We start from the raw sequence: 72,089 nt of genomic DNA on the forward strand, positions 1-72,089 counted from the left end.
CCCATGCTGGGTGAGGAGATGATACAGGGAGAGAGTGGGTGGCCATGGAAATTAGGGGTTCAGAGGGACATTGCCCAAATGAGTATATGGAAGCCTGGTTTCTCACTCTCTGAAAAGGAAAATACAAATCTGGAAATGAAGAAGACTAGAATGAATCCTGTGGTGTTGGAGTAAAATTCACTATATTGGTATGGATTTATAGATTTCAACATATAGATAGGTATAAATCCATCTATAGAGAGAAATCCATCTATATAGTGAGATGTCAATATACACATCCTTACATATAGATGGATGCAAATGTATGCACATATATGTGTACACACTCATTTTGATACACCTGTGATTTCTGTGCAGGTGTTCATGTTCATGCTCCCTGGCTCTGTCCACTGAGAAGTCCGGCAAGCAGCAACACCCCAGTACGCTGAGCACAGCCAGCACCCACATCCTGGCTGCTTCATACCAATCTCCACGGAAACCAACCAGGGCTTCTTACAGAAGGCTGACTCCAAGGCTGGGCAGGCGAAGTGGAAGGTGAACCTGGCGTAGCTTGTGCCGGAAACAAGGAAGTGCTCAACGAATGGTGGGGCCTGTTGGTTCGAAGGGGCTCCGGTGACCAAATCTGGGGTAAAGTGAACCTCAAAGTAAAAAGGACAGTGACAATTCTAACCCATTGTCTAACACAGGAAACCCTACCTCATGCTGCTCTAAGTAAATGAATGCATAAATTGGAAGTTTAATGAAGAATCAGATATTCGATGATTTCAAAGCACCTCCTCCAAATGGTTACGTTCCAAAGAAAAACAGAGCAACTTTACAGCTGAGGCTGCCGTATCCAAGCGGCCAAGGTCGACAGCATCGGTAATGAGGTGAACAGACGGCTGATGGGTGTAATGAAAACAGCACAACATGCCGGATCCTGCCAGAGCTCAGAGCCGAGTCCACCCGCGAGGAAACGTCAGATAAACACAAAGCAAGGGAGAGCCATCTTCAGCGGTGGCCAAGTCCAGCAAGGTGTTTAAAATGCGGGGGCACTGTTCCAGACTGAGAGACACTAAAGCGTCATTGTGGCTAGACAGAACATTTCATTCTTAACCGGATCATTTTGCTATAATGATCATTAGCGTAACTGGAGGAACTTGAATAGGGTTTGAGGATTAGATGGTGGTAATATGTCAATGTTAATTTTCTAATTTTGTGTATGTATTATGGTCATATAGGAGAATGTCCTATGTCCTTATTTGTGGGAAATGCACTCTGAGGCCTTGGGTATGGGGCCAGCGATTTATTCCCAAATGGCTCAAGAGAATAAAGTTCCTTACACTGTACTTGCAGCTCTTGTAAGTTTGGGATAGTTTTAAAATAAAAGTGCATAATGTGTAATATTGGATCAAAATGTATTTCTTACACAAATACTGCATGATATCACTTATATATGTAGCTTTAAAAAAGGCCAAATAATATGAATAGAGACTCAAATGGTGGTTTTAAGAGGCGGGAGGTGGGGAAATGAGATGTTGGTCAAAAGGTACAAACTTCCAGTTAAAATATGAATAGTTTTGGGATCTAATATGCAGCATGGTGATTATAGTTAATTATACCCTAGAATATATTTGAAAATTGCTAAGATAGTAGGTCTTAAATGTTCTCACCACGAAGAAGAAATGCTATGTGGTGTGATACAAGTGTTAGCTAATACTATGGTGGTCATCATTTTGCAATATACACGAATATCAAGACACGTGGTACACCTTAACATGCACAATGTCATATCAATTATATCTCAATAAAGCTGAGGACATGTATTTCTTATTCTTGTAAGTTTTGGAATTATTCATTAAATTGTACTTTAGTAAGTCTTCATAAGTGAAAACATAGGCCAAAAGAAATATTCTGTTATGTGTCTTTTGTTATTTTAATTATAGTAATGATTGAAGCCTGGAAAAATAAATGCTACAGGTTGACTTCACACACAAAAATTGCCCAAGACTGTTAAAACAAGACTGTAATAGACTTAACTCAGTTTGGGGAAATGCTCCTGGTAAGTGGTTTACCTGAAGGCACAGTACTGCATTCTTTTACAGAACAACTTCCTCTATAACTAAATATCTTAGGATCAAATACACCTCCAGATGTGAGGCTGGGCAATTTCAAGCGAGCGTCCTTCCTGACCACATCTGCCAAGGCTGCTGCTGGTTTTTCCCACCTCTGCCTGACACTCTGGCTTGTGCCCCCACCCCCACCCCCACCCAGATTGATACAATTGAGATGATGGAATTGTTCCTGCTACATGTGAGAGCAGGCAGAATATTTTCCTTGTATTGAATTTAACTACATCATCGAGCAGCTTGAGCATAAAAATGAATAGGACACAATCTCATCCTAAATCATGCCCAGTCTTTGCTGACAATGTCAGCTAGAGGTTTGCCTTGAGTAGAGTCACACAAATATAAATATCTTCCGTGATCCACAGGCAAGCCAAGGCCACCCAGACCCTTAGGTGCTGCACCCTGCAGAGCGCGCTTCCCGGCTCGCCTCCCACAACTTTCAACTCAGCGTCAGCACAGTTTGCGGGACCTGTTTGCAGTTTCAGATGTCACCGAAGGCAGAGTTTGGAGAAAGTCTCTTTATAGAATCATGAGCTAATTACTTACAATCAGCAAATCACTTGCTGAAATCATAATATCACATGTATCTGAGTGAGACGTAGACCAAAAGAAATGAAAATTAATCACTATATTGATATCACTTAAGTCTTAAAGTCTAATCACATAACACATTTTGCAGCATAGCAATTAGTTTAGGTCCTAACACAACACGTTCTCTAGAACAAGCGAGCGCTGTAAACAGCGCCCCTCTGAGGCCGGCGGGGCTGACCTTACCGAGCACACACTGTAGCTTCTAACCGAGGTCGCCCCCTGTGGGCGGGGCAGGGAAGCCCCCCTCCCCCCCCCCCCCAGGCTGCTCTGGAGGACAGTGGAGCGCTGGTTCCCACTGCAGGTCAAGGTGGAGCCAGATTCCCCTGCACAGTCTGTGCTCATTGAACTTATCTCCAGCATCAGTGAGGAGGAGGCTTGTTTAAAAATAAACAGAAGAATGCAAATCAGACGACAATATGGTGCTTGAAGCTTTAAATAAACATTTCACACTTTTGTTTCAATTTAAGGAAAGCAGAATTTTACTTCCCGTGTGTGCGTGTCTGTGTGTGCTCACTTCCGTACAGAATTAGAGAGTGGTTTCATGCATGCAGACCCACTAGAAGAGGCATGGATGCCCTAGCCGGTTTGGCTCAGTGGATAGAGCGTCGGCCTGCGGACTGAAGGGTCCCAGGTTCGGTTCTGGTCAAGGGCATGTACCTGGGTTGCAGGCACATCCCCAGTGGGGGGTGTGTGGGAGGCAGCTGGTCGATGTTTCTCTCTCATCGATGTTTCTAACCATCTATCCCTCTCCCTTCCTCTCTGTAAAAAATCAATAAAATATTTTTTTTTTTAAAAAAGAAGAGGCATGGAATCACTTCATTATTCTCCATCTTTTTACGTGTGTGTGTGTGTGTGTGTGTTTTAACAGCTTAACATTCTCAGTAGATTTTTAGAAATTTACACAGTGATTTTAGTTCCTATTTAGGACATTTTCACACATATATCACCATACATTTCCATACCCTTAACATTTTATTTTTTAATATTCTTATAAACTTTATTAATCCTTGCTTTCTGCTGGAGGGAGAGGAACTCTGAGGAGGCAGGAATGCCCCTGTTTTGTGTGGCGATCTTTACAATCACCACCTCGTCAGCAGCTGCCATCGGACATTCTGGCGGGTCTGCTTCTGCAGGTTCTCCCTGAGCGACGTGTGTCAGCTGCAGACAATGAGGCCATTTCTGCGTAAAGATAGTCAGCACGTGATGGCGGTGAGGAAACTCCTAGATGAAGTGATTTCTGTGGTTCCCTGATTAACTCTACGAAACCATGACCATGTGCACTGACATCGCACATTTGGAAATCGTTCAGATTCAGTCGCAGGCCTTTCTGAAGGGTGCCCCAGACGCTGTGCCCGAGACACTCCGGACACACGTTTTGACACATGTATGTGTCCACTTAACATCCCACAGTCAGTTCCTGCGTATCTGCTGTGCCCCTGACACTGCTCTCGGCCTGTCTTGCCACCGCAGCAGCGATCTGAGAAGACAAGGTCCCCTGGCCTCACCCTAACGGGGATGCAGGACAGCCGTGCAAACAAATGCTGCTATTTCCTGTGGCGGCAGAAGAAGGGAAGGAAGAGGGCTGCTTTTGCTGGGAGGTGGGAGGTCTTTCTGAACGGGCACCTGCTGAAACAGTTGATCTGAAGGAGACAGCTGAGTGGAGATCAGAAGGTGAGCGACACAGGGACATCAAGGGCAGGTGCAGGTCCGAAGGAGGGAGTGAGTCCCAATGTTAAGGTATGTGAGGACCAGGGAGGGCGGGCTGGAGCGGAGGGGGCTAGGAGTCGTGACAACAGTGTGGTAGACCCTGAGTGCCATTGCATAGGGTTCATAGGGTTGCCAGATTTAGCCAATAAAAATACAGGACACTAACTTAAACTTGAATTTCAAAGAAACAATGAAAAATTGAGTAGAGGTATGTCCCATGCAATAGCTGGTATTTTCTCGTTTATCTGGCAGCCCTGTCCCTGTTGTCCAAAGCAGAACACTTTTGCTGTTGACAGCTAATCCAGGGCAACAGGTGGAACTGGGCCTGCCTCAGGCGAACCAGGGTGTGGTCCTCGAACTTACAGAGCCTGATACAACCACCGCAGAAGCGATGGCTTAGAACCCCACGCGGTTAGGTTATTTTAGTGCCATTTCTCTCAGGCAGCTTCTCGATTGACCTTAGCTGTGCCTGAATTCGGGGATAACTGACCTAAGAGATCAGGGATGGGTAAACTTTTCCCTGGGCCCGACAGCTCAAGATGGGCCGCGGTCTCCTGGTGGGCTGTGTTGAGAAGGATTCCGAGCTGCCTCTGAGCTCAGCGTGAAGGAGCCTGGTTTGGTGCAGAAAGGTTCCTGAGGTGGAGAGGGCCTGCTGAGACTGGCCTTGCACATGCTTGCCCTCTGCGACTCCCACTTTAATCTTTCTGCCTTCCAAGTAGAAAGGATTGTTCCTTGCCACGCTTTAGGTGACATATTAATTTAATGTCTTTGTCCCTGTCTTTGATGGACTGCACATTAATATGCCTACTGTGCCTGTAACACACAGAACATAATATGATTTTCAAGACAAAGAATAGATTGCTTTGTTTCTCCGCTCTTTCAAATCTTTTCTTCTCTTGCAATGTGGCAAAGCCTAGAGACACCATCCAGAATCTTATCAAGATGGCTGAGGAAAGGTCTTCCCCCTGTGAGGCTGGTATGATGAAAGTGAAGCCAATTTCAAACGAACACAATTATTAAATTTGTGGCCCAGATCGCTTAGCTTCCCCATGCTGACATTTACTATCTGTAGAATCATAGCAAGCTACAACACCACAGCAGTTGATTGGACTTACTTAGTGAATAACACTTGATTAAAAGAAAATTAGGTGGTAATCAGACCCTTGAGAAATTAGAAATAGCCTCCTAGGCTTCCACCTACTCACCACGTAGGGAGGCGCTGAATATTATGTACAGTGGTCAGCAAACTCATTAGTCAACAGAGTCAAATATCAACAGTACAACGATTGAAATTTCTTTTGAAAGCCAAATTTTTTAAACTTAAACTATATAGGTAGGTACATTGTTATGAACTTAATTAGGGTACTCCTAAGGCTTAGGAAGAGCCACACTCAAGCAGCCAAAGAGCCGCATGTGGCTCGCGAGCCGCCATTTGCCGACCACGGCTATAGTAGGTTCCAAAGCCCCCAAATACCGAATCTAATAGTGGAACAGCCCAGCTTGAGGGATGTTAAAACCTGAGTCATAATAAACTTTGATTCAGGGAAAAAAAAGCTTGTCTTCAGGTTTAATAGAAAGGCTTAGCAGAGCCATTACAAACAATACTCATTGTCCAGGCCAGGGACACTGAGCCTTGCCCTTTACATGCATAAGACTCAAGTGTCTGATCTCAAACCCAGTGCACAGAAACGGATTCATTTCCGTGGAGCCTGGTGAGGATGCACTAGCCTACCTTCCTCAGGGCCCTGGCTTTGTTTTCTGTAACAATAGGTAGTGAACTCTGAGCCCCACGTTGTGTTATTGTGTTAGGACAGTGGTCGGCAAACTCATTAGTCAACAGAGCCAAATATCAACAGTACTTCTTCAAAATAGACTCGCCCAGGCAGAAAACCGACTTCTGCACATGGGCCACAAAGTTTCAATCGCACTGTACGTGCGCATCCACACGTGGTATTTTGTGGAAGAGCCACGCTCAAGGGGCCAAAGAGCCGCATGTGGCTCGCGAGCCGTAGTTTGCCAACCATTGTGTTAGGATAAAAGAGAAGAGGTCTCATGCAACAGACTTTTGTTGAGGTGAATAAATTCTGGAAATGTCACCCCCAAGTCACCTCTACACACAGCCTCAGGTTCCCAAATGCAGCAGAACAGCAACACGGCACCTCTGCGCCCTTCCAGTGCGTGACAGGGCATGAAGAATATTCTGTCAGGAGGCCAGGACATTAAAATGTTCTCATTCAGGCAAATAACAGGTAACAGCCACCAGGAAGACTTCCCTGACTCTCCCCCTTATTCCGCCTTTCAGTTCCATAATACTTCGTGCCTCCTTCTCTTTACTGTCGGGGAGAGGCACGGTATAGAGAACAGCATAAGCTTTGGAACCAGCCCCACCTCCGAGAGGTCAAGTTACCTCTCCTCTCTGAGTCTTAGTCCCTTTGTCTGTAGAAAGGCTTTATGTGAGGGTCCGGGGTTAAAGGGTAGTTGCCACATAAACAACAGTTTTTGACTATTAATTAGACTAAGAGGCCTTCGAGGTCCCGGCTTAGTGAACATCCCCCTCTGGTTACCTCCCGCCTCATCACAGGCACAGAGGAGATTGTATCTTTTGAATGAGCTTTGTGTGGCTCAGATGTGGTTCCACGTAGCTAGTTGTTCTTCTCAGTGTGTTTCCAGAGAAAGAGGGAGGGATAAATAGATAAATTACCCAAGGACATAACGTGTCCCAGGGAAGGTAAAACAGGGGATACATGGAATAGATTATACATTCAAATGATGTTATTCCTACTAGGAAACCTTTACTGGGTTCTGGAGCCTTCTCACTTCAAGTCAGCTCCTTACTCTAAACTCCTGGTTCCGAATGGTTTCTGCCTTAAACTCCCCTTCCTCGCTGCAGTCCATTCTAGCCTGTTCAGCTCCCTCTGCTCCTGAAACATGGCCTCTTTGCCTTTCATCTTCTGTCTGGAAACTGGCTTCCCCCTTCATCTCTAGCTCACATATTCTTCTCCAGATCCTTTCAAAGTCAGCTCAAAGCCAGTTCTTTCTTGGAACCTTCCCTAGGTTCTCTAGCCCCAAACACGTTTTCTCTCCTTTCAATGCTTTAAGCACTATCTATTTGTGCTGCTAATGGAAATGAAAGTAGAAAAGACATTAACTTTTATAAACTGAGCCCTAGCCAGTTTTGCTCAATGGTTAGAGCGCTGGCCCATGGATTGCAGGGTTGCAGGTTCCATTCCAATCAAGGGCACATACCTCAATTGCAGGCTCTAGCCGGGCCCTTTGTCGGGCGCGTGCAGGAGGCAGCCAATTGATGTGTCTCTCTCACATTGATGTTTCTCTCTCTGTGTCTCTCCCTCTCCCTTCCACTTTCTCTAAAAATCAATGGAGAAAATATCCTTGGGAGAGGATTAACCAAAAAGAATTTTTTTAATAAACTGAAATTAATGGGAAGCTTAAGTCAATAATCAAAAAGAAAGCAGAACTGGGTTTAGGGTGCTGTGGTGGCTTTGACAAAATGCCTGGCTGAGGACTCTGTGCTGCAGTTCAGGAAAGGCCTTGCCAGGGGTGTGGGTTAGGGTCTCATATGGAGAGGTGAAAATGGAAATGTGAATGGGCTGACAAGAAAGAGAAAAAGCCGGAGACTGAGCAAAGAGACTTGAAGAGCACCTGCGTCTACAGGCTGAAAAAGAGAGGAACTCGTGAAAGGAACTGAGAAGAGTTCTTGGAGGCAGAAGAGAAAACAGCAGCATGTGGAGAAGTCAAAGGAGGAATCAAGGAGAAGTCAGGAGAAGAGGATGACAGTAAACAGGAAAGGTGACATACCATCTACTCTCTGGGCAGTCAATCATCTGGCGTCCTCGAGGCTCAGCAATATGAAAATTTATATTGTCATATGACAGTACAATCGTCCTTGGATCATGGTGCCAACACCACCTTCAGCCATAGTGAAGGAAGAGCAAGGGTTGGTTGGAATGAGCCTGTAAAGGCAGATCACTCTAGAATGTTATAGGTACAAATTAATATTTCTTGGAGAAAACATTTTGAAGTTTCTTAAAGGAAGTCATCAATGCTAAATGGGGAAAAATTAGCATGATATGAGATTCGTTCATGAATTCTTTATCTATGCTAGGTGTCTAGCGAGCACATGTGAACTCGTTCCAGATTTAGTGGAGAGGATGTTACTAATAATATGGGTAGTATGTACAAGATATATTTAAAGTCGACTGCAAATAACTGTTCAAAGTCAAGCTGTCGCAAGATTAAAAAGAAGAAAATGTTGATAGACGGGAAAGAAATCCTGTCCCAGATGAAACATCTGATTGATGAGTGTTACATTGGAATTATATGAGTCGACTGAATGAGTCATCTATTCAGAAAGCTGCTGAAAGTCCTGCCAGCAACAGTCCTGATCTGAACATTTAATTGTTTGCTCTTGTAACTTTTCTGTGAGATAATTGTCTGTAGAAGCATAAAGACTGACATCATTGCAAGTCAAAAATGGGCTTTGTCCAGAGGTTTATAGTTTCTCAGATGAGAGAGGGCAGCCTCCTTCTGGACTAACTAGCAGAGCCTGCTGAGGTGAGACCGAGACAGATGCAAAGTCCAGAGGCACATGGAACAGAACAGGCACTGGACTGGGAGATGGAGATTTACAGGATGCTGCCTGGGCCAGCCACTGACCGGCACAAAGAAGAGGAACCAGATGCTAAAACAGTAGTGATACACATGAAAAAGTGGTCAAAATCCCTAATTATTAGGGAAATGCAAACCAAACCTACAAGGACATACCAGCTCTCACTTAATCAGATGGCTACTACAAAAAAATAATTAATTCAAAAACAGCAGAAAATGACAAGTGTTGGTGAGGGTGTGAAGTGTGAACCCTTGTGCACTGTTGGTGGGAATGTGAAATGGCTCAGCCACTGTGGAAAGCAATGTAGTGGTTCCTTCTCAAAAGATCAAAGCTAGAAGGACCATAGGATTCAGGAATTTCACTTCTGTCTATTGGCAAGTGAATGGATAAAAATATGCATGGAATGGAATAGAATCACCATGAGAAGAAAGGAAGTTCTGATACATCAGTGAATCTTGAGGACATTATGTTAAGTGAAATAAGCCAGTTACAAAAATACAAGTTCTGCTGTGATTCCCCTTACATGAGGTGCATAGTGTAGTCACAGTCACACAGATGGGAAGTAGAATGCTGGTTGCCAGAGGGGAGAATGGGAAGGCAGCTGTTGTGTAACCGGTATAGAGTTTCAGTTTTTCAAGACCAAAAGAGTTCTGGCAATGATTGAACAGCAATGTGAATGTACTTAATTCTACTGAACTGCACAGTTAAAACAGTGAAGGTGGTGATTTTTATATGATGTCTATTTTACCACAATTTTAAAAATTAAATGATGATAATACATGTATTTGTTCATTTGATAAATAGTTGAGTGCCCCCTGAGGCCCAGGAACACAATGACTGATGTCGGGGGGCACAATAACTGAGCATACAAAAATTCTTACCCTAGTGGGGTTGACCGCCTAGGGAAGGAACACAAACAAAATAAAACATTCGATGGAGAAAATGCTCTGGGGAAAAGTGTCAGACTGCCAGAATTTGGGGTCCACTGGGAAGACCTTACCTCAAAGGTAGCATCTCAGTAGTGACCTGACAGTGAAGGGGGAGGGACCTGGGCTGGGGGGAAGGATGGCTCCCACAGAAGGAAGGCACAGTAACAGCACAGTGGGAGCCTGTCCATGGGTATAGGGAGCACAGGAGGCCAGTGTGGCTGGAACAGAGTGAGGGTGGAGGGGCGGGCTAGGGGGTGAGCAGACCAGCAGGAGACCAGGCAGTAACGTGGAGGGGAGATGTCAGTGGCTTGGACTAAGGTGGGAACAGTGGAGAGAGCAAGAAAGGGTCATTTTCAAGTAGAGCTAACAGGGTTTGTTGAGGGATTCGGTGAAAGAGTGTGCCAAAAAGGGAGGAATCAAGTATGACTCCAACACAGTGGTTCTCAAGCAGGGGTTATTTTGCCCCCACAGGATGTATGTCAGTGTCTAGAGACAGATTTGGTTGTCACAGTGGGGGAGGGAGAATGATTGCTATTGGCATCTAGTGGGTAGAGGCCAGGGATGCTGCTAAAGATACTACAAGGCTCAGCACAGCCCCACAATTAAGAATTATCTGGTCCAAAATGTCCAAACTGAGAAATCCTGCTAAGGTGTTTGGCCTAACTAATTAGGATAAACAGCATAGAAAGCCAGTCTAAGGTGATTTATTTGAGGTCAGGCTCAGAACTGGAAGCACAAGACAGCAATCACAACACTAGCTAACATTTGTTAACACACGCACCACCTTGGGGACTGGGAGCAGCACACTGGGCGGTCCCTTCAGGTCTTCACAACAGTGCTGAGGGCTGTGTTCACATGCCCCATATACAGATGGGAACATCGGTGGTTTGATCACTTGTAGAACTCAGAGGGACTTGCATTAAACCAAGACCTGTTGGACATTCTGTATCTTCTGGAAATTTGTCCATTTTCTCCAGATTGTGCAGATTGTTAGAATATAGCTGTTCATGGTATTTTCTTACAATCCTTTGTATTTCTGTGGTGTCAGTTGTTACTTCCTCTCTTTGATTTCTGATTCTATTTATTTGGATCCTCTCTCTTTTTTTTCTTGATGAGTCTGGCTAACGGTTCATCAGTATTGTTTATCTTCTCAAAGAACCAGCTCTTGGTTTCATTAATGTTTTGTATATATAAATAAATAAATAAATAAATAAATATGTGTGTGTGTGTGTGTGTATATATATATATATATATATATATATATATATATATATATATCTCCTATCTAATAATAGACTGTGGGAAACTGATATAGGGTTAAGCCTCGGACTGACCTGCTGGCAAAGTCACAAACAAGTCCCAGCTTAGAGGGCACAGTCCTCTGAGCATAATTAGGCTTGACCTTATAACACTCCCTAGATCTTATCTGGGAAGCTAAGGGGCTGAAGAAGTGCAGGAAGTATAACCATGGTGTAAATAAGTGAAACTCACAAGAACAGTGTAACTTTGGTAACCACTACCTTGTTTACCGCTCACTATAAATAGCTTTGTGAGGCCTGAGCACAGTGGAAGTCCTTCCTCTTGAATTGGACTTGCCGCCTGGTCCCCCAATATTCCCAAATTATCTCCTGTCTTTTCTTTTTCATTTGTTGTGCAGCTCCTCTTCCAGACCCGAACCCTGAACCACGCAGGACGTGGAGGGAAACACTTACGACAATAGACAAACATGGTAATTGACCATACCTTCGCTATGCCTCCCATTGGCTAATCAGCATGATATGCAAATTAACCACCAACAAAGATGGCGGCTAATTTGCATACATAGGCATGAAGCAGCGGAGTGAAGACTGAAGGCAGCTCCGGCCGGAGCAGCGGACAAGGCTGAATGCGGCTCCTGCAGGAGCGAAGGCCTGGGTCCTGAGTGCCAGAGGAAAACCAGTACCAGAGGAAAACCGGTGCCGGCAGCCAGGGGAAGGGAAAGCCTATTGCATGAATCTCTTCATGCAACAGGCCTCTAAAATATATATATATATATGCTCTATGTCACTTATTTTCACTCTGATGTTTAGTTATTTCCCTCCTTTTATTTACTCTGGGCTTTTCTTGTTCTCTTTCTAATTCTTTAAGTTGTAGGATTAGATTGTTTTTCTAGTTCTTTGAGGTAGGCCTGTAGTGCTACGAACTTCCCTCTCAGAACTGCTTTTGCTGTGTCCCAGAGATCTGGGGTTGTTGTGTGTTCATTTTCATTAGTTTCCATGAATTTTTTTTTATGTCTTCTGTGATCTCATTGGTAACCAATTCATTGTTTAATCATGTTCTATTTAGCCTCCATGTTTTTTAATGTTTTTGAGTGTTTTTATTGTAGTTGATTTCTAGTTTCATGCCATTGTGATCCAAGAAGATGCTTGAAATAATTTTAATCTTCTTGAACTTGTAGAGACTTAATCTGTGTCCTAACATATGGCCTATCTTTGAGAATGACCTCTGTGCACTTGAGAAGAATGTATATTCTGTGGCTTTGGGGTGAAATGTTCTGCAAATGTCAATTAATTCCATCTGATCTAATGTGTTGTTTAGGATCACTGTTTCCATGTTGATTTTTTGTCTTAAACTCAGAGAGTTCCAATCTAACGATGTCAGTGGGGTGTTAAAATCTCCTACTAAGATTGCTTTGCTGTTGATCTCTACCTTAAAGTCCTCTAGAAGTTTTTTTAAATATATTTAGGTGCATATATGTTTACCAGGTTTATATCTTCTCATTGTATCAACCCCTGTAGTAACCTTCTTTGTCTCTTGTTATGGCTTTCATTTTGAAGCCTGTTTTGTCAGATATGGTATTGCTACCCCAGCTTTTTTTTTATTATTACCATTTGCATGGGAAATTTTTTTCCATCCCTTCACTTCATCCTGTGTTAATCTTTTGTTCTGAGGTGGGTCTCTTGTAGACAGCATTTATATGGGTCATGTTTTCTTATCCATTCAGCTACCCAATGTCTTTTGATTGGAGCATTTAATCCATTTACATTTAAGGTTAGTGTTGATAGGTACTTACTTATTGCCATTTTTGTTCTTTATGCTTGTGTATCTCTCTTTCTATTTCTTCTTCTTTTAATTCCACTTTCTTTAGCATTTCTTGCAGTCCTGGTTTGGTGGTGATAAACTCTTTTAGCCTTTTTTTTTGCCTGTGAAGCTCCTGATTTCACCTCCAATTTAGCCTTGAATGATAGCCTTGCTGGATAGAGTAGTCTTGGATTCAGACCCTTGCTTTTTAGTATTTTGTATACTTCATGCTACACCCTTCCGGCCTGAAGTGTTTCTATTGAGAAATCAGCTGACATTCTAATGGGAGCTCCCTTGTAGGTAACTTTCTGTCTCTCTCTTGCTGCCTTTAAGATCCTCTCTTTGTCTTTAATGCTTGCCATTTTAATTAGGTGTGGATCTTTTTGGGTTCATCTTGATTGGGACTCTTTGAGTTTCCTGAACTTGAGTGACTTTTTCCTTGCATAGATGCATACATACATACACACACATACTGTACATACATGCATAATTATATATTTTAAAATATATTTTTTCCCTAGCTGGTTTGACTCAATGGATAAAGTGTTGGCCTGTGGACTGAAGGGTCCCAGGAATGATTCTGGCCAAGGGCACATGCCTGGGTTGTGGGCTCGATCCCCAGTAGGGGCGTGCAGGAGGCAGCCAATCAATGATTCTCTCTCATCATTGATGTTTCTATCTCTCTCTCTCTCGCTCTCTCTCTCTCGCTCTCTCTCCCTTACTCTCTAAAATTAATACAATATATATTTTAAATATATATATATTTTTTTCAAAGTATGAGTCTAGTAACATATGAAAACAATCTGTTTCCCTGGCCAGCATTCCTCAGTGGTTAGAGCGTCAGCCTGCACACCAAAGGGTCTCGGCTTCAATTGCTGGTCAAGGCCACATACCTCGGTTGCAGGTCTGATCCCTGACTCCAGTCAGGGCACATGCAGGGAGTAACCAATTAATGTGTCCCTCTCACATTAATGTTTCTCTCTCTCTCTCTCTCTCTCTCTCTCTCTCTCTCTCTCTCTCTCCCCTCTCATTCCCCCCCTTCCACTCTGTCTAAAAAAAATCAATGGAAAAAACATCCTTGGGTGAGGATTAACACAAATAAATAACTAAGTAAATAAATAAATAAAACAGTCTGCACTGATTTGCCACAACCAAGATGCCAGAGAACATGGTTAGCTGTCTAGAACAGGAAGAACGCTGAGAGATCCCTTCCATTAAAATCTGGCACCTTGAAACTGGCTTTCCTACTTAGAAAACTGGTGGTGGCGAGATTTCAGACCTCCTCTCAGTATCTGTATTTTTCTGGCCTCCCAGTTACCGCCTAACTCACCAAAGCCCATAGCCACCCGGGAAATTTTAGATTTGCAAGACATATGACTAAGAGCAAACACAAGTTGATTTTGCAGGGACTCAAACAGTGCATGTGTGTGTGTTGCTATTCATTGACTTGGGCTGGGGGCTGGGGATGGGTGAGGAGCAGAGACAGCCAGCCGGACAGCCATGCTTAATGTGGGGCCGGTCTACGGGCTGCAAGACAAAGGCAAGGGGCCCTTCGCCACGCAGTGACAAAGACTTGGCGTCTGTCCCTCTGAGGTTCCGCTCCTTCCCAGGACTCTGAGACCGAGTTCAGAAAGCAATGAGAGGACATGGCAGGCAAGGCAGGAACTTTGCGTGGCCTCCTCTTCTGCAGCTTCACCTCTGCTTGCAGACAAGCAACTGTGTGTTCATTATTTCACTCCAATTTTGCTTTTCTATGCATAGTTTGAATTATAGCAACTATGAGCAACACAGGACAGGATTTTAGACTATGAGTTACTTTCTAGGACCATCCTAGAGATTTGCTTTTTGCTCTGCCCTCCCACCAGTACCTGGCATGTAGGCGACATTGAAAAAATAAGGCACTGCATTGATTAAGCCCACCTTTTACACTCTGTGTATTTGAGGGCCCAGCTCAAATCTCCCCTCTGCCCTAGTGCCTTTGAGGACCCCTTTCTCAAGACAGGTCTCTTCCTGTGAGCCCCATCACCCCTTACAGCCTGTGCTGCTCATTCATTCAAAACATTTTTTTCTGGAGCATTAACTATGTGCCCGTTACTGTTCTAGTAGCTGAGGATAGGCAGTGACAGACAAAACACCCTGCCCTCCAGAGCTGATGTTCTCATCTGTCATCGGTTCTTGTGAAATATGCCCCAAAACACTGGTTAAATTTTACTGTGTATAATTAGTCTCTGCAAGTAATTGCAAGTTTTCTTAAAGAAGATTATAAATTTATATAATTTGTACTTTTAATACTACATCTTTAGGGCAGTAGGTGCTCATTAAATGTTTGTTACAGAATTCAGGATCAGAACATTCTCAAATCCTGTCTGTAACGCTCCCAGGAAATCATTGCTGGTGGTGCCCCGTCTGCATGTGTGATGGTTTTCACTAGAGTTAGCAATTTCAAGTTCCCACAAAGGGTAGGCCCGTGACATAGACAGCATCTTCCTCAGCTTTAGAAAGCATCAGGCCTGGAGCGGAAAAGTTACCCAGAGAGACCGGCATCACTAGCGAATGGAAGAGCTAAGTTTGTGCACATCGTGTATGTTTTTCATCTCTTGTAACCGCTGTAAGCGGGTTCTTCATCTGGGGAGTGGAGGTCCAGCACGTGGGCGGTGATGTTTCTCAACTCTCATGAGGTGCTGTACGGGGAGAGCACCGGGTGCTGGGATTCCCATGGCAGCCACACGGGCTTTTAGCACAGTGGAGCCAGTGGTTCTGCGGTGGTTTGGGCAGCTCCTTGCATGGTGGACAGTTGATCTAAGAGCTGCTGTTTTAGAAAAACAGGAAACCATTAGGAAAGCCCAAATCTCAGTTGGATCTGGTTGGCACGCATCTATGAGAGGTCGTTTGAGAGAGGGTTTCGAGGGAGAGCCACCACCACCCTGCCAATGAATTGCCCAGCCTCTTGTGGAGGCTTTAGACAGGGCGCCTTTACCCTGACGAAGCAAAGCATAAAAGGCAAGTATGAAAAGTCATATATTTATAAAAAGGGGGAAATAATTCATTGCTGAAATCCTGTAAGGCTTCATTCCTGTCTAAGACCAGACCACTCCAAATCCACGCTGTGCGATCAGTCCCATTTGTATAAAGGGGAACGTAACTTGGACAAATGCCAAGGTCATCTCTGTGTCAGCGTTTTCTACTCTTTAGTTACCTGATACGTGTTTTCTGCCAAAAATACAATAACTCTGCCTCAAATGGTGGAAACTGTAAGGCTATCTTTTTATCAGTCCTAAATAGTATATTTAATGTAGAGTTTTGGCACATGACCATATACAGGGGACATATGCAATTTTCCTTTTTATTAGTACCTTATCCAATTTTGCTTGAAATATTACCAATGACTAACCTTTCCCCGCTTCATCTGACTATGAGGACGTATTTACATTTAGTTTAGTTCCAAAACTTTTGCCGAATGCTGACCCAGTGTTAGATGCTGTGAAGGAACCTAAAAACAAGTCAGATGAGAACTGCATTTTCTGGGAGAGAATCATATATTGACTTCAAAAAACTGGAGCCCAAAGAACCAGAGAAACTAAATTATTGGACTGTCATTAAACAGAAATAGTTGTGCTCAAAGTGATGGGAAGTTACAGCGCCTAACCTTGGCGTGTGTGTCTACGCTGCCTGACTTTCAGATCCTGTTGTTTTGAATGGGTGAGTATGCAGGAGGTTTTCCAGAAGTCGTCTCCTCTTTGTTCCTGTTCCTGCACCGGTTTGCCCATATTCTGGTTCTTGCACTGTGATTATTGGTTAAGTAAATGTGTCAATTTATTTGTTCAGTCTTCCTGACCAGAAGTGAACTCCTTTGTGCTCATTTTTGCGCCCACGGTACCTGGTGCACACCAGCCCTGGGATGAAGGAGGGTCCGTTGCAATTTTACGGAATACAGACTTCAAGTGTCCTGAGTTCTCTTCCATAAGGGTTCACGCTGTGATTCCGTCCTTTCTCGCTACATGTATGGATTCGGGAGGCACAGGCCTTTTTTCACTGCTTAAACCAGAATTAGGTTATTTAGTAAGATCTGTTTGGCTTATGAGTGTGGCATGGAATTATTAGAAGTGAAAATAGAGTTGTTCCCTGACAGGATCTTCATCAATTCAAACGGAATGTTTATCTCACAACCATGTCATGTTTGCCTTGTAGGTTGCCCCTCTGGGGCTCTCATGTGTATAATAATAGAAATCTTTTTGTACTCCCCTCCCTTTGGCTGCCTGAAGCTTCACTGCCTTCGGGAGTGCATTTATATTCAGAGGCTCAATGGCAAATAACTTCAACGACTTTAATCCCATTTTATATCTAAAAGGCATGCTCAACACTATCTATAGCTATCTCTTGAGAATCCAATTTCCTAAAGTTATGTTCCTGAGACTGAGTGGAAATGTTCGAAACCTAGAGTTCAAAGTGAAGTATCAAATTCAAACAAAGCCCCAACAATCCAGGCTGAGACTGATTTGTGTGGCCATAAGCAGCAACAAAATCTCCCAGTGGTGATGGGCGTAGTCACCATGATTACAGCTTAGCAAAGTCAAGCTTCTCTCTTCTGGCCCTAAGCATGCTGGATCTGCTTTTCCTAAACAGAATTTTTAGAGAACGTAACACTCATAATAAACGCAATCAGAACATGATTACAGGTATCCATGTAAGTACCACGTATCAAAACAGTGGGGCACAATATATGAATGAATTCAGTTGAGCCAAATTCTGTTACTGAGATGCAGCAACTAGCATCCAGGTGGCGCCCAGCCAATAGAGGGCGCTCTAGATCCCTTCTCGCTGCTGACATGCACAACCAGCATGGCAAGGGCAGGTGACATTTTCTAAACTGTTTTGTTTTTATGGGGTTTTTGGTCCGTTCAATGCAGAGATGAAGGAATAATTGTGATTTTGGTTTTTTGTAAATATAACCAAAGTTAAAAAATAAAGATTAAAAAAATTGAGCAGGTAAAACACACGTAAGCTGCTGGTTTACGAAAGTTTCTAGCTAAGAGTTCATCCTAAAATCGCTGATCGTCCAAAACACTTTGTAACTCCTTACTAGCACCTTCACCACCTACTGGGTTTTAAAAATACGTTTTGGGAAGTTCGATCTTTCTTCTTACGTTCTTACGAAGCATGTCTGAGCAGCTGACTAGCATAACCAAAACATTTACAAGCATTGCATCTGTTCACTCCTGGTGTGTCATTAATCACTTGTCCAACATATATGTTTGGTATTGAAAATTTTTGATGCTACAATGATAATAGGTGAGTGAAGACACTTATTTATGGATCATGTGGAAAGTCAGAGTTAAAATCTTCTGCCCTTCAGAGTGCTCTTGACAGGCAATACGGGAATTACATGCCACAGGGAGCCAGAGCTGACATGACAGGTAAATACGGCAGTTACATGCCACAGGGAGCCAGAGCTGACATGACAGGTAAATACGGCAGTTACATGCCACAAGGAGCCAGAGCTGTCATGACAGGTAAATACGGGAGTTACATGCCACAAGGAACCCGAGGTGTCATGACAGGTAAAAACGGGAGTTACATGCCACAAGGAGCCAGAGCTGTCATGACAGGTAAATACGGGAGTTACATGCCACAAGGAGCCAGTGCTGACATGACAGGTAAATACGGGAGTTACATGCCACAGGGAGCCAGCTTTAATTCTTGAATGAAAGTCTAGGATGAGATGGGGACCAAATAAATGTGAGACCAGAAAAATCAACTTGCTCCAGTCCCACAAACTCCTAGCCAACAAGCTATAACTAACTTGGAAAGGAGGAAATAAAAAGCCAGATAAAATAAATGTTTAATAAGGAGGTTGGAGAACAGAAAATAGTGACTGCAGCTTTTTTCAGACAAGGTTGTTAAAATGGTCTAACTTCCAGATACGTAAACCCCATGTCTTCAGAAGTCTCACCGTCTATATAACAGAGATGGGAGGAAATATGCCACAGCCGTGGGTCCCATCTCCACGTGGTAGGGCTCAGCAGCAATTTCTCTCTGAAAGGGGCTTCATTTAACTGCGCACAGTCGCAATCTTTAGCTGTTCTTTGCTCAAAATGCCCTGGTGGGAAGGACTCTGCTGCCCTCTACTGTTCTTGCAAGCAGAGGGCGCGGATGGACAAGGGAACCTCAGCACCTGAGAACTGAAAGGACAGGACTCTCTGGGCACTGGGGACAGGACGGGCCAGCATTCCTTCTGAGGGAGAAGACCTGGTAACGAGACTTCCCCTACAAGCGGGTCCTTCCTCCTAACAGAAAGGAAGGAGCTCAAGCAGGTTTGAAGTGTCTAGGTGGGCAAACTTTCTTTTAAAAATTGAGCATTATTCTTTTTTTTTTTTTATGAAGATGGCACTGGAAGCTAAGAAAGAAGCCCCTGCCCCCTCCCAAAGCCGAAACCAAAGCAAAGGTTTTGGAGACAAAGAAAGCAGCGCTGAAAGGCGTCCAGAGCCACACATAAAAGAAGATCCGCACTCATGTCATCCCCCTTCCAACAGCCAAAGACACTGAGGCCCCGGAGGCCGCCTGAATACCCTCTGCAGAGCACCCCTAGGAGAAGCAAGCTGGCCCACTGTGCCACCATCACATTCCCCCGACCACCGTCAGCCATTGAGAGGAGAGAAGACAGCAAGACACTGTCCCTTGTGGATGTCGAGGCCAACAAGCACCAGGTCAACAGGCTGTGGAGAAGCTTAGGACATTGACCAGGCCTGATGGCGAGAAGAAGGCATATGTTCGAGGCCTCCTGACGATGATGCTTTGGATGTTGCCAACACAACTGGGATCATCTAACCTGAGTCCAGCTGCCTAATGCTAAATAAAAAAAAATGTTATGCTGTAAAAAAAAAATTGAGCATTACTCAAAAAGTTGGTTACAAAAACCCATTTCACCCAGCGATCCATTCACTTCACTCTAATATAAACATAGCAGTGACAGAGGAGCCACACCAATCGATTGCTATAAAGAAAATAGAGCAAGGTCAGGGCATGCAGAGCGATGGAGACACTGTCTGCGCCGAGTGGCCAGAAATGGCGAGGAGTCACGACTGACAGGAGGAAGAAGCCTGGAGAAGCTGGGGAAGAGCATTCCTGGCCGAGGAAACAGAAACCGCAAAGGCCCTGTGGTAGGAACCTTTGGGGGTGTTTTAGGAAGAACGGGGCTGATAACGGAAGTGCAGTGACTGGGAAGTGAGAATGAGAGTCTGGTGACAGAGGTCAGTATCTGGGGACATATAATGTCAGCCACATGTGCAATTTTAACTTTTCTAGGAGCCACATTTTTTAAAAAAGAAAAAGAAATAGGTGAAAACAATTGTAATAACACATTTTATTTAACCCTGCGAATCTAAAATAGTCTCATTTGATCAACCAAAGAACTTGTATGCATATATGCATAACCCGTGGACACAGACAACAGGGTGGTGAAGGCCTAGGGCAGGGGGTGGGGGTGGGCTAGAAGGGGTCAAAGGGGAAAAAAGGGACATATGTAATACTTCCAACAATAAAGATTAAAAAAACATTTAACCCAGCAACCCATAAAAAACACAAAATAAAACAGTATCATTGACTATATAATCAATATAAGAAATACTAATGAGATTTCTCCTGTATGAAATCTTTTACATTCCACATGTGTGTTACACGTGCAGCACACCTATTTGAGCAAGCCACGTCTTATTCTCCCCTCCAGCCACTGTGGCCTGACATACTCTCCTTCCGTACTTACTCTAAAGCCATTAATGCAGTTGACCTGTTAAGTGATAACTCCAGTCACCTCACTAGGGGAAAGTGACATTGTTAAGCTGTGGCAGGTTGAGTTACTATGTAAACTGGAATCCATTCTGCAGAGTCCCGTGAACAATAAGAGTCAATACAATAATATTAACATGTACTGAGCACTTACAAAATTCCAGAACGCTGCTTAGTCAGGGGGTCTAAACGGCATGCCCAGGGATATGCGGGGGAGGAACGGTCACCCTGAGGGCGAGGTTCCCGCCTGCAGGACTGGTGTTCCCACTTTTGCCCCTTGCCCGGCATCCAGGCCTTTCTGCCCTGGTGACCTTCTGCACCTGGCCTATCGTGCCGACTCTGCTCCTCTCTAACTGCCTACTATTACTATAGCAGTTCAATAAGTTCAATATCCACAGGACTCAAAACTGCTGATAAAAAAAAAAAAAATTCGGTGATTATTATCAGTTGCTGGATCTTATCTACCAACAACTCAACCTCCATAAACAAGCAGATTCCTTCCACAGCTAACTTAAGTATCCCATTAAAAAGTGAAAACATATTCAAAGTAAAACACCCACCAGGTTTAAAAGAAGAAAAAGGAGGGAGGAGGAAAAACTTGAAGGAGGAGCAGGAAAGAAATGCATCAATAATTTCTCTGTCAGGTAACACTTTCTCAAACTGGCCCTGAAGCCGAAGATGAAATGGAAGTTTCTTTACTAAACAGGAATATGAAGGAGGGCTGGCCTTTGATCAAATGTCCATTTGTAATTTTGACAAGGAAATTTGCATGAAAAAAAGAGTGTGCCGGCCACACTGCGTGAGGAGTGAAGTTCGGTGATGTAAAGGAAGCCGGGGTCACACTTCTTACACAGCCTCGTCGGATAAAAGCTGATTCCTTCCGCGGTGCACGTGGGAAGGTTTTCAAGCTGCAGAGGATGTTTAAGGACAAGCAAAGTATGTGTGTTCTGTGCTTCCACACAAAGGACTTTCCATCTTTTCAGGCCTGAGCATGGGCTGACAATGTGTCATCTTACACATATTAGGGATTGGGATGGAGAAAAGCAAAAATGACAACACGAACATCATCAGCCACCTATTCTTAGCAGTTATTCTCTGGTAGGATTAGTTATAAACCTAGCCATCTCTGTTTAGTTTCCCCTTTAAAATGCTATCAGAAGACCAATAGCTGTCTTCTAAGAGTTAACTAAAAAAAAAACCTGTGTATCATATAATAATCCAAGTGAACACGAGTATTTATATGTAAAAGCATTGTGGTAAACAAATGCTTTTTCTTATCATTCAGAGTATTTGTGTGCTACTTGGCAAGAAAGCTGTTTGTAGAGAGAACCTTTGGGTGACGTGCAGCTACAGCACTGACTCAGGGAGTGAAAACGACTTAGCACAACTCTCCCCTCCTCCTCTCCCCACTCATTTTCCATCCAAAGCATGCATAGCATCTTAAAGACTGTGCCACAGTAAGACTTAATAGATATTGTGGGATGAAAGACTATCCTACACAGCATTAGTAGATCTGGAAAAGGGAAACAAATGAGGAGTAGTCTGCTTTTAGTTTGGGGAGGCAACCTGGGACTATGGTCCAGCGCTTGGGCTTTGGAATCTCACATCTTGGTGCATTATCCCAGGTAAACCTGACCAACTTGGTCACCTTGTGTTTAGTTAGTAAATCTCTCTAAACTTCTGTTTCCTTATCTTTAAAACAGAGATATTGGCATCTACCACATAAGATAATGTATATAAACAGCTAAGATGTAGAAAATGTTCAGTAGGTAGCTTTTCAGTTTTATAAATGACCCCTCACAAGTTTTCCACAAAACTTCCATCCTTAGCTCCACCATCACCGGGACATGCCTTTAAGTAAGTGCATTTGTTTGTACATATCCCTCCCGCAGTCTTCCTTCAGTTTTCCTCACTGCTGGTATGTACACAGCACTCACCAAGCTGATAGAAGGGTGTGCCTGATAGACAAGTTTCTGTCTTAGGAGGTGACCTCGCTCTGTGAAGACACTGTTCCTGGTGTCAGGTGTCCAGGAGAGCGAACTTGAGTGGATTATCTCAGAGTCAATACCACATTTTCTAAATATCACGAGTGAAAATAAATATCTAGCTCCTGAGTATTGGATTGTTTCTACTATAAACTTTGCTATGCGAAACCCGTTTCCTTTCTTTAACATTCTCTCCACAAGACACAGACACCTTAAAAGAACCTTTCAGGATGTGATAACTGATTTCTTCAAATCGCCTTAGGCTTTTTCCCTTCTCCTCGGTGTCTACTTAATCTAAGAAGTCAAAAAAGAAGCAAGCAGGGAAACAGAATCTGAAATTAGAGTTAGGCCTGCAGCTCTCCATTCATGAAATATTTATTTCATTACTTATCCTAGGAAGCTTATTAGCCTCGCGTTTTGAAAGTCAGCAATCCATAATTTAGGAGGCCAGATGAGCTGCTCTTACAAAGACCAACATCTGGTCCTGAGGAATAGGGAAGATGTTTGACTATGCTTACTTGATTTTAGCCGAGAGTGAAAAACCTTGGTACCTGGTCTGCTTCCAACAATTCTGACCTTCTACTGATGATCTTATATTACACATTGAACACTGCAAAACAAGACCTCTTATAATTTCCATAAAGATCCTTGAAATCTTTGTTCCATTGAAGAACATTTAAAGGGCAAGCACTGACCACACCTGATGAAGGTTGCTCATTAAGACTTTCCTGAAAATTCTTAGAAATATCCATTTCTGCAATAACTAATTACTCTGAATTCAGGCATTGGATATTATTTTACAGAAAATAATTCTGGATCAATTATTCTAAAGAAAGCATAAGTACATCAATGTATTTTAGCGTGAAAGAAATAAGGGGAAAGCAAAGTAGACTCTACCATCAATGCATTTGGCCTGATCTGTCTACCACAAGTTTCCTTAAAAACAGCTATATTGGGATATAACTCACATGCCAAAAAATTCACCCCTTTAAAGTATATAATTTAGTGGTTTCTTAAGAATGTTCACAGAGTTGTGCAACTATCAGAGCGATTTAATTTCAGAACAATGTCATCATCTCAAAAAAGACATTATTTTCAAGGTTTTTTTGGACTATTCTGGGACTCTTGTATTTTTATATGAACTTTAGGTTCACCATTTTCCATTTCTGTAAAAGTAGCAGCTGTGATTTTAATAGGCTATAGATTGAGTTTTTAGATCAATTTGGAGAGTATTGCCATTTTACGAATATTAAGTCTTGTAATCCATGACTGTGGGATGTCTTTCCATTTATTTGGTCTTCTTAAATTTCTTTCAAAAATGTTTCATAGTTTTTAGTGATGAGTGTTATACACTTTTGTTATATTTATTCATAAGTATTTTATTATTTTTGATAAACAGAACCTTTATAAATATTATAAACTATTGTAAGTATAATTATTTTATTTTAGAATCATTCATTACTAGTGTAAAGAAATACAATTGAGTTTTCAATTGATCTTGTATCCTGTACCCTTTCTGAACTCATTTATTAGATCTATTATTTTTTAAGTGGATTACTTGGATTTTCTATATACAGGATCATGTGATTTACAAATAGAGATACTGTTACATTTCCCTTTCTAATCTGAATGCTTTCTTTTTCTTGCCTAATTGCCTTGACTGAAAGTACAATGCTGAATAAAGGTGTTAAGTGGGTACCTTTGTCTTGTTCCTGATCTTAGGAAAAAGCATTCTGCCCTTTATCATTTAGTATGATGTTAGCTGTGAGTTTTTTATAGATAACATTTACCAGGTTGGGAAAATTCTCATCTCTTCCTAGTTTGCTGAATGTTTTATCATAAAAGGGTGTTGGATTTTTGTCAAATGCTTTCCCTAGGTTTCTTGAGATGGTCATGTGTTTTTTGTTAGTTATTTTGTTAATATAGCATATTACACTGATATTTTTCATATGTTGAATCAATCTTCTATCCCTGGGGGATAAATTAGACTTGTGAAGTTCTGTCAGATTTTGTATAATACTTTATATCTTACTAAGTTTGGTTTGCTAGTATTTTGCTGAGGATTTTTGCATTTATAAATCATAAGGAATATTGATCTATAGTGTTTTTTTTCTTGTCATGTCTTTGTCTGGTTTTGGTATCAAGATAATACTGGCTACACAGATTGAGTTGGGAAGTATTTCCTCCACTTCTAGTTTTTGAAACATTTTGTGAAATATTAGTAATAATTCTTCCTTAAACATTTCATAGATTTCATCTGTGAAGCCATCCGAGCCTGGCTTATCTTGTAGAATTTTTTTTATTGCTAATCAATCTCTTTACTTGTTATATATCTATTCAAACTTTCTATTTATTGAATCAGTTTCATAGGAATTTTCCTATTGTATCTAATTTATCTAATTTGTTGCTGTCAATTACAGTATTCTTTTATGCTTCCTATTCTATCTCTAAGAGTGGTCATGATGTACCTCTTTTATTTCTGATGTGGTAATTTGAATTTTCTCTCTTTTTTCTCGATTAGTCGAGGTAAGGTTTTGTCATTTGTTGTTTGTCTTTTCAAAGGGTCAACTTTTGGTTTTATTGACTTTCTCCATTGTTTTTCTATTCTCTATTTTATAAATTTCCACTATAATCTTTATTAATTTACTTCCCTCTGCTAGGGTTAAGGTTTTATCCTCTTTTTATTTATTTGTGTGTTTGTTTGTTTATTTAAATTAAGTCTTTATTGTTGAAAGTATTACATATATCCCCTTTTGCCCCCATTGACCCCTTCTAGCCCTTAGTTTTTTTTGAAAGGTGCAGGGTTAGATTATTAATTTGAGACTTTTTCTTTCTTTCTAATGAAAGCATTCGCATCTATAAATTTTACTCTAAACATGCTTTTAACTGATCTCATAAATTTAAATGTGTTTTCATTTTTATTCTCTTTCTAAAAATATTTATTTGTTTACTTAATTATTTTTAATTCTCACCTAAGGACATGCTTTTTATTGATTTTAGAGAGAGAGTAAGGGGGAATGAGAGAGAAACATCCATGTGAATAAGAAACATCAATCAATTGCCTCCCATACATACCCTCCCTGCGAATCAAACTCACAACATACATATGGCCCTGAATTGAACCCGAAACCTTTTGGTGTACATGACAACACTACAACCAACAGAGCTACCCAGCCAGAATTTTTATTTATTGATTGACTTTAGAGAAAGAGAGGTTGGAAGAGAGAGAGAGAGAGATACATTGGTTTGCTGTTTCACTTATTTGTGCATTCATTGGTTGATTCTTATATGTGCCCGGAGAGCGAACCTGCAATGTTGGCATATTGGGATGATGCTCTAACCAACTGAGCTACCGGTCAGGGCTAATTCCCTTTTATTTCTTCTTTGACCCATTGGCTATTTAAGAATTTGTCATTTAATTTCCACATATTCTTGAATTTCTAGAATGTCCATCTGTTTTTGATTTCTAATTTCATTGCATTGTAGCTAGAGGACATAGTTTTAATTAATTATTTTTTATTATGGTTTATTTTATGACCTAACATATGGTAATTTTTACAAATCGTTTCACATGCATTTCAGAAGAACCTTATATTCTACTGTTCTTGAGTGACGTATTCTGTAGGTGTCTATTAGTTCTACTTTGCTTTATGATGCTGTTCAAGCCTTCCTTTGCCTTGTCTACTTTCTGCCTAGTTGTTCTATGTATTACTGAAAGGGAAGAAGTACTGAAGTCCTCAATTATAATTGTGGAATTATTACTCCCTTTAGTTTTGTCAGTTTTTGCTCACATACTTTGAAGCTCTGTTGTTAGATGCATATCCTATCTAATAATAGACAAACATGGTAATTAACCATACCTCTGACATACTTCCCATTGGCTAATCTGGGTGATATGCAAATTAACTGCCAACCAAGATGGTGGCCGGCAGCCAGGCAGCTGAAGTGAACAGGAGGCTTGCTTGCTTCAGTGATGGAGGAAGCCAAGGTTCCCCGCCTGCCGCTGCCGGCCTCTGAGCTGCACTCTAAGAAACAATGTTGCAATTATAGAAGCTAAACAAACCCCAGAAACCTGCTTTCAGCCAGCGGGGCCTCAGAGCTGGAGCCACAACAGTGTTTCAATTATAGAAGCCAAACAAACCCAGATCCCTGCTTTCAGCAGCCGAGGTCTCAGAGCTGGAGCTGAGCCTCAGAGCTAAAGCCGGCTCTCAGTTCCAGTGACAGCCATAGAAGGTAAATAAATCCCAGAATTAAAAAGAAAAAGAAAAAAAAGGAGAGGTTGGGAGCTTCAGTCACCTGCCAGCCTGAAAACAGCCCTCAGCTCCTCACCCAGACTGGTCAGGCACCCCAGTGGGGACCCCCACCCTGAAGGGGGTGTGACCAGCTGCAAACAGCCATCAGCCCATCATCCAGGCTGGCCAGGCACCCAAGCAGGACCCCCACCCTGATCCAGGACACACTTCAGGGCAAACAAGCCGGCCCCCATCCGTGCACCAGGCCACTATCCTATATAGTAAAAGGGTAATATGCAAACTTACCCTAACAGCAGAAGGACTGGGAATGACTGGTCACTATGACACACACTGACCACCAGGGGGCAGACGCTCAATGCAGGAGCTGCCCTCTGGTGGTCAGGGCGCTCTCACATTGGAGGAGCTCTGTTCAGCCACAAGCCAGGCTGATGGCTCCCAGTACAGCAGTGGTTGTGGGAGCCTCTCCTGCCTCCTCAGCAGCGCTAAGGATGTCCGACTGCAGTTTAGGCCTGCTCCCCGCTGGCAAGTGGACATCCCCTGAGGGCTGCCGGGCTGCCAGAGGGATGTCTGATTGCCATCTTAGACTTAATCCCCCGGGGAGCAGGCCTAAGCCAGCAGGTGGTCATCCCCTGAGGGGTCCCAGACTGCGAGAGGGCACAGGCCGGGCTGAGGGACCCCCCCTCCTCCCCGAGTGCACAAATTCTTGTGCACCTGGCCTCTAGTCTATATATATAAAAGCCTAAGAGACTGAACAGCCGAATGACCAATCACTATGACACACACACTAACCACCAGGGGGCAGATGCTCAATGCAGGAGCTTCCCCCTGGTAGTCAGTGTGCTCCCACAGCAGGAGCGCCACTCAGCTGACCAACGGGTGCTAGATACAGGGCTCACAGCTAGCAAGCACTGCTGTGGCGGTGTGAGCCTCTCCCAATTGGGACTGACTGGGCATGAGCCCGTGGCAGGTGCAGCAAGGCCAGGATGAATGGGAGTGGCAGGTGGTGTTGGAATGCCGGTTTCGGCCTGATCCCCACAGGGCACACTAAGGGACCACGCTGGTACACAAATCCATGCACCGAGCCTCTCGTCTATAATAATAAAAGCATAATATGCTAACTAGACTGGACAGCTGAACTACCTTCTGGATGTCATTCTGGAAGTCTTTCTGGACGAAGTCATGGTGGTGGAGGCCAAGGCAGAGGCTGTTAGAGGCAATCAGGCAGGCAGGAAAGCAGTTAGGGGCATCAGGCAGGCAGGCAGAGTGGTTAGGGGTGATCAGGCAGGCAGGCAGAAGGGTTAGGGGTGATCAGGCAGGCAGGCAGAGGGGTTAGGGGTGATCAGGCGGACAGGCAGAGGGGTTAGGGGTGATCAGGCAGGCAGGCAGGTGAGTGGTTAGGAGCCAGTGGTCCCAGATTGCAAGAGGGGATCCCCTCAGGGGATCAGGCCTAAACTGACAGTCAGACATCCCCTGATGAGTTCCAGATTGCAAGAGGGTGCAGGTCGGGCTGAGGGACCCCCCCCCCACTTCCAGCTCTGTGCACGAATTTCGTGCATCGGACCTCTAGTATGTTTATAATTATGTGTTCCTGATGGATCGATCATTTTACTATATAAAAATGTCCTTCTTTGTCTCAGTAACTTTTTTATGAAGCATTTTTTATATTAACAATTGGCATTTTGTCTAATACTATTGCCACAGCAGTGTTCTTTTAGTTATTGTTGGCTTGGCATGTCATTTTCCATTCCTTTGCTTTCAACCTATTCAGAATGCTGCAGGCTGAAATAAAAGGATGCCAGACAAAAGCATGAAAGCACATGAAGACAAGAAAGAACCAGAAAAGGCAACTACATAGTAAATGTAAAAGATGGCAGCATATATTTGGATCATAGATTTAGGTTTGATCCCCGGTCAAGGCACATGCAAGAAACAACCAATGAATACATAAATAAGTGGAACAGCAAAATCAATGTTTCTCTCTCAAATCAATAAATATTTTTTAAAAGAAAAAATATAATGTTTTAAATTCTTAGTTTTTGACAGATAATTTTATTAGATATAATTATTGGTTCATAGTCTTTTTCTTTCAGCCCTTGAGTATATCATCTGCTGTCTTCTGGCCTCCATGGTTTCTTATTTAAAAAATCAGCTATTAATGCTATTGAGGATCCACTGTACATGATGAATCACTTTTCTCTTATTACTTTCATAATTCTCTCTTTGTCCCTGGCTTTTGACAGTTTGATTATGATGTTCCAAGTGTATATCTCTTTGAGTTTATCTCTCTGAGAACTTATTGAGCTTCTAGGATGTATAAATTAATATTCTTCATCAAACTTGGGAAGTTTTCAACCATTATTTTTCAAATATTCTTCTTGCCCCTTTCTTTATCTTCTCTCTTTCAGGAATTCCCATTATGCATATATGGATGCATGTGGCAGTGTTCTACAGGTCTCTGAGACTCCTAAAAAGTTTTTTACCATTCTTTTTTACCTCTTTTCCTTGACTGGATAATCTCAATGATCAATTTTTAAGATTGCTGATTCTTTTTTAAATTTTATTTGTTAACTAGAGGCCCAGTGCACAAAAATTTGTGCACTCTGGGGGTCCCTCAGCCGGCTTGTGGCCTTTCTCAGTCTGGGACCCCCTTGGAGGTTGACCACCTGCTGACTTAGGCCCGCTCCCTGGAGGATTGGGCCTAAGCTGGCAGTCAGACATCCCTCTGGCAGCCCGGGAGCTCTAGGGATGTCCACTTGCCAGCGGACAGCAGGTCTAAGCTGCAGTCAGACATCCTTAGCACTGCTGAGGAGGCGGGAGAGGCTCCCGCCACCACCGCTATGCTGGCAGCTATCAGCCTGGCTTGTGGCTGAGCAGAGCTTCCCCTGTGGGAGTGCACTGACCACCAGTTGGCAGCTCCTGCATTGAGCGTCTTCCCCCTGGTGGTCAGTGTGTGTCATAGCGACCAGTCATTCCCAGTCGTTCTGCTGTGAGGGTCAATTTGCATATTACCCTTTTACTATATAGGATAGAGGCCTAGTGCAAGGGTGGGGGCAGGCTGGTTTGCCCTAAAAGGTGTCTCGGACCAGGATGGGGGTCCCCACTGGGGTGCCTGAACAGACATTCAGGCTGGTCAAGCCCCCCAGTGTGGACCCTTACCCTATGGGGGTGTGGCCAGCCTGGGTGAGGGGCTGAGGGCTGTTTTCAGGCTAGCCACACCCCCTTCAGGGTTGGGGTCCCTACTGGAGTGCCTGGCCAGCCTGGGTGAGGGGCTGATGGCCATTTTCAGGCTGGCCATGCCCCCTGGCAACCCAGGCTCCCAGTCCCTCCTTGAGTGGAGGCCATGGCCGCTGGAAACAAGTATCTAGGATTTATTTATCTTCTATAATTGAAACTTTGTAGCCTTGAGCGGAGCCCAGGGCCAGCCAGGGCAGGTGGGAAGCTTGGCCTCCTCCATTGCCAGGGGCAACCCAAGTCTCCTGCTTGCTCCAGCTCCATGGCCGCAGCCATCTTAGTTGGGTTAATTTGCATACTTGCTCCTGATTGGCTGGTGGGCATGGCTTGTGGGTGTAGCTGAGTGGCGGAGTGATGGAGTGATGTTCAATTTGCGTCTTTCTCTTTTATTAGTGTAGATTTCTTTTTAGAGAGAGATAAAGGGAGGTAGAGAGAGAGAGAGAGAGAGAGAGAGAGAGAGAGAAAGAGAGAGAGAGAGAGGCATTGATGTATTGTTCCACTTATTTATCTATGCATTGGCTAATTCTTGCATATGTCCTGACTGGGGATCAAACCTGAAACCTTGGTGTATTGGGATGATACTCCAACCAACTGAGCTACCTAGCCAGGGAAAATTTGCTAATCCTTTATTCTACTAACTCATATATGTTGTTGAGCCCTTCTAGTAGACAGCATTTTATTTTAGTTTGGTTATGCAGCTGCCCCTATTTTATAGTCTCAAGCCCAACAACGGAAGTGATACATGAAGACCCAGGCTCTTGTTAGAGAGAATAGGGCCACTTATTGTTGTATTGGAAAAAGGACTCAGCTGTGAGTAGAAAGATTGGGGGCATTTAGTGATTTTACAGGAAGGGAAGGTGCTAAATGCTAAATGCTTCCTACTGACCCACCTGCCTGCCCTGATGAGTGAATGTGTTAATCAGCAAACCTAACTCCAGGTGGCAAGATTTTCAACACCTAAATGTTCAAATATTGGCACATGATGACTTTTTTATGGATATGTCTAAAGAAAATAAAGTAAAAATGTGAGTACTGAGATCCTATTTATGGATTAACTTTAAAGTTCATCCAATAATTAACATTTGTGAGACTTAGGTTTTCTCCAAGGGAAAAATACATTTCATGCATTCATAAGTAACCACAAGTTTCTTAAAGAACAGTCAGCATTTTTTTCTTTTTTAAGTGGAGCAGAAAGTAAATGACCTGAATGACTTTGAAGGGACAGAGGGAGTAAGAAACAAAGTGATAGCATTCACAACACAAGCAAAGTAAAATAGATCTATTGAAATGTGTGACAAATAATTGAATAGCCTAAAAAGGTTATAAATCACTGTAGACAGGTCACTGAAGAATTTCATTGATTGTAGAAATATGAATACATCTCAAATAACAACCTAAATATGTTCCCAAATTGGGAGACTTTGTACCAGCTTCCAAAAGAGGAAAGCATTAAAAAAAAAATAGAGCACCATCTATGCCTTTTTTAAAAATAGAAAGTAGCAAGGAAGGAATAGATTTGATTCAGCCAATGGTGGGGCATTCACAGGGAATGGAGAGGTGCCACCAGTGGTGTGGAATGCCCAAAGCAGGAGGAGCTAAGTGGCTATGACACCTAGTTATCCTTTCCTGATTCCTGTTTATGGATCTATAATGATGCTCTAATTATAGAACTCATTGCTAATTGTTAAAGAAATATAGCTGTTTGAGTTCTTTGGAATAAGAGTATCAGTATTTAAGTACAATGCCATTTACCAAAAGGCGTATTGTGTTTCCTAATACATTGAAACTAAAACAGGGCTGTTGAGGAAGAGGGTTACATTTTTAAAAGCCCAGGTGGCTTTTCCCTCCCCTTCTACCCACAAATCTCTTCAGGTTGCTTGGAACTTGCTCTCTTATCTTTAACTGAGCTACTTTACACATATTCTTTTTTTAAATTGATTTCAGAGAGGAAGAGAGAGGGAGAGAGAAATAGAGACATCAATGATGAGAAAGAATCATGGACCAGCTGCCTCTGGCACGCCCCCACTGGGGATTGAGCCCACAACCTGGGCATGTGCCCTTGACCGGAATCAAACCTGGGACCCTTCAATTCTCAGACTGATGCTCTATCCACTGAACCAAACCAGCTAGGAATACATATATTCTTATTGTTTATTTGTGCATTTCCTTTTTATTTCTACTTGTTTTATCACTTTACCCATTTTAGCTAGATTTGATTTACTGTCACTATTATAGATTCATCAAAAGTCTTTAATATGCTAATTATTCCTTTTTTCTGTTGTTGTTTTTGTTTGTTTGCTGAGTTTTGCTCATGGTGGGTCAGTTTCTCCTATGTTTTGGGCTTTTTGTGGGTGTTTTTTTTTTATTGATTTAGAGAGAGGGGAAAGGAGAGGGAGAGAGAGAAAAAACAACATTGATCGGCTGCCTCCTGTCCTGGAATCAAACCCACAACCTGGGTATATGCCCTGTCCAGGAATCGAACAGGTGACCTTTCGGTGTACAGGATGATGTCCAACCAAGTCACACTGGCCAGGGCTCTCTTATGTTTTGTTACGGATGATTGTATATTAGTCTTCAATAGAGTGTGTTTTGTGTATGTTTATATAAATCCCATATGGCCTGTGCAAGTGAAGTGCCCCTTCAGAGTGGGTTTTATGGTTCTTCTCAGATAATCCAGGGGCACCCCTGGGCCATACAAGTTTCTACTACTTTCTCAGTGGGGGTAGTACCTGTTGCACTTGAGTAGCAAACAGTTTCACTCTGAACCCACAAGGAGTGTAAATTCAGAATTGTGGGATTTTTCCCCAGCTTTATTGAGATATAATTGACATAAAACACTGTAAAATGTGTATATATTGCAAAATGTTTACTACAAATAAATGTTACCATTTCCTTCATCTCACGTAACTACTATATTGTCATTGTTGTTATGGTGAAAGCTCTACTCTCAGAACAACTTTCAAGCATACAATTTTGAAAACTAGAATCACCATGCTGTCCATTAGATCCTGGGCAAGTGCAGAGTTTTATTTTCCCAGGAAATTTGAATTTTTTTCACTCAAAGGCAGGACCCAGAAATCATCTCCCTATCACTTCCCTGAGTCAGTGGGTGGAGATAGATTAACTGTCCTCTTAGCACTGGAGTCTTACTCTTTCATGGCCTGCCTCGTGCAGGGATTTGGTGCTCTCTCCCCAGTTTATCTGGCCTTATCAAGTGTAGGACTTGTTTTCTGTTCTTATGACATTAAGAGCCAAACTGAGAGCTGCTACCAGTTCAGAAATCTCTGTTAGTGCTGAGTCAACTTACTTGCCTGGGGCTTTCGTTCTCAAAAATCCATGTTGTTGTTTATTCTGTACTTAGGGATTTGCCTTTCTTTCTTACCATCTCAACTATATACAAATACTCACAGTTCGCTGGGGCTGTGGGAACAAAACACAATAGGCTGGATGGTGTAAGTGACAGACACTCATTTCTCATAGTTCCACAGGCTAGCAAGCCCAAGATCAAGGTGCTGCCAGAGTTGGTGTCTGGTAAGTGTCCTCTTCCTGGTTTGCAGTCAGCCACTTTCTCACCCTGTCCTTGCAGGGTGGAGAGAGAGAAATTTGGTCTCTTCTTCTTATAAGGACATTAACTCCATCATCGGAGCTCTACTCTTATGACCTCATTAAACCTAATTGTCTACTAAAGGTCCACGTGCAAATACTACCACATTTGAGATTAGGGTGTCAACATACAGATTGGGGAGGGGGGACACAAACATAGCACAACATTAGATCAGATTTTATCCACTTCCTTTAAACACACCAGCTGAGTGCACCATCTTGCCAGGACCTTAAGCTAGATGAACGTCTTCAGGCCTAACTGGAGATTCCCAGAGTATCCGCATCCTTTAGATGGTTCATTCGAGATTATAGAATACAAAGTCAAATTAACTGTATTTCTATTGACTACCAATGAACAATCCAAAAATGAAATTAAGAAAAAAAATCCATTTACAATAGCATCAAAAATAATGAAATGCCTAGGAATATATTTAACCAAAATGAGTATAAAATTTATACACTGAAAGGTACAAAACATCAAAGAAATTAAGAAAGATCTAAAGAAATTCCAGGTTCACAGACCAAAAAAACTTAGTATTGTTAAGATGGTTATACTCCCTCAAACTGTGTCCTGACTCAATGGAATTTCTATCAAAATATAGCTGCCATTTGTTGCAAAGCCACATTCTAAAATTTATCTAAAATGCAAGAACCCAGAGTTGCCAAAGCAATCTTTTAAAAAAGCAAAGCTAGACAATTTACATTTTCCAATTTCAGGACTTACTAAAAGCTGCAGTATTCAATACAGTATGTATGCTATTTCATAAGGATTGAAATAGGGATCAATAAAATAGAATCAAAAGTCCAGAACTAGTCCTAGCCAGTTTGGCTCAGTGAATAGAGTGTCGGCCTGCAGCAGACTGAAGGGTCCTAGGTTAGATTTCAGTCAAGGGCACGTACCTCAATTGCAGGCTCAACCCCTGGCCCTGGCGGGCCTTGTGTGGGAGGGGAGGTAACCAATTGATGTGTCTTTCTCACATCGACCACTCTCTCTAAAAATCAATGGAAAAATATCCTCAGGTGAGGATTAACAACAACAACAAAAAGTCCAGAAATAAGCTCCTTTACTTATGGTCAGTTGATTTTTTACAAGGGTGCCAAGAAAATTCAATGGGTAAAGGATAATCGTGTTTTTTTTAATTTCTTTATTGATTAAGGTATTACGTATGTGTCCTCATCCCTCTAATACCCTCCCAACCCCCTCACTCATGCCCTCCTCCCCTGTTGTCTGTGTCCATTGGTTAGGCTTATATGCAGGCATACAAGTCCCTTGGTTGATCTCTCCCCCTTACCCCCACCTTCCCCTACCTTCCCTCTGAGGTTTGACAGTCTGATCAATGCTTCTCTGTCTCTGGATCTGTTTTTGTTCATCAGTTTATGTTGAGGATAATCTTTTTAAAAAATTGTCCTGGGAAAATTGGATATCCACTTGCAAAAGAATGAAACCCTTCCTCACACCATATAGAAAATTAAATAAAATATATGATATATCTACATTTAAGAGCTCAAATTATAAAAGTTAGGAAAAAAACCATAGGAGAAAATCTTCATGATCTTGAATCAGGCAATGGTTTCTTATTTATTACATCAAAAACACAAGTGACAAAAGAAAAAATAAATTGAACTTTATCAACATTAAAAATATTTGGGCCCTGGACGATTTGACTCAGTGGTTACAGCATCGACCCTCAGACCAAAGGGTCTCAGGTTTCATCTCCAGCCCCAGTTGGGATGTGTTCAGGAGGCAACCAATCAATATGTCTCTCTTACATCAATGTTCCTCTCTTATCTCTCTTCCTCTCCCCCTACCCCACTTCCTTTCACTCTCTAAAAATCAATGGGAAAAATATCCTTGGATAAGGATTAAAATATATATATATATTTGGGCTTCAAAGGAAACCATCCATATAACCAATCAAATGGAAAAATATTTGCAAATCATATATCTGATAAGGGACTTGTATTAAGGACATATGAAGATCTCTTACAACTCAATAATAAAACTATAAATAACTCAAAGGGTAGAGGATTTAAATAAACATTTATCCAAAGAAGACATACAAATGAACTATAAGCACATGAAAGAATGCTCAGCATTATTGATCATTAGGGAAATGCAAACCAACACCACAATGAAATAACACTTCACACACAGATGTCTAAAAAACACAAACAAACAATAAGTGTTGGTAAGGATGTGGAGAAACTGAAATACCTCACACACAGGTGTGTAAAATGCTGCCGCCACTTTGGAAAAGAATTTGGTAGATCCTCAAAAGTTAAGCATAAAGTTTGGTTAAGATGGTGGAGTAGGTAACACTGTGCTCGCCTCTCCCATGACCACATCTTAATTACAACTACGTCATAGAACAATCAACCTGGAGAACCATCTGAAGACTAACTGAACAGAAGTCCTGTAACTAAGGAGATAAAGGAGAAACCGAGTCAAGACTGGTCATAGAGGTGGAGACACAAAATGGGTAGGTCCCAAACCCACGTGTGACAGTTGAGAAATGGAATTGCTGGGTCATGCAAACTATTATTGACTTTTTTCAAAAATTAAAAAAAATCAATTACAGTTAAATTCAATTACATTTTATATTAGATTCAAGTGTATAGCATAGTGTTTAGACATTTATAGAATTTACAAAGTGACCTTCCAGTAGGTCTAGTACCCACCTGTCACCCTACACTTATGTAATCAATGTTTTTATTGATTTTAGAGAGGAAGGGAGAGGGATAGAAAGATAGAAACATCAATGAGAGAGAAATATCAATTGGCTACCTCCTGCACGCCCCCTATGAGGGATCGAGTCTGCAATCCGGGCAGATGACATCTTGGTTTATAAATCTATGCTCAACCACTGAGCCACACCAGCCAGACCCACTTTAAACTTCTTAATCTCTTCACCTTTTTCATCACCCCCCCCCCAACTCCTCACCCCTCTGGCAACCAATAGTATGTTTTCTGTCTCTGTGAATCTGTTTCTGTTTTGTGTGTTTATATTGTTCTTTATATTCTACCTGAAAGTGAAGTATTACATGTGGACATCCTACCTGTAGGAGTGCTACAAAGTGATCCATGGTTGGCAGCTATCTGTGCTGGGCTCGAAACATGTGGGGGAGGCCACACTGCAAACCAAGGCTGGTTGCCCCCAGTGCCGGGCCTGGGGTCACTCAACTAAAGGGCACCTTGAGGCTAGCTGCTGCCGTCCAGCTGCCTGGGAGGCTGAGCCTGGAAGAGCATCCGAATTGCCCTTCCTGGCTTGGATAACTGCCATCAACGAAAACCACTTCATTTCCACAATTGGATAGACCACCTTTTACTGAACAGCTCCTCTATTTGCCATTTGATTTGTTTCTGTTTCTTTGCTGTTATAAAAATGCAGCAATAAATATATTTACGTGTATAGTTTTTCTCAGTATATTATTTCCTTAAAGTCTGTTTTTTTGTGTTTTTTTTAAAGCAAAGTGTGAATGCTGTGTCAGAGGCGGTGAACGTTTCCTGATGCTGGTAAATATCACCAAATTTCCTTCCAAAAGAGTGTCTCTGTCATCCCGTTAAGTTTTGTGCAGCCAAGTAACTATTCGCTACCACTGACATGATGCCCAGAGGATTTCCGCTGCCCCACCTGTGCAGATTCCCCCCCCGCCCCCCCCCCCCCCAGGCCCTCAGGAAGCTGGCCAGGTGCCACTCAGAGGGGGAGAGCAAGCCTGGAATCGGTTATGAACAGGTGCATTGCACAACTGATTTTCCAAACCTCGTCTCTTCTGTAATGAGCCACAGGCTCTTTGCAGAGTCCTGTTGCAGAGAGCCGACCACCTGCAGAGCCAGGCAGGCACGGGGTGCCGGGATTGAGGAAGGACGGAGGTTGAGGATGGCGGAGGTGGAGAAACCAGGTCAGAATGTCATTCCAGAGCCAGCTGTCCCTGTGCGCCTGGGACTTCACCTGGTGGGGGCCCCCTGAACTGCCTCCTGTAAGTGTTAAACCATCCAGTGCAAGCCTGTTCCTTTAAGGGGCTCTGTCGTGCCTGGGGGACCCCGGTTTCTTTGCGTCAGGTCCCTGTGGACGTTGGAGTCGCCTTTGGCAAACACCCAGCCACCCCGGCCAAGAGTTTTCTACAAGCTACTTCCATAGAGTTTGACTATAGGTGTAAGCTTTCCTGACCACAGCAGCTGGTGGCCCACGGGCTTCTTCAAGGCTAATAAATAAGCCTTGTCCATGGTCCTTTTACTTATGGTTTGAAAGGACTATGGTTCATATTTTTCTTACCATCACAGCTTTTGGGGAAGGTATTATAATTCACCCATTAATTTCCTACCCCCTTCAATATAGAACTGAGACCCAGTTGTAGGTGGTCCACCGAAAACAAATGGTTGTGTCAGACTGAACAGCTGGCATCTTCTGCAGCCTGAGCTTGCAGGGAGAGAAGCTTAAGGAAATCACCAGCTGGCGTGGCATTCCAGTTTCTGGCAGATGTGTAATCACAACTTTTCATTCCCACATACCCACACCCGCACTTCACTCTTGCATACATGATTTATGTGCTTAGTTTATAGATAACACTGGTTAAATCTCTAGGGTGGATTCAGTTAGAGTTTTGATTGACTGATAGCCAGAGTACTTATATTCTCATGCATCTTTAAGACTCAGTCTAAGAGAAGTTTACGTTTCTACCATAAGTGAGATGTTTTGCCTGTCCCTGCTTCCTTTTACTTAGAGTTTGAAAGGACTATGGTTCATATTTTTCTTACCATCAGAGCTTTTGGGGAAGGTATTATAATTCATCCATTAATTCCCTTTGTTTATAATGTACTTGCCTGGCATTCTTTGTGTTTTTAGAATCCACATTGAATCCATACCTCATTCACCTCAAACATTTTCATATTTATCTGCTAACAAAAAATAATTTTAAAACTCTAACATAATAATAGTAATAACTATAGTAATATTATTTTTCATTCATTTATTCAACAATATTTTGATTGGCTGCCTACTGTGTTCCCTGTGCTTTGCTGAGCACGGGGAACCAGGGGTGAACAAAACTAAATTGTATGCTACTTTCATGGAAATTAGAGTCTAGTCGAGGTGCCAGAGGAGTAAATAAGAATAAGATCTTTAAAAATTGTGACTGCCACCAATACCATGAAGAGAAGGTATATGGTGCAGGGAGGCATATGAGAGGAGGATATAACCTGATTAGGGAGTCAGGGAAGTGACATTTTTTTAGGATAAATAGGGGTTATTCATGTGAATGGGGGAAGAATTAGAAGGTTCCAGGCAGAAGGAACAGTACGTGCAAACTTCATCATAGGAGCAGAAAGTGTTCAAGACTCTGAACAAAGGCCAGTGTGGCCGAGTCCATTGGGGGGAAGGAAGGTGCTGGGGCATGAGGTTATGGCCATATTAATATTCGTCTTCATCCTAGGAGCAGTGACATTAATTTTAATTACCACTGTCTTAGAGTGGCAATATTGATAATAAATGTTAGAATCGTTATCTCAGCTATTGATTTTGCAATATCCAACAGCAAGTATGATTGCAAAAACTCATATGGCTTAAAGCAGTTGCTGGTGTTATTCTTGCTGCTTGCATATGATGTTTCTTGCATTTGATGTTGAAAATATTATTTTAAAATATTCTGTTATCTCTACTAATCTTCTGTGCTACTGGTGCCTCTTGCAGTGCTTCACGCTTAGCTGATGCTCAATAAATGCTTGCAGAGCAGTGAGTGAGAAACAGAGTGAGTCTGAGGTCGCCGGTGACAGGATCAAGTCCACACTTTAGAGGAAACATAAAAGAGGGGTCTGGACCCAGATGGGAGTGAACGCACCAACCAAGCAAGAAGAGGTGAGGGCAGGGCTAGACTAGGAATACCAATGTTGCTGCCCATCTTTTCTTACTGCCCAGGGCAAGCATAAAAAGGAAGGTTTTATTGTTTTCTTTCTTCTACACTGATTGGCATAATATACACAAATAAAATGTGTTAGATTCCTCGGGGATTTGTAGTTAAATTGGAGTGAGTTCATTCTCTAAGGAAACCAGGATGAAGTCATGAGCTCTGACAGGCTTTTACTTCCTGTCTGTGAAATGGGGGTAATGATAGTTTCTTTCTCATAGGGCTGTTCTGGCTAAATGACATCATGGGCAAGCATTTGCCACTGCACTGGCCCACAGCAGACATGTATGGTGTTAGTTATCTTTATTGGTTCAATGGATAGTTAATAAGCATCTAGTCTGAGACATCAAACACTAAGCCAGACAATAAAGTCATGAAGAGAACAGAGACCTGCTCTCCTTTGCCTCATAGTCCTTTGGGCGAAAGCAATGTAGTCAGAAATGATACAAGAATGGGACCAGTGAAAATAGAGGGTCCGAGGAGGGTGCTAGAGATTATAGGCAAAGGGACCGGGACAGGAGTTTTCAGGGAAAGGGCCATTTGCACCTAATCTCAAAGAGTAAGTGAAGAGCATTCCAAGCAGTTGCCTAGGGCCTTCCTGCTGTGTTCTCTGAGACAGCAGGGAGCCTGTCAGCAAGGTAGACTCTTGGGGCTCACACCAGAACTACAGAATCTGTGTTTTGGGAAAGTCCCCACATGACTTGTACTCAGGGGGAAGCTTGAGGACCAGTACAAAGATGCAGTCATGAAAATGTACATGATAATTACAGAATGTGTTTATTCCAAATGACAAATTTCTAAAAATCAAAATAAAACAGGTGATAAATTGGTATTTTTCCCTTCCATAATTAATGTAATGAACCAAATTACACTTCAAAATGAACCTATATGTATAACTAACTAATGGATCAAAGAAGTTGCAAATGAAATTAAAAAATACTTTGAGCCAAACTGGTTTGGCTCAGTGGATAGAGCGTCAGCCTGCGGTCTGAAGGGTCCCAGGTTCGATTCCGGTCAAGGGCATGTATCTAGGTTGCGGGCACATCCCCAGTGGGAGGTGTGCAGGAGGCAGCTGGTCGATGTTTCTAACTTTCTACCCCTCTCCCTTCCTCTCTGTAAAAAATCAATAAAATGTATTTAAAAAAAATACTTCGAGATGAATAAAAATGAAACATACATTTCAAAATTATAAGCTACAGGTAAAGGAGTTCTCAGAGGAAATTTTATAGCTGTAAATGCCTATAGGAAAGAAGTGCTAATAAATCTAAAGCAAACAAAAAGAAGAAAATAAATATCAAAGCAAAAATTAATAAAATTAAAAATTTTAAAAACACCCAAAATTAATAAAACTAAAAGTTGTTTCTTTAAAAAGATCAGCAAAATTGACAAGCATTTAGCCAGAATGATGAGGGAAAAAATGGAAGACGAGTTACTAAAACTAGAATGCTCAGAAAAGTACAGGGAACATAGTAAGCACACAAAAATTATTGAATAAGTCAATAAAAACTAATTAGAGTTATCATAAAAATATTCTAATGATTACTATTTTATTGAAGTTTGAAAATGATTCTATGTTAGCAGATGAATATGAAAATTTTGAAGTAAATGGAAAAAAAAAATACTGTGAAACAGGATTGTTGGAGAAGAATGTCAAATAAATATATTCAGTAATTCCGGTCCTTATTTATGGGCAGAAGACATAATATTGTTAGTCAAGATGGCAATACTCTCCAAATTGATCGTCAGATTTAATAGAATTTCTATCAAAATCCTCACTGGATTTTCTTTTATTTACAGAAATTGGCTGACTCATTCTAAAATTCCTATGGAAATGAAAGGGACTCAGAATAGTCACAACAATCTTGAAAAATAACAAAGCTGTAGAAGTCCTACTTTCCCATTTCAAAACTCACTACAAAGCCACAGTAGGGTGATGTTGGTCGAAGGATAGACATAGATTAATAGAATAGAATTGAAAGTCTAGAAAAAAAAACAAATACCTTTATATATATGGCGTATTGATTTTTGACAAAGGTGCCAAGATAATTCAACAGGAAAAATATAGTCTTTTCAAGAAAGGATTCTGAGACAATTGGGTATGCACATGCAAAAGAATAAGGTCGGGTCTCTTCCTGACACCAGACATAAAAATAAACTCAAAGTGCATCCTGGGCAAAATATAAGAGCTATATCTATAAAACTGATGTAAGAAAATATCAGAGTAAGCCTTCATAACCTCTGGATCAGACAATAATTTATTTGATATGACATCAAAATCACAATTGACAAAATAAAAGAAAATCTGATCTTCATTAAAATTAAAATATGCTTCAAATGACACCATAAAAATGTAAAAAGAAGATCTAGAGAATGGGAGAATCTATTTACAAATAATATATATAGTCCTAGCCGGTTTGGCTCAGTGGATAGAGCATCAGACTGCAGACAAAAGGGTCCCGGGTTTGATTCCAGTCAAGGGAACGTACCTGGGTTGCAGGCTCCTTCTTGGCCCGGGCCCCGGTCAGGGTGCTTGCAAGAGGCAACCAATCAATGTTTCTCTCTGCCTCTCCTTTTCTCTTCCACTCTCTCTAAAAATCAATGTAAAAATATCCTTGAGTGAGGAATAATAATAATAATAATAATAATAATAATAATAATATGCATATGAGCAGGGACTTGTCCAGAATATATAAAGAACTCTTTCAACTCAACAGTAAAAATTCAGCCCAAATTAAAAATAAACAAAGGACTAGAAGAGGTATTTTTCCAATGAAAATATACAGATGGCCAATGAGCACATGAAAAGATACTCAACAGCATTAACTACCTAGGACATACAAACCAAAACTATAATAAGATACTAATTTACCCCCACTAGGGTGGCTAAAATAAAAAAGGTAGATAATGAAAAGTGTTGGCAAGGATGTGGAGAAATTGAAGCCCTCTTACTTTTCTTATGGGAAAACAAAATGGGATAGCCACTAAGAAAAACAGTTCAACAGTTTCTCAAAATGTTATAGATGGAGTTACCATGTAACCCAGCACTTCTTTTTTTTTTTTTTTTTTTAATATGGAACACTTCACGAATTTGCGTGTCATCCTTGCGCAGGGGCCATGCTAATCTTCTCTGTATCGTTCCAATTTTGGTATATGTGCTGCCAAAGCGAGCACGTAACCCAGCACTTCTATTTCTAGGTACATACCCAAAAGAATGAAAATATGCATGAACACATGCCAGAACCGGTTTGGCTCAGTGGATAGAGCGTCGGCCTGAGGACTGAGGGGTCTCAGGTTCGATTCCGATCAAGGGCATGTGCCTTGGTTGCAGGCACATCCCCAGTGAGAGGTGTGCAGGAGGCAGCTGATCGATGTTTCTCTCTCATCAATGTTTCTAACTCTCTCTCTCTCTCTCTCTCTCTCTCTCTCTCTCTCTCTCTCTCTCCCTTCCTCTCTGTAAAAAATCAATAAGAGATATTTTTTTTAAAAATAAAATATGCATGAACACAAATACTTGCACATGAATATTCATTACAGCACTATCTTTTAAGAGCCAAGAAGTACAAACAATTAGAATGTTGATCGATTGATGAATGGATAAACATAATGTAGTCTATCCATACAATAGAATGTTATTCAACAATATGAAGGAATCAAATACTGATACACTGATCACTAATAGATCTCAATCAGTTTCAATGATACTGCATCCTGAGTGAAGCTTAAAACCATTATAGAGAATGATGTAAAGAACCAGTCACAAAAGACCACATACTGGATGATTCAACGTCCAGAACAGACAAATCTATGGAGGAAAAAAAAGTAAATTGATGCTTACCTGGCACTAGGGGAGACTGAGAGTGGGGGAAATGAGGAGTGGCTGCTTCTGAGTTTTGGGTTTGAGGGGTGACAAAAATGTTCCAAGATGAGTTGAAGTGATGGTTGCATAACTGTGAGTAGACTAAATACCACTGAATTAAATACTTCACATGAACAAATTATATTGTATGTAGATTATATCTCAATAAAGCTGTTTTATAAAACAAATCTCTATGAAATGGGTTCTTAAATTGATGTCTGTGAACCGTTAGTCTTTAATTACCGTGAGCCACATGTGACTCTTTGAATAAATTAAATTAAAAATTCAGTTCCTCATTGCACCTGTCGATTGCAGCTGCTGGATGGCCATCTGTGGGCCGTGGCTACCACGCTGACAGTGCAGATACAGAACATGCCCATCGCAGGAAGTGCTCCGGGGCAGCCCGTCCAGAGCAGCCACCGGAAAGCTTTCGCTGGACGCATGGAAACCGGGAAGGCTTTGCCAAACCTGGAGCATAGCTGCATCTTCTTGTGCAATAAGATTGATGTAAATAGTTGCATCTTCTTGTGCATGGCTTTTAAAAGATTCTCAAAGAGGTTAAGCCTTTTTTCAAACCACAAAGCTGAATTATTAGGTATCAAAGTCATGTTCTGCTAGTCCTGAACTGAACTGAACTGAATCATCGTTGGATTTGACGGCTTGATTTTACCACCTGTCAAAAAATATGTAGCATTGAAGTTTGTTGGCTCTGCACTGCTCTCACCCAAGAAACAAAAGCTTCTGTAAAAATCTCTTTGAATTATGATTTCTCTCTTTGTTAGGACACACAAATGATTCTGACCCAAAGCAGCCATCATTCTGCCAGAGCCAGCCCTTGGGAGGCTCAGGAGGGCATTGGCCCCCAGAGGACAGGGAAAGCAACTGTCACATTGAGTCTGAACTGCCCCGCAGGCAGGCAGGTTGCTGAGGGGCGGGGGCGGGGGCTGAGAACGGGCTCAGTGGCCGAGAGCCTCACACAGGAAAAGCTGGGGTCCCCGGCGGCAGCAGGCAGGGGTGCAGCCACTTTCTGACGCACCTGCCTCAGGACGCAGGTAAATCCCATGGGAAAGGTCGTGGCGGAGATGAAAGGCTTCGTCTGTGAAACTGATTTCATCCGGCCTCTCCGCGATGCCAGTGGCTGGAAACCGGAAACCTGCCCCCGCAGCTGTCGCTTCCGCTGTTTCTAAAGTATCAACACCTGGCATCCCACAGTTGCTGTCACAACGAGGAATTCTTGCTTTGACGGAGAGGGTAAAGCGTGGCAACAGCAAGCACGTGTGACTGTGGCTGACAAATGGCTGTGTCAAATCCTCTGGAGATAAACATGTGGGCCCCCCGCTCTGAGGGGACAGCACAGGTGGGTCCCCTGAAAAATGCCGTCTCCAGTCATAGCCACAGTCACAACACCTCCAGCTTCTCCCCCTCAATGACAAGGAGCCAACATTACTGCTGCAACCTCCCTCCCCTCTACACCAGGAGGATTCCAGACTATTGGGTCAACTGCAAAATCAGGAGGTATGCCGGGCTCTTGGGAAGACATCAGGTGTCATATACTAGTGTACATACACAGTAGCATTGGTAATTGCTAACAATGTCATTTAAAAAGGGAAATACCTTTTCCCCCTTTTGTTATAATATTCAGTTAACTTTTCATGAATCCAAGGTCTGCTTATTTTTCTTTCAGATACTCCTTGAGTCTGTTAACTGGGCAGAGTAACTACAATAATGAACCATAATAGGCTTAGATGTGAACCTCAGCTCTACCCTTGGGCATGTGAACTTGGGCATGTTCTCTACTACTCTGAAGCTCACTTTCCTTACCAGGAAAAGGCAACAGTATAGCATCTGATTTAAAGGGCAGTAAGATTGCCTGGTCGGCCTGGTTCAGTGGTCGAGGGTCGACCTATGAACCAGGAGGTCACAGTTCCATTCCCGGTCAGGGCACATACCCGGGTTGCAAGCTTAATCCCCAGTGGGAGGGTGTGCAGGAGGCAGCCGATCAATGATTCTCTCTCATCATTGGTGTTTCTCTATCTCCCTTCCTTTCTGAAATCAATAAAAATATTTTTTTTAAAAAAACAAGTAAAGGGCAGTAAGATCAAATGATGGGATTTTAGTTCAATTCATGACAGTGCCTTGTTCAATGTCAGAGCTCAAGATTTGACAGCAATTGTAAAGCCCCAAAGTTGTGCTAATGGATTTCCACAGATCATGTTTAATCTTAATCTTAATCTTGATGCCAATGGATTAAATCAGAAAAAAAGAACAGTGGGGAAAGCGTGTCTTCTGAAATTATTTTTGAAAGAAACACTATATTGTATAAGACTATATGTCAGTAGTTTTTATGTTTTATAAGTTTGTGTGTGAGTTTTCATGATACCTGGAAGAAGTAAACTTTCCCATCAGTTAGGTTCTGTCATCTGTCTGGTGTATTTGGGTCTAGATGGAATTGATCTGAATCCTTTGATATTTAGCCTTTCACCATATGAACTGACCATTTTGCTCAGCTCAAGGCCACTGACCACAGGGCTGGGAAATGATGTCATTAAATTGCAAAAGGAGAGAACTCTTAAACAAACAGGAATGGGTCAAGAGTAGCTTTAAGAAACATGTGGTTTGGGTAGCATTTGGAGGTCAGAGGTATAAGTATAAGACAAATATGATGAAATGATAAATATAATTTCGGGACTCAAAACTGTTTATTTCAAATGAGAGATGTAATTTTTGTTTCTCTATGGTGATATGCTTGAACCTGAGACTAAAAAATTTTAACAGTTGCCAACAAAATAATCCAATAAGCTGCATGATAAATTTTGCTTCAACAATGTTCCTTAGAAGATGTAAATTAATCTAAAATTCATTTATTAATAGCTAAGAATTAAATTATATTTTTTGCTGACCTCCTTGGGGTTGGTCCGTAACTAGATTTCAGCTAAGTAGCAGAAGAGCTATTTAATAATCCTGACCGTTGGAGTGCTTCTACTGAATTGTGACATCCTTACAGGCACAGAAAGTTCCTGGCTGCTCTACAGCATGTGTACCACAGATTTCCACTTCAAGGAGTCATGTTGGAGCTCAACTGCATCTTACCGGTTCATGTGAGAAAAATGTCTGTTTTCAGACAATAAAAAGATCTTAAGATGCATCTATTCAGTTCCTCAGTAATTTCTGAAGCATATCTTTTTCATTTAGAACCTTAGAAACTCTGAGATGAATAAAATACTCAAGGACCCTCCCTGCCTTGATTTTATAGATATGAAATAAGGTCAGAAAGAGGAAGAAATTGGGCAAGGACACATAGTCTTTTTGTGGTTGAGCTGGATCTAGCCACAAGGTCTTTTGGTTCTTGATTCAGTGCTCAGTTCAGTTAATGAAATGACTAAACAGAGAGTTTGAGGGACTTATATGCTATTTTTCTTTTAAGAATATGGCCACATTGACTTTCATCAGCAAGTTTATTTGCATCCTACCCAGTCGCTCCCCTTTGTGACCCACAAAGTGATGTGAGATATGCAGAGTTCAACATTGACTTGTGGGTGGAATAACTGAACATGTAATTTTGGTGTAACAGTGAGGGTTATATGGTTACAAGCAGAAGAAACTGGACAACTTAGGCCCAAAGCGAATGTGTGAGGCACAGGGGAGTTCACACAGAATCCAGGCAGCAGTGAAGATCAAGACCCAGAAGGGGACATGCCATGTTAGCTCTAGGATCTGGAAGTCTGCTAACAATCAAATCAATACCTTCTCCAAGTGATATACAGTTTGTGTGGATGCTAATATTTTGGAGGTTTTGTTCTCTTTTTTTTTTTGTCCTTGTATTACTCTGCTCAGGTTTGAATCCCCAAGAGGTTGACTACAAGTGACATAGTTCCAGTCACTTGTCTGCCCCATGGCATCAAAACTAAAAGGTGCATCTTGGGAGAAAGGGAGATTAGGGGCTTCAAAAGAAGTTTGAGGTGCTGTAAACAACAGAAGGGCTAAAGGGTGCTGGTCCCCTCGGCTTTCCTTCCTGATGGTCAGACATCTCCTAGTGAGGCCTGTCAGGTTTAAGCATCCTTAGTTCAAACATACCTTTTAGAAGATATGGCATGAGGGCAGAAGGTATGGCATGGGTGTCTTTTATGTCCCTTCCCATTGCCCTCTGTCCTCTGCCACAGCAAAGACTTACTAGACGCTCATTATTTGATTGACTTGGACTGTACCACTTTAACTACCAGTAAACTCATCCACCTGTTGAAGCAATGGTTAGCTCAGACTCTTATGAAATAGTGGAACCAAAAGAGCTACTTCATAGATAGTTGCATCTTCATTATCAGTGCTAGAAGGAATTAAAAGCCCATGCCCATTGAAGCATTATTCACAACAGCAAAGATATGGAGACAACACAAGAGTCAGTCAGTGATGAAGGGGTAAAGAAGATATGATATGTATGTTTGCACATACACACACAATGGAATACTATGCAGCCACAAGAAAAAAGAAAATCCTGCATTTGCAACAACATGGATGGACCTAAAGAGTATTATGCCAGACACGGAAAGACAAATAATGTATGATCTCACTTATCCATGGAATCTAAAAAAGCCAAACTGGCATAAGCAGAGAGCGAATGATGGTTTCCAGGAGCATATGAGTTGGGGAATGGGGAGATGTTGGTTAAAAAGAACAAATTCTCACGTAGAAGATGACAAAGCTCTGGAGATACTGTGCACAGCATGGTGATTAGAGCTGACACTGCATTCTATGCTTGAAAGTTGCTAAGTGTAGATTTCACCACAAAAAAATGACATGTAATCTATGAAGTGATGGAGGCTAATGCCATGGTGATTGCAAAATATAAATATCAAATCAATACACTTTACAGCTTAAATGTACACACTGTTTGATGTCAATTACATCTCAGTGAAGCTGTGGGGTCGGGGGGTGGAACCAGATGAACTCGAGCCATATTCCCCAAGTTTGGGTAAATTGCTTCACTAACCAGCTGTGTAACTTTAGGCAAGTTATCTAAACCCAGATTCCTCATCTGCAAAAATGAGGTTAAATAATCATCCATTTTCCTTTGTCATGAGGAGTAAGCAATTTAATAAATGAAGAACACTTAGGAAAAAAGAGAGTACTTGGTTGTTTTCATCACCTTTATCACCGTCACAGGAACTTGCAGACAGACAGACAGCACTGACGCTGTGAAGACCGGCTGCTCCTTTCCAGCTATTGTGGCCCTGGTGGGGGCGCTGGCAACAGGTGGACTGGGACAGTCAAGGCCACGTGCAGTAAGCCGACCGCATTCAGAACTTGTGCTAAAGGCTTGCTTTCCCCCTGCTGTCCCTTTAGCACTTTGTCAAATATTGCCTTTGCAGTTTTTACTTCCTTTCAAAGTATGAAACTTACAGGCCGACTCAGCCAAACTGAAGAAGGGTCCGCCTTTCTTTCTTCCGAAGGCTTTGGATCTGCATGTACAATGGCTACACGCTCATCAGGGAATTGTCTTGGGATTATCCACTGCCCATTCATCAGTTTGCCCCTTAAAAAGTGACACATGGTGGTTCCTTTTAAGTTTCAAAGAGGCCAGCTCCGTCTGGGCCTTCTGTGGCTGTGCTGGGGAAGCCAACGCCCCGAATTGTTCCTCGGCCGCCCTTGTTGCTCCGAGGTCATGGGAAAGGAGCTGTGGGGGCTCCAGGCCAATCCATCACTGCCGGGTGAACAGCGTGACAGGCACAGCTCTCCCACCGACGCACTCGCACTCTCTGTCTGTGACAGGGTCCGCTCGCAAGTACACGCAGCAGTGACGGGCAGGAGAGGTAATACGTGGTCGCATCTGGGGTCTCAGCTGTCTCAGCTGGTGTGATCAAGTGACAGAAGCTCCTGGGCTTTGCAACCCTCTTTTGTACCTGTGTCTGTGAAGCACCTTCCTTCCGCCTCAGCCTCGCCTTCCCCTGCATTAGCAGTGAATCCACGGTGACTCCCAGGGCACACCTGCACCCGTGCCCAGAGCAGCCTGCTCCAAAACGAGGTGTGCAGAGGGCTCTGGGCGGGTCTGGCCTGCAGGTTTTCATGCCGACAGCAGATTCTGCCTGATGAATGTCATCACACAGTAAATGTCCTTATTCTGTCAGAACTGGTGTTTGAGAAGGACAAGTGTCTTTGTTAGTGGCCGGCGTGTGGCTTCCCTCCCCTCCACGTTTTCTGGCTCAGGAGAGAGCCTTCCAGGAGCCCCAGGGACGAAGGACTTTTTCATCTTTTGAGGCAGACAAGTGTCTGAGAAAGTTCCCTGAGAAAGTTCCCTGGGAAAACACCTTCACGCCTTCAGACAAAGGCCCTTGCTCTTCTAGTGCGTACCTCCACCCTCCCTCCCTCTCTTCCCCCCTCCCTTCCTCTTTCCTTCCCCATCCCTCCCTTTCTTCCTTTTTTCCTTCCTTTCTTCCTTTCATTCACTTAATAAACATTTACTTTCAACTTCTGTGTCCTCTCTGTACAAAGTCCCTGCCCCTGCCCCTGCCTCTGCCTTCCGTTTGTCCAGAGACAGGGAGGTAAACTAATAATTACCTCTCTGAGTGATTTGCAAGGACATGACAATGCTGTTTGAGGCACGTGCGATGTGCCATGTAAAGCTAGGGTTCCAAGGGGCATGTGGGCAGAGGAAGGCAGAGCCTCCGACTCTGTGAGCCCCTTGCCCGTCTGTCCCACTCCCACAGCAACCCTGCTGGCCCGGACACCCAGATGTGCCTCTGGGACCAGGCGCAGCAAGCTTGATCCGATCGTACATGTTTCTCTGATTCGTTTTCTGGGTTAGCCCTGCACTTCTAACTTTGAGAGCTGGCTGACAGCCGGGTACCAGTTCCCAAACCCTCACACGGGAGACACACGAACCTGCACATCACTTAGCCTCACAGCTCTCCGCAAGCCCAGCTCATGACCCCTCAAGGTTTGCACTCCCCAGGCCAAGGACCTCTGACTCGCAGGAATGCTAGATAAAATTATAACCCCATTTCTATCCATGGAGAAAGGTTTTATTCTCTGGCAGAACTTATGCTGAGCAATTTACCTACATCCTATTGCTTCCTCTTTGCAGTGGCGCTGCCTGGTAGCTCTTCATCATCCACCATTTTAAAGCCGAGGAAGCTGAAATACAGAGAGGTTATTCAGTTGTCCAAGGTCACACACTAGTAGTGGGAATCAAATGCCAACCCGCCTGGCTTCAGCACCCACGCCCTTCACCACTGTCTCCCCAGAATTAAATACTCAGCTTGAAAGCAAGGCCATCAAGCCCTGGCTGGGGTGGCTCAGTGGGTTGAGTGCCATCCTGTGCACCGAGAGGTTTGATTCCCAACCAGGGCACATGCCCGGAGTTTCTCTCCCTCTCCCTCCCCCTTTCTCTCTCCTAAAAATTAATTAAAATATTTAAAACAATAAGGCAACAGATGTATTTAATGTCACTAAACTGTATACTTAAAAATGGTTAAAATGGTATGTATATTTTACCACAGTAAAATAAAACAATAACCAAGAATGTTAACCTCACCCAGAACCAGATATTTGGAAATGTTCAATGTTTCCAAGTCCCTCTGGACTCTGATTCAACATCCCTTTATCTAAAAAAGCAATAAAATAATCAAACCAAATGCAGGTAATTCTGCCCCTTGTCCGCCACTCTTGGAAACCATAGCTGCATGCTGCTCACACCGGACCCATCCACATCCCTGAGTACTGTTGTCAAGACGGACCCCGCTGGTGGTGACGCTCCAGTATGTCCGACTCAACATATTCATGCCCTTCTTAGTCCTATAATCCAGGCAAGTTTCACCTTGCCATGGCTTTGTTTCCCCACGTCTGTAAAATGGGAATGATAGGAAGATAAACCTTTGGTGGTGGGAGCCTTAAACAAGATAATACCAGGACACTGCTTCGTAGAATTCCTGCTCTATGCAGAGGGAACACTTAAATGGTGATGTTAGTGAGGATCATGACGATCCTCAGACGTTATTCAGAGCCTGAAGGTTCTCCTGAATCGCTTGGGCGTGACACCTCATGATGCCATGGCAGCCCCTGACCGCGACCTGTGTGGTATCTTCATTATTGAAGGGAGACGTCCCTTTTCAGTGTGTGGAGGTATAACTGAAGTACACTGAAATGTACATATTTAAGGTGAATAATTTGATGAGTTTTGAAACATGTATATACCCATGAAACGCCCACCACAGTCAAGATAATAAGCATATCCATCACCCCTAAAAGTTCCCTTGGGCCCCTGGTCACCCCCTGCCCTGTCTCCACCAATGATTCTCCCCGGGTAACCACTGACTGGCTTCCTCAGAGGATCAGCTGAAGGCATAATGAAGCATGCTGGGTTTCCCTGCATTTGCTGTATCTATAACATGCTCGCTTCTCCCCGTCATTGTGCCACCTTCTTTAATTTTATTTTTCCAACCATAACAACATCCCAGGGAACATAGGCCAAATTCCTTGAAACTTAGAGGTGGATATTCAGATAGTTTCTTGGTTCTGATAATGTATTAAGTGTATGTGTGGTCTTGCTCTGTTGGCCAGAGCACCTCATCTACTTCTTATAGAAATAAATATCTCTCTGTATCAGGCAGTCAGGTTACCAAGCATTTTAATGCACACTAAGATGACGTTAATCTTTATCTGGGTTCCATCTCTACAATTTGTAAGTTGTGTGACTTTGATCAAGTGGTCGTCAGTTTCCTCATCTGCAAAAGAGTAGGGAGCCGGCTATAGCGTTAAGCCTCAGACTGACCTGTTGGCAAAGGCACAAACAAGTCCCAGCTTAGAGGGCACAGCCCCCTTAGCATAATTAGGCTTGACCTTATGACTCTCCCTAGATCTTATCTGGGTAGCTAATGGGCTGAGGGAGATGCAGCAAGTGCTGCCAAAACAAGTGAAACTCACAAGAACATTGTAACTATGGTGACTACTACCTTGTTTACCTCTGGCTATAAAATAAAGGCTTAGCTTGCTGTCTGGGTCTCTCTCTGTGGCCTCAGCCAGGCAAAGAAAATCCACCTAGACCCAGCTTATTCTCTTTGTCTGTCTTTTCTACATTTTTCGCCGCCCTACTCAGGCTCGCCAAACCCTTGGCTGAGCTGGCCCGGCACACAAAAGAAAGAACATTTTATTTTTTCAGCACTTAGTGTAATATTATTAAGTGCTAGCTGTGCATGTGTATACATACATGCATGTGTACATACATACATACATATAGTGTCCCAAAGGATGTATACACACTTTAACAGCTGATAGCTCAATTTTGAAAATGCAATGTATTTTAATAAACACTGCCTTTATAATTATTCAAAGTATGTGCATACTTTTGGGGGGACACCTTATACCAGCCATGGGCAAACTATGGCCCGCGGGCTGGATCCGGCCCATTTGAAATGGATAAAACTATTGAAAAAAAAAGACCGTACCCTTTTATGTAATGATGTTTACTTGGAATTTATATTAGTTCACACAAACACTCCATCCATGCTTTTGTTCCAGCCCTCTGGTCCAGTTTAAGAACCCATTGTGGCCCTCGAGTCAAAAAGTTTGCCCACCCCTGCCCTATACATATAGGATCTATGTAGCTTGGTTACACTGATGAATTTGACATGGAGAGGCTGCCTGGATTATGTGATGATTGAGTTCAGACTCTGCCACATGCTGGGCTCTTGGCTATTGGTTCACTGGAAGAGATTTGATGTTACACCATGGTGTGAGATATGATGTGATATGACGATATATTACCAAAAAGAAAATAAATTGTTTCATCTCTTTGGAAGTGATTTAATTTAACCTGCCATTGGGAACCAAAAGAAAGGGGTTTGTGGGCTCTTTGATATCTCCTCTCTCACTGGTGCAGGGCCAAGGCAGTGGGTGAAGAAGTTCTGTGTGTTTGGTTTGGGTTGTGGAGCCAAAGTAATTCTGGGAAGCTGGAGAAGACATCAGTCTTGGAAGTTTAAGTGACCAGTTGGGCCTCTCTAGCAGCTAGAGACCGCTGTTGGCATTGTTACAGAACACAGAATACCTAGAGTTACCCTATGTGCTTTCCCACGTTGTAGTTAATATTTTCACAAACTATTTAAGTACTGAGTGAAATATCTAATTTTCTGGCAGTCTGTAGTATTAATTAGTATACATTTCACATGGCCTCTTTTAAAAGGAAGCAAAGGGAACAAAGAAAGACCGAGATCTTTTAGTTCCTGTAACCTTAAAAACTTGGGAAAATAGAGGATATTCTGCCAAACACTCAAAGAATAGCTAACTTCTCTTATAAAATAATTTTTGACATTAGCTTATGCAGTTCCAATAGGCTGAATGTCTACTAAATAATAATATTACCTTTTTATTACAGCCTGTTATTTCACAAATGATCATTAATAATCATGTCTTACACTTTTATTATACTTTTCAAAGTAGCTTCTTAAGTTAGCTCCTCCTTATAACCTTGGAAAGTAGGCAGGACAGGTGTTATCAGGATGGAAACGGGCCCAGGAGCCTGGTTTCCCCTCTAATTCATAGCGAGGACTCAGCAGCTGAGCGGGTCCAGGACACTGTCTCCTTAGTGCAGGGGGAATGAAGCAGAAGCAGAGTGTTTTGTCTCCTGAGGAGATCCTTGTCATCTACATTACTGTTACTCTTTATAAAGTCTATGGACTAGCACTCACGTTTCCTTATGGGAATGGTGATAAGTGCTATGTGAAAAAACAAACAAACACAAGAATAAAATGACCTTTCTATTATCCAAGGTATTTGTTAGTTTTTTATGGGTTTTTTTTCTGTGCATAAATATAGACACATAAAATTTATTATAGTAAATTGGAATATTGCATAATAATACCTTTTCCCACTTACTGTATCGAAAAATATTTTCCATGTCATTAAAAGTTGTAAAACATGACTCCTAATGGCCCTTTAATGTCCCATCATGTAAATGGGCTAAAATTAATGTATTTAATCTCTATTATACTTTTATTTGCCATATTTTATTCTATTATTGGTGATGCAGTATTGAACATCTCAATGCACATCTCTGATAATTTCCTTAGAATAATTTTATCAAAGTCAGTTTACCATATCAAGAGTTGTCTATACAATTTTACATGCTATCTTATACAGTTTTATTAATAGACAAAGGTTTGAAGAGTTTACTAGCTACAAAATCCAGGTCTTTCTGAGCTTTTATAAAATACATTGACTAGAATGCTGATTTTCCAATTCCATGACTCACATGGCAGGGGTCTTACAAGACATAGCCCCAAAGTATCATCTAAACATTACAAATGCACATTGAAGTGATTATATTGAACTTAAATGTGTTTTGAAAATTTCATAATATCCTTTGAGAAAATTGGCGACAAACTTATCAAAATCAAGTTTGAGAATAATTGGCATAGGACCCAAATACCAGCAGAGGATTTAGGCTTGTGACTTTGCTAAACGATTTCTAAAATGATTTCACTTACATTGCTAATTTCCAACAACGATCACCATTCCGTAAACTATGGTGAAATAAGTAATTTAACTTATGCAGTTACAATATGCAGTTACAGCAGAGGTAGGCACTGGACCCTCTCTGCTTGGTTCTATAAATCTAGTGCCAGCTCAGGCACTTCTGGTGTGATTTGGGTAGTTTAATATAATAAGAGTACCAAAGCTTAATGTGCCTGGGTGATTTCACAGGATAGATGGTGACCATTAAAACATTATATTGTTTATTTCAATTGAGATAAAAAATGAGTGATTATCTGAGAGCTGAGAGTAGAGATGACATTGAAACGACCCACTTCGTCCTCAACAACAAGAGCAGGTTTATTTTCTGCATGCCAATAGTGTGCTATTTGGGACTTTTAGTTGAGTATAGCAGAAATGCATGGAGGTAGTTTAAGCAAGCGATAGAGATGCAGCTGGCCTAAAGCATGACCTAAAGTCAGAGCCTCCCACACCAGAAGAAATCCTGGGAGTCTTCTCCAGCTCTCATTTCTGTGTCTGCCTTGTGGTTGGGGATTATGTTGTGGCTTTTTGAATTCCTCCACAAAACAAAAAATGGCCACTGACATTAGCTAGATTTACATGTCTGCCATTCAAGAGACTTGATAAACTGAGGCTGAGATTGCTTAATCCTTAGTTTAAGTTTCCAAGATGCAATTTACAATAGCATCAACAAGAATAAAATACTTAGAGATAAATTTAACAAAAGATGTACAAAATTGTCCTCTGATGCTATCAAACATTATGAAAGTAATTTAAAAAGATCAAAATAAATGTAAAAATCTCATCTTTCTCTAGGTCTTCATAGATCTGAGGCGATATTTGTCAAGATGGTAGTCCCCAAGTGAATCTACAGACTCATCACAATCCCTGTCAAAATCCTAGGGCAGGGGTGGGCAAACTTTTTGACTCGAGGGCCACAATGGGTTCTTAAACTGGACTGGAGGGCCGGAACAAAAGCATGGATGGAGTGTTTGTGTGAACTAATATAAATTCAAAGTAAACATCATTACATAAAAGGGTACGGTCTTTTTTTATTTTTAGTTTTATTCATTTCAAACGGGCCGGATCCAGCCCGGGGGCCGTAGTTTGCCCACGGCTGTCCTAGATTCTATCTTTGCACAAACTGACAAGCTCATCCTAAAACTCATAAGGAAATGCAGTTGACCCATTATAGTACAAATCTTGAAATGAGAGAACAAAAGTAGAGGACTACCTTTTTTGATTTCAAATCTTACTACAGAGCTACAATATCCAGTACAGTGTGGTGCTAGCATTAGGCAGATATGTAGGCCAATGGAATAGAATTGAGAATTCAGAAATAAACCCTTTCATTTATAGATAGTTAGCTTTCTACAAAGGTGCCAAAATAATTTGATGGAGAAAGGATTGTCTTTTCAACAAATGGTACCGGGGCTCCCACATACAAAAGATTGATGTTAGACCCCTACATCACACAAACACAAAAATTAACTCAAAACGAATCAAAGACCTAAATGTAAGGGCTAAAACTATAAAACTCTTCGAAGAAACTACGTGAGTATATCTTTGTGACACTGAGTTAGGCAATGATTTCTTTATGAGATACAAAAAGCACAAATGACAAAAGAAGAGCATAGATAAATTGGCCTAAATCAAAACAAACATTTATCCAAAAGAAAGTGCACAGGCAGCCTAATTAATGAGAGGAAATATCTGCACGTTATATACCCGATAAGAGACTGGTATCAAGAATATATATAAATAACTCTTACAATTCAATAATAAAAAGACCCCATCAAAAAATGGGCAAATAATTTAAATAATCATTTATCTAAAGAAGATATACAAGTGGCCAATCAGCACATGAAAAGGTGATCAACATCGTTAGTTGTTAGGGGAACACAAATTAATGCCACAATAAGAAGCCACTTCACATCCCCTGGGATAGCTAAAATAGAAAAGATGGACAATAACAAGTGACGAGGAGGAACTCTCGTTCATTGCCGATGGGAATGTACAGCAGTGCTGCCTCTTTGGAAAACAGTTTGGCAATTACTCAAAACATACGACCCACCAATTCTACCCAGACAAATAAAAACACACACCCACACAAAAATGTATACATGAGTGTTTATAGCAAGTAGCATTACTCACAAGAGCTCAAAAGCAGAAACAACCCAAATGTCCATAAATACGATATGGTATGCCATATAGTGGAATATTATTCAGCCATAAAAGCGAATGAAATGCTCATATATGCTACATTGTGGGTGAACCTCAAAGTCATTATGCTAAATGAAAGACAGCAGTCACAAAAGACCACCTACAGCAAGGTTACACTGTAATGAAATGTCAAGACTAGAAAAATCTGTAGAAACAGAAGGTAGCATAGCAATTGCCTAGTCCTGGAGGGGGGACAAGGTGAGATGGGGAGGAGTAGGGAGAAAGGAGAAGGGTATGGGATTTTTTGAGTGATCAAAAGGTTCTAACATTGATTATGGTGATGGTTGTACACTCTGTGAATATATTAGAAAGCATTGAACGGGGAAAAAATTCTCCAGGGAAGAATTCCCAATACCTTAGTTTGGGCTATGTGTCTACCCCTAAACCCGTCAGCCAATGGCCAGAGGAGAGAAGTGACTTTTTGTGAACATGTCTGCTTCCATAAGTACGTAGATGGAAGGATGGGGGAGGAGAAAGGGCAGTTTTCTAAAAGAGCTGTTCATCTGGGTGGAGAAAACAACTGTGACTCATGACTAAACATTCCCTCACACATAGCACACTAGCCAGTAAGTATTCAATCAATGGATATGAATACTTTTTTATTTTTTAATTACAGTTGACACTCAATATTATTCTGTATTAGTTTTAGATGCACAGCATAGTGGCCAAACAGTCACGCACTTTACAAAGTGGTCCCCCTGATTTTCAAGTACTCACCTGGCACCATACATAGTCATTACAATATTATTGACTATATTCCCTATGCTGCACTTCACACCCCTGTGACTATTCAGTAGCTACCAACTTGTACATCTTAATTGCTTCACCTGTTTTACCCATTCCTCATTCCCTCTGTTATGAATTCCTTTTATTATTTTTTATTTAATAAATTATTTTGATCCTCACCTGAAGATATGTTTTTATTCTTTTTTTTAGAGAAAGGGTAAGGGTGGGGGAGAGAGAGAGAAACATCAATGTAAGAGAGGAAAAATAGTGTCTCCCATATGTACCCAACCAGGGATGGAACCCACAACCTAGGCATATGCCCTGACTGGGAATTGAACCCTCAACCTTTTGATGCATGAGACCACGCTCCAACCAACTGAGCCACCTGGCCAGGGCTGAATTCATTTCATTAAACTCTCTTTGATTTGGTCCATTTGGAAGATAGTTAGAACTTGATCCTTAAAACTTTATCAGATACAATAAGCAATACCTTGACTTACAGACAAATTTGACTCAATATTTTTTTTCCTTTTGTCTCTGAAGAGACATTTTAACCAGAAGTTGTTAGTAAAGAGTCAACTGACATTTGCTTTATTTGCCTGTCCTCTCAAACACAAATATTTCTATGTGAAATGCCAGCTGGAGACAGTGGCCATGGCCCACAAATTTAATTACTAACCTTTAGTTCATAGCTGGAAAAATCCGTTTTTTTGTTGTTTTTTTTAAATATATTTTATTGATTTTTTTACAGAGAGGAAGGGAGAGAGATAGAGAGTTAGAAACATCGATGAGAGAGAAACATCGATCAGCTGCCTCCTGCACATCTCCCACTGGGGATGTGCCCGCAACCCAGGTACATGCCCTTGACCGGAATCGAACCTGGGACCTTTCAGTCCGCAGGCCGACGCTCTATCCACTGAGCCAAACCGGTTTTGGCGAAAAATCCGTTTTTGAAGCATCTAAGCTAATTAGGCTTCTCTGACAATGCCAATCAATTGTTCGGCAGTCTACCTGTCTTAATTACTCTTACATTACATTACACTTTCCAAATGTCAAGAGTCCTCTTCTGCAAAGGCAAAAATCATTCCTGCCTGGTGCTAGTGGAGAAGCTGCTGTGCCCTCACAGCTGACTGTGGCTGCCATCAGGTTGAAATTGACCATTCACTGCAGCGTTCAACATTATGAAGAAAGATTCAATGAGAATTATGGCACATAAACAAATAGGGAGGCTTTCAGCACATTCTTTCTTCACCTGAAATGAACCAGGCGCTGTCAGATGTTGGTTTAAGGGCTTGCTTGTCCACCATAGCATTTTCTGACACAGATGAGCTCTGAGGTTTCTGCACTTCGGAATTTCTGTGATCTAAGCGGCATAAAACCACCATCTTTTCAGAAATCCGATTCAAATCCCCTAAATGAGTGCTCTTTTCCTGATATTTTTCTCCAATTAAAAAAAAATATCATCCACAAATACCTCTGGGAGAATCAGAAATAAAAGGAAAGAAGAAAACACAGCGCTGAGATTCAGTAGCAGGATGAGAGTTGGGTTGGAAAGCTGACTGTACCTCTCACTAGCCCCAAGAGGCATGAGAAATGTAAGCTCTGTACGCCTCAGGCTCCTTATCTGTGCTCTGGACATGGTAATGGGTTAATGCCCTAGAGCAGTGCTGCTCAACCAGGGGTTGAGTTTTGCCCGCCAAGAGATATTTTGCAATCTCCGGAGACAGCTCTGATTGTCACAACAGGGGGAATGGTACATACAATAGTAGAAGCCAGGGATGATCCTCAAATTCCACACTGCACAGGCCAGCCCTCACTACAAGGAATGATCCAGTCCGGCGTGCCAACTGCAGGGGCTGAGAAACTGTGTTCTGGAGCAATTAGCACAGCTTTACGCGTAGGAAGTACCCACTGAGTCATTACTATGATCGCTTTGGGTTGTTTGATTTAAGGAAAACCACACTCATCACAAATACAAATCTCTTCTCTCTCCTTAGCAAATTGCTACACAATCATTAAATGCAGTGAATATTCTACCTCTAACTAATATGGAATGTCATTCTTAATAAATACAACGGGTCTTTTTCTTTCTACTGCTATTCAGTTTCTTTGACTGATCTCTTCTCAAACGGTGACTGCCTCTCAGCTGTGAAACTGTCCACCCACCATGGATAAACACGCATCGGCTTTCAGAGTCTCTTTCAGTCTTTCAAGGTACATTTTCCTTCAATTCATAGACACGTGGAGGTAAATCATAGGATGATAAAGATCTTAGATGTCATTGGTCTAATCTAGCACATGAAATAGAGCTTGGTTGGCTTTAAAATAATTATTCTGTTATAACAAATCAGCAGCTGCATTTGTTGACTCTTTAACTTAGTGGGTCTCATACTGAGTCGGAAGCCAGAGAAGCCAGAGTGTCCCTGGGTTCCCCTGTTCAATGGGCTTTCCCTCGTCACTGTCAGTAACTCAGCTGGTGTGGGTGCCGGTTTGCATTTACCATGCCTGCAGGGCTCACTCTGCTCACTGCATTCTCCAGGCTCCCTTCCAACTGGCCTCTGCCCACATCAGCCCACTAGACAGCCCACTGGTGAGGTCAGCAGCAATGGCATCTCCTGTGAGCTTGTTGAAAGACAACTCAGGACCCGTCTCAGTCCTTCCAGATCAGAATCTTCAATCAACGGAGACTCCAGGCGTTTGCACATTCAGAGTTGACAAGCTGTGTTTTAAAGAAGTTGAGTGTATGTGTGTGTAAGTGTGTGTATGAATGAGTCTTCAATATTACAACCAACTCAAAAAGTGTTTCTATCAGAAAGTTGGAACTCCTATTGTTCCACTAACATCGTATTTGGTAAACCACATCTGCAGTGTCCCTTTTTGGAAAATGGGTGAGGAGGCAACAAGTATTGTGTCTTAAAAACTACACACAGGAAAACAAGAAGCAGATGACTAGCTGTAATAGCTCATGGATTACTTTGCAGAGTTTTCTAGAAAGGTTCCAGGGGCTGCCTGGACCATGTGACTAGGACATGTCAGGTGTCAGCAAAGCACATGCTTCCCAGGGCCAGGCTCTAGTCTAGCTTTGGAGCAGCTGTTGTGAGCTTCACAAATATTTTTATCCATCTTATTGGAGGTGCAACTCCTCCTGACACGGAGCCAACTGTGCCCTGGGAAGGGAGATGCAGTTTAGAGCGGTGATCTGCAGATTTTACAGACAAAGCAGGTGGCTGATGTTTTGGATCATAATGTTTGTGGGGTCTGCCTTGGGGATTTAGAGTGACTGTGCTAAGAAAGATGAGTACATAAACCATCAGCATTTGTTGCCCGGCCTTTATACTTCAGTAAGAATTTAGTAGAAAGAGTGCTGTCTAATTCTTACCTTCTAATCACCCAGAATGGCTCCATACCTTTTATAGTAATATAGAGGCCCAGTGCATGAAATTCGTGCATGGGTAGGGTCCCTAGGCCTGGCCGGCAATCAGGGCCAATCAGGGCCTTCCGGCTGCCAGCCAGGGCCTCCCTCTCCCCGGCTGCCAGCTGCTGGCAGGGGCCATTCTTCATTCCGTGCCACCCCCTGGTGGTCAGTGCATGTCATAGTGAGCAATCGGCTTCCCAGTCGAACTCCCGTGGGGACAATTTGCATATTAGGCTTTTATATATATAGATTTCTCTACTGTGTGCTTTTGAAAACCAGGTATGCATATGAGGAAGAGGTAGGTGCTCACCCATGTTTATTTCTCATCTCCTGTTAGGTACATGGTTTAGATGCGGCCACATGACTAATTCTAGCCAATGAAATGTGAGTGGAAGTAACAGATAAAACTTCCAGGCAGAAGTGTTTAAGAATTGGTGTAATAATCCACATTTTTCACTGATGTGGTGACTGTTAGCCACCTGTTGATATGGCAGTCATGCAAGTTGAAGAGTCTGCTTCTCCACTTCACTGGGCAGGTACCCACTCACCTGTACTTGACTTCCCATGAATTTTGTTCGCGGAACCACTGAGTTTTTGGAGTTGGTCTTTGTAGAGTCTTATAGTTACTTACCCAAAATGATAAAACATAAGCAATCAATACCATGGAAGTTTGGGAACTAAAATATTAAGATAGTCTAAGACCAGTTAATTTGGAGTCAGAAGACCCAGATTCAAGTCTTGGCTCCAACACTTACTAGGTGTGTGCCATTAGGAAATCATGAACTATCTCCAGCCTTAGGTAAAATTAGATTGAGTTACGTGATCTCTACGATCTTTTTTTTTCAACTCCAGCATTCCATAATTCTTTGAAGCCCAACACCTGTTTTCTCTTGTGAGTATGTAGCTCCGCCCCTCTCTATATCCCGCCTAATTATTGTAAATGATAAACTCATGTAAATCCAAGTACATGCATTCACTATGCAAGTCCTACAAGGATCTTCTCTGTCAAGAGTCATGGAATCAATTCATGCGGATACAGACACAGTATTTTGCATGGAGAAGATTCTGTCTGTCAGTACATAAGCTCTGTTTGCAGGGCATGCCTTTAGTCATCGCCTGCCTCACAACTGAGTCTTTCAAAGAAGCCATCATTGTCACATGGAGGGGTCTACCCCCCAAAATCAGTCCTATGAAACTGAGCTGGTTTTGCTACCACTAAATAGATAAGTTTCCATGTGGGTTTGACCTCAGTCTAACTCCATCTGGAATACTGGAGAGCAAGGTAGATTGCAGCTGAGAATGTATTTTCTCTGGAATTTCAGGAGTTATATTGACCCTTTTGGGCTGCAGGCTGCCGCTCAGTAAATTGCTTGTGTACATTTACTTGGGGGCATCGAGTTTCTCCAGATCCTCCTTTATTGCTGTCTCCTCGCTCCACACATGTACTCGCTGCCTTTTCTTTCTTCTCTTGCCTTTGACGTGTCATATTTTAAGCTACAAATCTTGGGCTGCAGTGGACAGTAGTAGTTTGCACCTTCCTTTGAAAAAGAAGACATAAACTCTCAACATAAGAAATAAAACCTGGGTTACTGTAGTTTTTTCTAACACTGAGCTCTGATTATTGATCTGAGGGAAAATATCAGGGGACTGGAGTAGGGCAGGGAGAAAATTGGGGTGAGAAACAGCACACGGGAGAAGTACATTGGTTGTTTCAGGTGGTGCACTGCTGTGTGTGAAATGAATGAATACTCCCACCTTGGGCCATCTTTTCATAGTTCTTCTGGACACAGGGTGCATTTTCTTTCTCACTGCTTATGCTTTATCCTCCCTGGGGCTGTGCCAGCCGCCGGCCCTCCGCCCTGCTGCTCCCAGAGTAATTGTGTTGGGCCTGCTGTTTCTGTTGGCACCTTTTCTGAGAAAAAGTCCTTTTGTCACAACCTTCTGAGGCTCACTGCTCACATGCATATTCAGTAGCCAGAGAACAAACGCCTTCCATCGACAAGGAAATGCAGCGGCAACTGCAGGAGAGACAGAAAATAGATTTTTCTCTTTTTTTTCACAGTGGGTGAAGGCTGTGAGGAATGTAGGAGGCTGCACAAGATACTGGTGGGAAATAGCAACAGCCGGATGGAGGCCAGAGGGGAGCGAGGCTGGGGAGCAAGGTTGGGGGCTGGGTGAAAACACTGAAGGATTGACAAGTACAGATTGGTAGTTACAGCACAGTCGCAGGGACATAAAGCACGTAGGGAATGTAGTCAATAATGTTGCAGTACCTAGGCATGGGCCTGGGTGGGTCCTTGCAATATCAAGAGGACCCTTTTGTAAAGCACTGTAGATGATTGTCTAACCCAGTGGTTCTCAACCATGGGTCGCGACCCCTTTGGCGATCAAACGACCCTTCACAGGGGTCGCCTAAGACCATCTGGCATATCAGATATTTACATGACGATTCATAACAGTAGCAACATTACAGTTATGAAGTAGCAACGAAAATAATTTTATGGTTGGGTCACAACATGAGGAACTGTATTTAAAGGGCCAGAAGGTTGAGAACCAGTGGTCTAACCACTATGTTGTACACCTGAAACTAATACAGAATAACATTGAATGTGAACTGTAATTAAAAAACAAAAGTATGCACTGGTGGAATATTTGGGGGGTGTTGTTTGCATTTGGTCCTTTAGTTTTTGTATTTCAACGTTGGATTGGAATCCTGGGTGCTTCCATATTGACCCTTCTCGAGTGTAGAAAAAAATAATAATAACCACTAATGTAAAAGTGGACATTTGGATCCATGAAAAGGCAAGGACAAATGCAAAGCAGGAAGTTGGTTGTCTGTTTTGCAGTAATTTGTTCTCCTATACTCTCTGAGTTCCTTAGAAATAATTTTAACATCTATTGAAATTGTTAGAACTAAAGTTTAATCCTATTTATCTTCTTTGGCTTCAAGCATATCTTCTTCCTGATTTCTTCTTTTCCCATATTCAGCTGACTTTGAGATGGTTTTTACCTCTGCTGCTTCCTTCCACTGTTTGTCTCCTCACCTGAGTGTGCTGCCTCCCCCTTCCTGCTCTTTCTGGGAACATCTTGGTTTCTCTCTTCTTTGAAATAAACTGTTTCATTCTGCCTTCATTTCTTTATAACCCTATTTCCCAATTCTTTATTTTTCTTTACCTTTTTCTTCCCAATAATCCAAATCTATCAGAATCCAAATCAAGTCTACTTGCTTTTACCCAGTTGTCAAGAATTACAAAAGAGTATAGAACAAAATATGTGGTCTCCTTACTAAGTAAAATGTATATTTCTTGTGAGAGTGACATTTTCCCTGTGCCTTGATAGCATTGGGGAAGATAAATGTCATTCCATGAAACTACCCACCATGACCTTATCCTTGGTAAAACAGTGAAAATTTCACTTATGGTAGATTAAAGATAGCCAACCGTGTTGGCTAATTCTCCCACCTAGAGAGTGGAAGCTCCTCTCTCTGGAGCCTGGGTGGGCTCTGTGACTGCTTTGACCAATAGACTTTGGTGAAAGGTTGACAGTGCCTGATTGAGGGCGCAGGCTGAGTAGGCTGGCAGCATTACGTGCTCTCTCAGAACTCACTTTTGGAGCCCTGTGTCACCATGAACAAGCCTGACTACCCTTGACCTTGCTGGAGAAGCCATAGGCAGGTGTTTCTTGCAATAGTCCCATACAAGCTCAGCCTTCCAGCCAAGTTCCAGGCACACAAAAGGAAGGCAGCATGGGCCTCCAGACCAGCCAGTCTGTCAGCCAATACCAGGAAGTGACCTCAGTCAATGCCATGAAGAGCAGAGGAACCATCCTGTCAAGCCACGCCCAAATTCCTGACCCATGAAATTCTGGAATATAATAGAATGACTGCTGCTTTGAGACTTTGTTTGGAGTGATTTGTCACACAGCAGTTAACAACGGGAATGCTCATAGTTCTGCCCAACTTTACCAGGGCCTGGTGGGCCTGGAGGGGCCATCGGACAAACCATACTTCCTCCCTTGGGCCAACTTGGAGCCAGAGAAGCAGCTGGCCATATTTCCTCCTGGTCACTTGGGCCAAAGGATGGTATCTGCTTAGCCTGAAGCTACTCCATGTAATTTGAACCTCAGTCCATAAATTCAATGTGTGAAACATTTAAATTTCCTTGTTTTCCCCAGCAACTTCTGCTCTAAGGTTTTAGTCCGCACATGTGTCGTCAGAGACTCCTTCCCTTTCCCTGGGATCAGGGACCTGTGGCCTGGGGGCTGCCTGTTCTCATGTCCTGCAAGCTTAGAATGTGTTTTACATCTTTAAAGGGCTGTTTTAAAAAGCAACAAAGAAGAATATGTGAGTGAGACAAACGTGGCCTGTGAAGTCTAAACTATTTGGCATCTGGACCTTTACAGAGTTTGCCAACCTTTGGTAAAGGCAAGGGCTAGGGTAGCATAGAATCTTCTGTGGTCATCTTTTTTTTTTAAGTATATTTTTATTGATTTCCGAGAGGAAGGGAGAGGGAGAGAGAGATAGAAACATCCATAATGAGAGAGAATCATTGATCGGCTGCCTCCTGCACATTCCCTACTTGGGATGGAGCCCACAACCCCGGCATGTGCCCTGACCGGGAATCAAACCTTGACTTTCTAGTTCATAGGTCGACACTCAACCATTGAGCCACACTGGCCGGGCAGTTGTCATTTTTTTTTTCATTTTTTTTTGTATTTACAACCTCTGAGCTATATACCCTCCTGCTTAGATAACAGGCACCAGCAGACATACAATATACCCCTTTCCTATCCAGAAGTTCCCTTGGGGCTTGCAGTTCTCCCAGCTGTTGCTGCCCACGAGGGCAATCAGCTAACTCCGCCTGCTCCCCACACAGGAACCTCTGGATCCAGCCCTCTGCTGCTTCAATCCTTCTCAGCCCCACAGATATTACCCCCAGAAACCCCATGCGGCTCCATCACACACTCCCCACCTACACATTGCCTTTCTTTGCTGCCAATATCATGTCGTAGCTGGGAAAGGGGCGGGGTCCCCTCTACCCATACATCCCCATCCTATCTGCCACTGCTATTTCCCCCTGGACTCACCCCTGGATAAGAAAGGAAAGTGGTTCAGGATGCATTCATTATTTATTGTGCTAGGCACTTCAGTGAACAAAACAAAGATTCCTCCCATAATTCTAAAAGGAGGCAGATAATAGACAATAAAAAATAATGAATCACTAAAGTATCTGTATACTAAAAGCACATAATACATGTATATACTAAAAGTGCAATATAAAAAGAACATATAAACAGAGTGAGAGCTATGGGCTGAGGATAGAGAGTCTTGGGTCAGGCCTTGTTGAGATGTGAAAAAAAAACCTGAAGGAGGAGAGTGAATGAGCCATGTGGGTATCCAGGAGAAGAGTATGCGTTGCCATCATAGGATTTCAGGGTGTGAAATCTGCTGGCTCTAAATTCTGTTGGGTAAGTGGTACCAGCCATGACTGTGAAGCAGTTTGTGTGTAGAGCAGCCCTGTCCCAAGACGCTGTGTAACCATGGCCATGTTCTAACCCCCAGTGGGAACCACTGACCACACATGGCTAAGGGCACTTGAAGAATAGCTAGTGTAGCCAAGGAGCTAAACTTTAAATGGTATTTAAATTTAATTAATTTAAATTTAAATTTAACTAGTCATGTGTTAGTGGCTACTATATTGAACAGGGCAAACCTAGAGCAAGGATTACAAGTGCAGAGGTGACAAGAGTGAGTGAAGTGAGCTGAGTCAATGAGAGGGTGTGGTGGGGCCTGTGGAAACGACAGACACAGACCTTGTCCACAGGACTTAGCCACCAGTAACCTCAACCAGTGCTGCCAGGTAGGTGGATGCCCAGCTCTTCTCATGTTTCAGAAGAAGCCGGAAAGGCCTCCCTATTCTTTAAAGCATCAATTAATTCTAAAGATGTTGGAGCACTTCAGGCCAAACAGACGTGCACTAACCAGATGTCGGACACAGAACATCAGCATGAAATCTCTAGTTGAGAGCCCACCCCTACAATCCTGGAAGTCTCCAAATCAGACTGCCCCAAGGCAGAGCAGGGAGCACAGCTGCTGCGTTTCCGGTCAGACCTGCAGGCGGTGCGACTTCCGGAGAGGCCCATTCCTGGTGGCCTCGGTCTCTGCATCGAGTCTGCAGGAGCTGTCTCAGTTCGGGGGCTCCACTCCACGTGTTCATACGCTGAAGTAAGCTGGTCTCAGACTCAGAAGAACCTTGCAAAGACACAAGTGTTTCCTGGCCCAGCTGGTCCCCGGTGTAAGCATCTCCCTAGAGAGGAGAGGGGCAGAGACAGGAACAAGGTCAGTCTTCACATGCCCAGTCCGCAGCGCGGTGGCAACCCCCAGCTGGTGGGAACATGAAGAAAGTCCTGTCCTACTTGAACATGACGTCTCTGGGAAGCCACAGAGCTTTCATCACCAGTGTGTTCCTTCATTCACTCATTTATCACACAAATATGTGTTAGGCAGCCCTTGGGTCTGAATCGCCAGTGCCACCTCCCTGCTCACCACGTGGGTGTGGAACGTAGGTCAGCCGTCAGCCGGGTCTTCGTGCGGGAGCCGGTGCAAGGGCAGCAGAGCTCGGGTTGAGAGACTCGCCTCAACCGGACCTGGGGTTCGGGTGACCCACCCACTGCCTGTGCGGCCTTGAGCAAGAGACTCCTCCATCCTTAGCACTTCATCTACAAAGTGGGGGAAGTAGGAGTCCCTTCCTTATGAATTGGCGGGAGGACTAAACGAGAAAAGCATGGGAGGGGGTTAGCAAGGCCTCAATTTAAAAAACCAAACGCCTCCTGCATAAGAAGGAGAGGATGCAGGGTCCTCTGCCAGCCGCAGATCTCACACGGACTTCATGGGGAATTGCTGGTGCCGGCTGGTGATTGAAAGCTTGCTGGCCTTTAGTCAGTTGTGTCATTGTTTTGGAATCCTCCACAGACACTGCCCTCTGTGGTGACGTCTGCTCCCAGCCTTGCACCCCCACCTGCTGGGAATTACCGCTCGGAGGCCTGCTCCTGAGCACCGTGACATCGGCTGAGTCCCGGGAATCCCAGGGCAGGTGTGCGGGTGCTGGTGCGTTGAAAAGAGACTCCGTTCAAGTACTGACTTCCATGACTCCAGGCGGCCAACTGGGACCAGTTTCCCAGTGCCCCTCAGTCCTGTGGAACACAGACAGCTGGCTGCCCTGGACATGCCAGGCACTGAGTAGAGATGGGAGGAAGGTAAGCCAGGGTTCTGGTTCCAGGAGTCCAGAGAACTTGGTGTAACATCAGAGGAGAAAAAAACTGCTCATGAATGTACACACATGTGCACAGCCACACAGAGCCACTCACGCATGCACACACACACGCACACACATAGAGCGTGGCCATCATAGGCCCTGCCCAGAGCCCCTGCCTTTAGCATCACCCAAGTATCTCCTCCGCCCCCGGACCACCTCCGTATGCCCAGACCCGCACCGAGCCAGCACCATCCTCACGCCCCTCCTGGCCCTGCGTGGTGATGTGTCCGCTGAGGGAACGCGCCGCCCGCTCTGAGGAGGCCCACACTGACCACTGCATAACTGCTAATAGGCCTTTGTGTCCACATTCTCCTTACATCCGTGTCTGAAGCAGGTGACAGGTGTTCAGGGAACATCCCCCCAGCTGCCTGTTGCCGAGAGCACCCTGAGCCCAGCTGGGGCGAGGAGCAGAGGAAATCCCCACAGTAATGTAATAGTCACAGGGCTTTGGGTCTGTGCGGGTGACGATGGAGAATTAAAGCGACAGTGACCACCCACTTCAGAGGGCCTTGTGCTTTTGCCAGGATATTTCTGCACATGATACTTAGCTCCCAAGGAAATGGCCACAGGGTGACCAAGAGGAAAACCCTTTTTGTAATGGGTGCCTGTCGCCACTCACCAGGAGAAACACAGAAAGCACCTAGAAGGGAGAGGCCTGCTTTCACACACCCCAGAGGCTGGGCCGGTTTAGGGTGGACTCATCCCACAGCCAGATGTTTGAGGAACACCTTCGAATGCAACTTTCAGCACCAGAGTGGACATGGGACAGCGGGCAGGCCCTGTGACTGACCTCTCAGGATTCGTGCTGCAGCTTCACAGCGCGGTTTTGCAGAGCTGACGGAGCCACCCTGCGCTCTGATTCTAACACTTCACTTGCAATTGGCCTCACATTTGAGCATTTCTCCCCCTTCCTCAGGCAGTTTGGTTAATCTGAGCCAGTTTGGGTCAGAATGTATTCAGTGGCTCACTCAACATGCATGTACTGTGTGCCTCCTACACACAGCACCCTGAGTGAGACACGACGCATTTCAGACCCATCCCATGAGGCTCCGGAGTGCCCGCTGTGTCCACGTGCCCAGCAAGGCCGCGAGGACACGTCCTTCGACGGAGCCCACGTTCCCGGGGGCACAGGGCCACCGGGCCATACCTGCTGTGGAGAGAAGTGAGAGGTGCTGCGTTAGGGGAGTGAAAGAAAAGATTTGAGCAAAAACTTGCAATCAGTGAGGGAACTGAGCAAGTGGGGATTTGGGGAAGAATGCTCTGGGCAGGAAACAGGCTGTGCGAGGCCCCGGCAGAGGGACAGAGGACAGGGAACAGGGTTTGAACAGAGGATTGGCCTGGTCCCCAGCAGGTTCTCACGGGCTCTCCCTGACCGCTGCCTGAGAAGTAGTGAGTGTCAACCACAGACACAGGGAGGCTTCGTGGAAGTTCATCCTTCATTTCCCATCACCCACAGGAAGGCAGGCCAGGGAGGAAGACACACTTCCGGCCTGTGTAAGGCAGCTGCTGGGGAAAGCAGATTTCAACACTGTATCTAAAATAAAGCAGAATGGAGGAATCCAAAGCAAGCCGAGAAAAGGGTGCTTCATTCTATTTGGGAAGGCTACGTGAAGGAGGCGGCTGTAAAAAAAACAAACACATTTCCTGTACCATTCTTTCAGTCCTTCTGCATCCCCTCCTCTTTCTCTTTTCTCTCTCTGTCTCTCTCTGTCTCTCTCTGTCTCTCTCTCTCTCTCTCTCTCTCTCTCTCTCTCTCTTTCTATCTGTCTTTTGATGGCATCCTTTTCTTTTCCTTAATGATGGTGAGTAGTCAGCTGAACACTAACATCTCTCTCAGCTTCACAGCACCTTGCTTTTACTAGCTCAAATCTGCTCTGTTTTCCCCCTCAGTCCAATAGATCTCAGGACATTGGATGATGTTTTTAAGAAACTTTTAAGCACTGAAAGATGAATTTTGATGTTTAAAATATGACAATTCACTTCACGGATTAAAATATCACTGAAATGGGGGGGGGGGGGCGTTAGAGCGAAGGCGGGAGGTGCCGATGGAATTAAATGGGCAGAATCGCAATGATGGCAGGGGCCGGGCTGTGGGCACCTGGAGGCAGAGGGTATATTCTCTCCACCTCTGTGAGTGTTTACACTCTTCTCTAATACAAGGTTTAAAGCCCTTAGCCCATTCTCAGGCGAAGCTGCCAGCCAGGCTCCTGAATGTTTGGTATCTTTTAGAAATTGTATCTTTGAAACTCTGTTGGGAGCTGACCTCTGAGTAGAATGTTTGTAAAAGTGAACATTTCGGAGGTGAACCCGTGAACAGGATGCACAGCCTCCTGCACGTCTCCATCTGACTTGTGACAACCAGCTCTGCTCTGCTCTCTTAGCCCCAGGCTGCCTTTCAGTTTGACCACGAGCAGCTCGCCGAGGCCACCGCCAACGAGCGGCACTGTTGGAAGCAGTTCTAGAATCAGACAGGTCATCGGGGTCAGCACGTGGTGAGTGGGTAACACATGTGTGTGGAACTGATCTCTGAAGCAAGGTGTGTCCAAATCTCTGCTCACAGCCGCCCAGTCCACTGGTTCTTACAGGAACGGCCACTAGAGGGCAGTCTTCACACTGAGAACGAATGGGAAGGCACAGCTTTGAGGGACAGACTGACACTGAAATAGCCTTTAAAGAGTGAGGAAGTCATGTCCTAAAAACCTCCACATGTGTTAGCTAATGTCTACTAGGAATGCAGCTCACAAGTGTAAGAATCGCCTAGATATGCAGTATATATGTACATGTGCTTACATTCCCATACAGTGTATGGTAAGGATTAGATCACAGATTTGACTTTATTTTTAGTTAAAGGATATAAGATCTCCTAGATTAGGAGACAGGAAATTAAAATCCACACCTGGCTACGTTAATTAAACTCTCTGCAAACACCCCCCAAATCCAGAGCGTTGTCCATGCCCAGCAAGGCCTGGCCGCCCCGCCTGCTCCCTCGGCCCCGCTGTCCTCTCCGAGCAGTGGCTGCGGTGCATGAGGTCCTGGCCGCCTCGGTCTCCAGGTGACCAGCCCTCTAGCAGCCGCTGGCCCCTCTCTGATTTCTCCCTCCCTGAACACTCCTTTTGGACTCTATTATCCGGTGATGCATGGTCTTCCCCTTATACAGACGGCACCTCCCAGCATCCCCAAGTCTCAGACACTGGCATGTTTTCTCTGCTGAAATCATGTCCGCTTTCTTTTCCTGTATTAAAAGAATCTTTATGGTTAGTTCTGCGAAAGCTAAGACCATAGGCTGAATTCCCCCAAAGAA

At 43.1% G+C, this 72,089-nt stretch overlaps 1 non-coding gene across 1 annotated transcript; it reads right to left on the bottom strand.

Moving 5' to 3' along the window:
• Positions 1–42,841: 42,841 nt before the first annotated feature.
• LOC132215973 (U6 spliceosomal RNA) lies at positions 42,842–42,948 on the bottom strand. Its single transcript, XR_009448662.1, has one exon. It is a non-coding gene; the product is annotated as a U6 spliceosomal RNA (small nuclear RNA).
• Between the last annotated feature and the right edge of the window lie 29,141 nt (positions 42,949–72,089).

Source organism: Myotis daubentonii, chromosome 14 (assembly GCF_963259705.1).
Source record: "Myotis daubentonii chromosome 14, mMyoDau2.1, whole genome shotgun sequence".
NCBI lineage: Eukaryota > Metazoa > Chordata > Mammalia > Chiroptera > Vespertilionidae > Myotis > Myotis daubentonii.